This window comes from Pelophylax lessonae (genome assembly GCF_965119305.1).
Source record: "Pelophylax lessonae genome assembly, chromosome: 2".
Taxonomy (NCBI): Eukaryota; Metazoa; Chordata; class Amphibia; order Anura; family Ranidae; genus Pelophylax; species Pelophylax lessonae.
In genome coordinates this window covers 469627653-469699741 of record NC_138769.1, presented here as the reverse complement: position 1 = coordinate 469699741, position 72089 = coordinate 469627653, and positions in this window count along the sequence as shown.

The following is a 72089-nucleotide window of genomic DNA, read 5'->3' as shown; positions in this document are numbered from 1 at the left end:
CCTTTAGGGGTGCATGCACCCACTCTCCTTGTCCCTATAGGGAGAGGGGTGCTATTCCCTGTTTTTTATTGATGATTACTATCACTGTGATGTAATGTTCTTGGTTTCTTTTATTATTTTTTTTTATATTTTGAAATGTACTAATTATTAATAATGCCCTTTTTATAGTGAGCATTAGCGCTTTTAGCGTGTTTGTTTTTTTGTTTTTGTTATAAGTAAATGTATATTTAGTGCAGATTCACACTTATGCAATGCGGGAAGGCTGTGAATTCGCAGCCTGTTCCCGCATCGCAAACGCACCCCTGGCAGTTCACACTGCCATATGCGATACGCTGGGGGTGTCAATGAAATGTTAACGACACCCCCAGTTGGATCGCATATCACAGTGCGATCTTTACAGTTTGCACAGGATCGGATCGCACAAGTGTGAACCAGTGTGCGATCCGATCCTGATGCGGCTGAAAAAAGGGTCCTGTGCGACTTTGGTACGGGTGCAGTGCGAATTTAGCCATACAAAGTGTGTGGCTGAATTCGCACCGCACAGCCGATCGCATGTAATGAAGGAGAAGAATGTGAACCGGCACTTAACATTCCCCATATAATCCAGATATGGTGGTAAGCGGCTTCCTGTTGGGGGTATATGAAGTCTGGTGCACCCAACAGGAACAGGAAGTAGCGGATCGAATAATTAGAGGAGGAGGTATAAATGATACCTTCCATGGTGTGTCCGTAAATACATCTGTGATAACGCCCTGGAGGAGGGTGAAACGCGTCAGTGCAATTTCCGGTCCTACGCCTGTCGCTACGTCACTTCCGGTCATGGTGGTAAGCACGCCGGGACCAAGCGCAGTCCCGAGCGAGCACCGCAATCCGGAAGATATACACGAACCACATACGATTTACAAAGCCTGCTTTTATCCATAAAATGTGAGTGTAATATGTTTTCTTTTATTCAAACCTTTTTAAACAGTATTACACTATTGTGAGCTTTCCTTCCCTATACGGTTCCATATCCTGCTGATTCACATGCCGGGAGAGTTTTATTCCTTATCAGCTTTAAAGGATATTCACCTAGTTCCTTACTGGACACACGCTTGATTGACCCTTATACAGTATTGTCCAAGCGTCCTCTTTGTCTGGTAAGTGGAACATCCAAAGGGGGTGGATCTTCACAACACTGCATCTGATTGCTGGCATGGTTTTGCACAGTCTTTTCAGCACTTAAGCACCTCTTGGACTTTTTTTCACTGGGTACTTGCTGGAGCACTTTTGTCACTTTTTATGGACTTTTATGTGGAAATATTACTATTTATTCATTATTGTCACTCACATTATTGCACAGTTCTTTGCACTTTGCACTTTATTTTCTGCATGCACTTTAAGGGGAATATTGTTATTACTCCTATTACCACTGAATATTCACAACATTTTTGCGCTGTATATTAGCACTGTCATTTTAAAAAATTGTTTAGATTTTTTGAACAGCAGCACTTTGAGTTGTTTTTTTAGTTTTTTTAGTTTTAGTTTTATCTATCCATAGCGCAGCACTCCCCTTTGTATTTTTCATGAAATAAGTAGAGCCATAAAATATGAAGATTTATCAGGATACGGATAATGGATGATTTATGAAAGAGCCTATGAGCCATTGGATTAATCATTGCCATGTATTTGATATATATATATTTGTATGATATGTGTATCTGCTATTATATATATATTTATTATGTGTATATGCCTAGCAAGATATTTCCCTTACTACCTCTTGTTTGTCCATACCTGTATTGTCTGTATTTGTATTGGGAATATGTGATATTTTATCTATTCTATTTATTGATTATTGCTGCATGATTGATTTTACAGTGCAGCAAGAAATACATTTATATTTTGAGACTACTCTAATTGAATTTGGATATTTGAAATAGCAACCCACCTCATTTAAAGTCCCACTATCCTTACGCCCCCTTGTTGTATCGACCATGAAACATGTCAGGGCAGAGCAGATGTCATTTCACATGGTACTCCTGGAAGTAACGTGAATGGAAACCTGGCGAAGGGAGCTGCTTGCACATGGAGCCTGTGAAGTAAACACCTTTGTGCAAGGCATAGCACTGTACCATGTGAGTGGGTATTTTTTATATGTATTTTGAATGCATTTAGAAAAAATAGGTTTTATACTATAGAGGCTTCCCTTGTTTCCCTATGGTACTTCCAAAATGTATATTGCCACACTGATTAGAGAAGAGGTGTCTGGCCTGAGTGAATCTGGAGGATGGAAACCCCTGTGAAAACATAAGGGCTTAATGACTTACCTTATTTAGGTGGTCATTGAAAAGTTGATGAGTTCTCTGGTGTGAAAATGGAGGACCACAGTCGTAATGATGGATTACCATACGTTTAGAGATATTTTACACAGCACAGAGCACTTGTTTGAGAGGATTTATTGCATGGACACTTTGAAATGTTTTAAAGTACATTTCTTACCAACTTGGATACTTTGAAAGACATTTGCTAGTTGGTTGTTTTATTATGTGATGTATTAGCACAAAGTAGCTGTATAAGGGGTCATTTCTATTTTAAGTACTTACTGGGTATTGGTATGCAGCAGCTGTCATTTGTGAACTAAATCCTAGCGCTGGTCTATTGTGGTAATAATGTTTACTTTTGCTAACATGGCTGATGGATAATCCAGACTCGACAAATATCACAAAGTGACCTCACCAGGTGGCCCCACCCCTTACTAATTTTAAGAACTGTCAAATGGCTGATTAGCATTCGCCGCGAGTGAAGCTTTTATTTTTTTTTTTTCGGGCCAGGAGGTGTCAGCAGGCATTGTGACTGACAATAATTCTACATTGGGGAAATTGTTTTTTTTTATTTTTAATAAAGGAATTGTCAAAATCTGTGTGAATGTTTTTATTTCTTTTTGATACTTTTTTGGTGAATGAGTAGGGGTACAATGTACCCCATACTCATTCACATACGGGGGGACGGGATCTGGGCTTCCAGATTCCTATAGGCCCCCTGCCCACAGACCACCACAACCAAAGCCCAGGGTTGTAGGTAAGAGGCCCTTGTCCCAATCAACATGGGGACAATGTGCTTTGGGGTGGGGAGCAACTCTCCATGTTGAGGGCATGTGGCTTGGTATGATTCAGGAGGGGAGCTGCCTCCTTTCCTGGCCTGCAAGGCTGCATGCTCAGATAAGGGTCTGCTATAGATTTTGGGGGGACCCCACACAATTTTTTTTTAAATCTTGGCATGGGATTCCCCTTAACATCCATACCAGACCCAAAGGGCTTAATATGGATTGGGGGGAGGGGCACGCCATTTTTATTTCACATTTTTCAATTGTTTTTTTTTTTTAATTCAGCTGTCAGCAGAGAAGCCCATTTACAGCTGATGAGTCATCCGTTGTTAAGGGCACAGCAGCCAGCTTCCTGGCCTGTTCCTTTAACAGCTAGCTATTCACTGTGCCTTGATTGAGCAAAGCTTTGTCATATCAGGGCTTAGAATGCCCCGTGCAGCGCGCAGTGCATTGTGGGACAAACATCTTGCCCATCGCTCTGCTAAGTCAGGTGTTTGTTGAAAGGGCAATGTTTGGGCTGATCTTATTCTCGGTCTGAACCACTCGCCCAACACTAGTAATAAAATAGAATGACTCAGGGAAAAAATATTGAACACCCTAACTGAAATTTATGTAATACTTCATATAAAATCCTTTGTTGGTAATGACAGTTTCAAGATGCCTCCTGTATGGTGGAGAAACTAGTCCCATGCATTGCTCCGGTATGATTTTGGCCCATTCTTCCACACAGTCTTTCTGCTATAAAACACATCCAATAAAAAAATCTCTTCATCAGTTTAGGCCATTATGCATTCTGCTACATGTTTTTGGTAAAAAAAATCCCGATATATATATATATGTATATATATATATATATATATATATATATATATATATATATTGGCCATATATATTGATTGGTTTGGGCAAAAGTTATACAGTCTACAAACTATGGATAGATTTATGGACTTTTTTTTTATTATTGTTTTTACTAGTAATAGCAGCGATCAGTGATTTTTAGCGGGATTGCGTAATTACAGCAGACAAATCTGTTACTGAGTGACACTTTTTGGGGACCAGTGACACCAATACAGTGATCAATGCTAAAAAAAAATCACTGTCACTGTATAATAACACTGGCAGGGAAGGGGATAACATCAGGGGCAATCGAAGCGTTACGTGTGCTCCTAGGGAGTGCTTTCCAACTGTGAGGGGAATGCTGTGACTGGAGGATAACAGAGATCCGTGTTAATGCTTAGCAGAAACACAAGATCTCCATTTTCCTCCCTCAGAGAATGGCGTTCTGCCTTGTTTACAGAGGCAGTCCGCCGTTTTGCTTTTCTTCTGAATGATCGGCGGGACCCGGTGGCCATCATGGCCGCCAGACCTGCTGATTGGCTTCCGCTTTGTCCAATCACCGTGGAAGCGGAGCCGAAGATCTGCATCAGGTACAGGTATGTGATTTTGCTCTTAAGGGCTGCCCTGCCACAGTATACTTTATGTATATGGAGTGGTCCTTAGGCGGTTAATGATATATATGTTTTTTTTGCTGATTCTGAAAATTGCTTTTTGAATACAATTTTGCATTGATACACACTTAGAGAGTGTTTATAGGTGTGAGCAACCCGTTTTGTAGGTTTTGTAGTCTTATAGCACTCAATAGCACAACATGGCAGTGAGCAAGTACACCCATTTTTAATTGGTACATTTTTCCATTCGTCCTTTCTTCAACCAAATGAAGCTTGCCAGTACCGTATTCTGAAAAAACAGCCCCACACCATAATGTTCCCACCACCAAACTTCACTGTCGGTAAGGTGTTTTTGGGGTGATATGCAGTGCCATTTGACCTCCAAACATAGTGTGTATTATGGCATCCAAAGAGTTTAATTTTCGTCTCATATGACCAGACTATATTCTCCCAGTATTTCATAGGCTTGTCTAAATATTGTACAGAAAACTTTAAACGAGCTTCAACATCCATTTTTTTCAGCAGTGGAGTTTAATTTGTGTGGCGAGCATGCATATCGGACATGGTGGTTGAGTGCATCACTTATTGTTTTCTTTGAAACAATTGTACCTGCTAATTCCAGGTCTTTCTGAATCTCCACAAGTGGTCCTTTGCTCTTGGACAACTCTTCTTATAATTCTTTTTAAACCTTAGAAATCTTGCGAGAAGTGCCTGGCTGTTACCAGTTTATGGTGAAATTATGTTCTTTCTACTTGAAGATTATGGCCCCAACAGCTCTCACTGGAACATTCAGAAGTTTAGAAATCCTTCTGTGACCAGGCCATCAGTATGTTTTGCAACAATAAGGTTGCGAAGCTCTTGAGACACCTTTGTACTGAGACCACCTTTTTATAGTTGAGACTAAACCAGCTGATATTAGTTTGCACTGACAAGGGGCAGGATTGCTTTCTAATTACTGATAGATTTCAGCATCAGCAGGTGTCTTGGCTTTCCCTGCCTTTCTTCACCTCTCTTGCTTCATGTGTTAAGTCCTTTTTCCCTGTGTCATTCCATTTTAGTACACATAACCTAGTTTCTGAATGTATTTGTTTTTATTTATTTTACAAAAGAAGGGGGGAGGGCATAAAAAAGTACCTCATCTAACACAGATCAAAAAGAAGGGGGGGAGGCGAATGTCCGACTTGACTGGTACCAAAGAGGACTAATTAAATATCAAAATTCATTACAAAATTGCTATAAAAAACATATATTTTTCATAAAAAAACAAGAAACATTGCTTTAATTATATAACATTGTAACGCTCCTGCGCTGGATTTGCAGCTGCAGAATCTCCACTCAGTAGTCATGTAGAGATGTGTTGAATAACCAGATCCAACTCTCCAGACTCATCACTGTGGGCCCGTCAGCTTCAGCATACAGATATACACACACTCAATAAGATGTTCCTGGAGTGATAGGATGTATATGATAGTATGAAGGTGATGTGCTGAAGGGACAGGTGTGAACAGTGACAGAGATGGTAAGCACTTGATAGAAATGTTCAGGAGAGTATTAGATGGTATTTAGGTAGAATGCAGATAGGTTAGTAATCGAGTATGGTAACAGGTGGTAAGGACAGCAGATGACAAATACAGGATAGGCTACCCCAGTGCAAGGATAGATGGTAGTAGACTCAAGAGCTAGAAATCTATGTAACAGTGCAGATGATAGAATTAGTATGCATAGATAGTAACAGTCCTTAATGTGCAGAGGTAGGTAGTGTAAGTTAGGTTATGGAGGATTCCCCTGTGGGGTACTTATCACTAGTAAGGTTAGTAGTAGAGGGGTCCAGTAGTGAGGGACTGATCCGGTAGCGAGATACAGGGATCAGTAGCGAGGTTCCGGTCTGTTCCAGGTAAAAGCAAACAGCTGGAGGTTCCGGCAGCGAGACAAGCTTGTAAGCATGTAGACACACAGGCACATAAGCACAGGCACAGGCACATTGAACGAACAACGTGAGAGAGAACGCCGGCGGTTGAAATAGCCGCTCAGAGCGGCGCTCGGCGATGACGTCATCCGTCTTAAAGGTGTATGCGTACCACCTAATTAGAAAGGTGGGACGCATATTGAAAGGAAATGGAAATTAAGGGTACCAGAGGTACCAGAATCTTACAAACATTCACCAAACAATACAACAATCACTGTATTTTTGCAGTTTGTTCCAAAAGGTCAACGCATTTCGCATTTATTCGCTTTGTCAGGACCTGGATAACTTGGCTTGGCAGCAAAGGAATATATCCTAAACAGCTGCAAGAAAAAGTATGTGAACCCTTTGGAATGATATGGATTTCTGCACAAATTGGTCATAAAATGTGATCTGATCATCATCTAAGTCACAACAATAGACAATTACAGTCTGCTTAAACTAATAACACACAAAAAATGAAATGTTACCATGTTTTTATTGAACACACCATGTAAACATTCACAGTGCAGGTGAAAAAGTATGTGAACCTGTCACGGAACCATGAACCAGACGTACAACAACAGATAAGTGAAAATAAGAAAGCTTTATTGAAAAACAAGCTATAAAGCAAAAGTCCAAACGGATGGCGAAACCGATGCAGAGTCTTTGCGAAGCCAGGGGTCAGGAACCAGCAGGGTAGTCAGACGAAGCCAGGATCAGGAACGAGCAGGGTAGTCAGACGAAGCCAGGATCAGGAACCAGCAGGGTAGTCAGACGAAGCCAGGAACAGGAACCAGAAGTAGCAGCAGTCTTAGTAGCATGTGAACACAGGAGGACCAAGCAGGGAACTGAAGCCACAGACCTCCTATATATAGGAGCTAGGTATCCAGCTCCTCCCAGTGGGAAGGAGGAGCCGCAGGGTGGGAGGCTACAAGAAACCCAGAAACCAAGATGGCCGCCAGCACATGTCAAACGAAGGAGAACAGCAAGAAGGTAAGACCATGACAGTACCTCCCCCTCAAGGGCCCCTCCTCCGCGGAGTAAAGAACGGTTTCTGAGGGAAGCGTGCGTGGAAGGCTCGGAGCAAGGCAGGAGCATGGACATCTGCGGAGGGAACCCAGGAACGCTCCTCTGGACCATAACCACGCCAATGAACCAAAAACTGCAACCGACCGCGGACCAGGCGTGAGTCCAGGATATTGCTCACCTCATACTCCTCACGATTGCCCACTCGGACCGGACGAGGCCGAGGAACCGAGGAAGTGAAACGATTACACACCAGAGGCTTCAACAGGGAGACATGAAACACGTTGGAGATCCGCATGCCAGGAGGAAGCGCAAGGGCATAGGCTACCGGGTTTACCCTGCGAAGCACTCGGAAGGGACCAACAAAGCGAGGCGCCAGCTTGGGAGTGGGCACTCGAAGGTTGAGGTTGCGGGTGGACAACCATACACGGTCTCCGGCCTGGTAGGAAGGAGCAGGCGCTCGTCTGCGATCAGCCTGGAGTCTCTGGCGCTGCGCAGAGACCTCAAGGGACTTCTGGATCTGTACCCAAGAAGCACGTAGGACGGAAAAGTGATCCTGCACAGCCGGAATATCCTGGGGAGAGAATACCTCCGGTAACACGGCAGGTTGGAACCCATAGTTGGCCATGAAGGGAGACGTCCCAGAGGAAGAGTTCACCGCCGTGTTCCTGGCAAACTCAGCCCAAGGCAGGAGGTCAACCCAATTGTCTTGGTGATCGGAGACATAGCAACGAAGGAATTGCTCCAAGGCCTGATTGGAACGTTCTGCGGCCCCATTGGACTGAGGGTGGTAGGCCGAGGAGAAGGAGAGATGAATCCCCAACTGGGAGCAAAAGGCGCGCCAGAACCTGGACACAAACTGACTCCCCCGATCCGACACAATCTCCTTGGGCAAACCGTGCAACCGGAAGACCTCCCTGGCAAAAATCGTGGCCAACTCCTGTGCAGAGGGTAACTTCTTGAGAGGAACACAGTGACACATTTTGGAAAACCGATCCACAATCATGAGAATGACCGTATGGCCTCGGGATGCAGGGAGGTCCACAATGAAATCCATCCCCAGGTGTGACCATGGGCGCTCCCCGGTGGCTAAGGGTTGCAGAAGGCCCAACGGAAGGTGCCGAGGGGACTTACTCTGGGCACAAACGGAGCATGCCGCTACATATGCGGCGATGTCGGAACGTAGGGAAGGCCACCAGAACAGACGTGAAACAGCCCAGGACAGCTGATTCTTTCCAGGATGCCCCGCGGTCTTGGAGTTATGGTAGGTTCGCAACAACCGAGTGCGCAACTCCTCAGGCACAAAACATCTGCCGTTGGGTCTCCCAGAGGGAGCACCAGATTGAGCCGCCAAAATCTGCTCACCCAGGGGAGAGGTCAGGCTGGTGCGAATGGCAGCCAGGATCTGATTCGGAGGTATGACCGAAGTCGGAATCGACTCCTCCCTGGACAGGTCGGAGTACTGCCGTGATAAGGCATCAGCCCTGATGTTCTTGGAACCGGGTAGGTAGGAGACCACGTAATTAAAACGTGACAAGAACAGAGCCCATCTGGCCTGACGTGGTGTCAATCTCTTGGCCTCAGAGAGGTAGGTCAGATTCTTGTGGTCCGTCAGGATGAGGACCGGAACCACCGAACCCTCGAGCAAGTGCCTCCATTCTTTAAGAGCCTGCACGATGGCCAATAACTCCCTGTCACCAATCTGGTAGTTGCACTCCGCGGAAGACAGTTTCCGGGAGTAAAACCCACAAGGAAGCAGAGGACCCTCTGGTGTTCTACGCTGAGACAGAAGGGCGCCTACTCCCGTCTCAGACGCGTCCACCTCGAGGACAAAGGGCAACCCAGGGTTGGGATGCGACAGAATCGGAGCCGACACAAAGGCGGACTTTAGAGCCTCAAAAGCTCGGATGGCCTCGGGCGGCCAGACCTGGGAATTACTGCCCTTCCTGGTCAGATCCGTGAGAGGCTTGGCTAGCATGGAAAAGTCCCTGATGAACTTCCGATAATAATTGGCGAAGCCCAAAAAGCGCTGCAGGGAGCGAAGACCACTGGGCTGGGGCCACTGTAAGACAGCCGAAACCTTCTCAGGATCCATGGAGAACCCCTCAGCGGAAATGATGTAACCTAAGAAGGTTACCTGGGATCGGTGAAATTCGCATTTCTCAAGCTTACCGAACAGCTTGTTCTCTCGTAACCGTTGCAACACTCGTTTGACATCCAGAATGTGGGTCTCCATGGACTCAGAATATACCAAGATGTCATCCAGGTAGACCACCACACACTGCTGCAACAGGTCACGGAAAACATCGTTGATGAATTCCTGAAAGACTGCGGGCGCATTGCACAGCCCAAAGGGCATAACCAAGGATTCATAATGACCGGTCCTGGTGTTAAACGCGGTCTTCCACTCATCGCCCGCCTTGATCCTTACGAGGTTATATGCCGCCCTCAGGTCGAGTTTGGTAAAGACCGTGGCCCCTTTAAGGCGATCGAACAGCTCGGAAATCAAGGGTATCGGGTAAGCGTTCTTGATCGTGATGCGATTGAGACCCCTGTAATCGATGCAAGGCCTCAACTCACCGCCCTTCTTTTTCACAAAGAAAAATCCAGCCCCTGCCGGGGACGAGGATTTGCGAATGTGTCCACGTGAAAGCGCCTCCCTCACGTACTCCTCCATGGCCTCATTCTCCGCTACCGACAGTGGATAGACTTTGCCACGAGGAGGAACGGCACCAGATTGTAACTCGATGGCACAATCGTATGGGCGGTGCGGAGGTAGGGCAACCGCGCGCACCTTATCGAATACATCCCGGTACTCCTCGTATTCAGGGGGCAACAGAGAGTCCGAGGAAGTACACAGCAACTTGACAGGCCCATGGATGCAACTAGCCCCACACTGTGGTGACCACGAGAGGATCTCGGCCGATCTCCAATCGAAAATCGGATTATGCTTCTGGAGCCAGGGGTACCCCAAGACCACCGAGTAGTGTGGAGACGAAATAACCTGGAAGCAGACCGACTCTCTGTGGACGGCACCAATGGCTAACCCCACTGGAAGGGTCTCATGAGTCACGTGTGGCGGCAGAAGGGGTCTGCCGTCTATCTCCTCAAGAGCCAGAGGAGAACCTCGAGCCTGCAGAGGAATGGAATTGGCGGCAGCGAACACACTATCAATGAACAAACCACCAGCACCAGAGTCCACCAACGCCTGGGTCGTCACCGAGCCCCCGACCCAGGAAAGGACAACAGTGATCAGTGGTTTGTCAACACGGGAAACCGGGGACGAGGAGACTCCACCCAAGATCTGCCCCCGACAGGATCTCAGGTGCGAGCGTTTCCCTGAACGGTTCGGACATGCCAACCGAAAATGCCCACCGAGACCACAGTACATGCATCGGCCCTCGCGTCTCCGGAGTACCCTCTCCCCCTCGGACAGGTGAGCAAACCCCAGCTGCATGGGTTCACCCCCAGACAAGTCATCCCCAGGAGGCGTGGGAGGAGAGGGAGGCACGGGTGGGACAACAAAGGTAGGCGCCAATCTGTTAGGAGGCCTCCGCAGACTCTCCTTAAAGGAAGGTCTCTCCCTGAGTCTGGTGTCAATCAAAATCAGGAAAGAAATAAGAGACTCGAGCTCCACTGGTAGGTCCTTAGCTGCAACCTCATCCTTCAAGGCATCCGAGAGACCATGAGAGAAAGCAGCGACCAGAGCCTCATTATTCCAGACCACCTCTGCTGCCAGGGTACGAAACTCAATGGCGTATTCAGCTACGGATCGTGAACCCTGTCTGATGGACATAAGGAGCTTCGCAGCAGAGGCAGCACGAGCCGGCACATCGAATACCTTCCGAAGAGAAGCAACAAAACTGGAAAACTCGGCAACCACCGGATTGTTGTTCTCCCATAAAGGGCTGGCCCAGGCCAAGGCCTTGTCCGAGAGCAGCGAGATTAAGAAGCCCACCTTTGATCTCTCAGTAGGAAAGGCATGTGGCAGCAACTCGAAATAAATGCCCACCTGGTTAAGGAAACCTCGGCACTGAGTTGGCTCTCCCCCAAAGCGCTGTGGAAGGGGGGCAGAACCGGACATACCCCGAAACACCGCAGGCGCAACAACAGGTGTCGGGGTAGACTCTGGCGCAACAACCGGAGCGGCAGTAGGAGCGGACCCAGGAGCGACAACCGACCCATCGGCAACGGGAGCGAAATGAACCGTGCGTTCAAGCAGGGTTTGCAACGCCACGGCGAACTGACCCAACAGGTGATCCTGCTGATCAAGTCTGGCAACCAGCGTGGGTACCGTCAGAATTCGTGGCCTGTGGTACCGTGCGTTCAAGCAGGGTTTGCAACACCACGGCGAACAGACCCAACAGGTGATCCTGCTGATCAAGTCTGGCAACCAGCGTGGGTAGCGAGGATGGCCCTGTACCGTCAGAATTCATGGCTTGGTCCTAATGTCACGGAACCATGAACCAGACGTACAACAACAGATAAGTGAAAATAAGAAAGCTTTATTGAAAAACAAGCTATAAAGCAAAAGTCCAAACGGATGGCGAAACCGATGCAGAGTCTTTGCGAAGCCAGGGGTCAGGAACCAGCAGGGTAGTCAGACGAAGCCAGGATCAGGAACGAGCAGGGTAGTCAGACGAAGCCAGGATCAGGAACCAGCAGGGTAGTCAGACGAAGCCAGGAACAGGAACCAGAAGTAGCAGCAGTCTTAGTAGCATGTGAACACAGGAGGACCAAGCAGGGAACTGAAGCCACAGACCTCCTATATATAGGAGCTAGGTATCCAGCTCCTCCCAGTGGGAAGGAGGAGCCGCAGGGTGGGAGGCTACAAGAAACCCAGAAACCAAGATGGCCGCCAGCACATGTCAAACGAAGGAGAACAGCAAGAAGGTAAGACCATGACAGAACCCTTGGATTTATTAACTGGTTGAACCTCCTTTGGCAGCAATAACTTCAACCAAACGTTTCCTGTAGTTGCAGATCAGATGTGCACAACGGTCAGGAGTAATTCTTGACCATTCCTCTTTACAGAACTGTTTCAGTTTAGCAATATTCTTGGGATGTCTGGTGTGAATCGCTTTCTTGAGGTCATGCCACAGCATCCAAATCGGGTTGAGGTAAGGACTCTGACTGGGCCACTTCAGAAGGTGTATTTTCTTCTGTTTAAGCCATTCTGTTGTTGATTTACTTCTATGCTTTGTGTAATTGTCCTGTAGTTTGTTCCAAAAGGTCAACGCATTTCGCATTTAGTCGCTTTGTCAGGACCTGGATAACTTGGCTTGGCAGCAAAGGAATATATCCTAAACAGCTGCAAGAAAAAGTATGTGAACCCTTTTATATGATATGGATTTCTGCACAAATTGATCATAAAATGTGATCTGATCATCATCTAAGTCACAACAATAGACAATTACAGTCTGCTTAAACTAATAACACACAAAAAATGAAATGTTACCATGCTTTTATTGAACACACCATGTAAACATTCACAGTGCAGGTGAAAAAAGTATGTGAACTCTTGGATTTATTAACTGGTTGAACCTCCTTTGGCAGCAATAACTTCAACCAAACGTTTCCTGTAGTTACAGATCAGATGTGCACAACGGTCAGGAGTAATTCTTGACCATTCCTCTGACTGGGCCACTTCAGAAGGCATATTTTCTTCTGTTTAAGCCATTCTGTTGTTGATTTACTTCTATGCTTTGTGTAATTGTCCTGTTGCAACACCCATCTTCTGTTGAGCTTCAGCTGGTAGACAGATGGACTTAAGTTCTCCTGCAAAATGTCTTAATAAACTTGGGAATTCATTTTTCCTTCGATGATAGCAATGCGCCCAGGCCCTGATGCAGCAAAGCAGCCCCAAACCATGATGCCCCCACCACCATACTTCACAGTTGGGATGAGGTTTTGATGTTGGTGTGCTGTGCCTCTTTTTCGCCACACATAGTGTTGTGTGTTTCTTCCAAACAACTCAACTTTGGTTTCATCTGTCCACAGAATATTTTGTCAGTACTGCTGTGGAACATCCAGGTGCTCTTGTGGAAACTGTTAACATGCAGCAATGTTTTGTTTGGACAGCAGTGGCTTCCTCTGTGGTATCCTCCCATTAAATCCATTCTTGTTTAGTGTTTTACATATTGTAGATTCGCTAACAGGGATGTTAGCATTTGCCAGTGACTTTTGTAAGTCTTTAGCTGACACTCTAAGATTCTTCTTCACCTCATTGAGCAGTCTGCGCTGTGCTCTTGCAGTCATTTTTACAGGACGGCCACTCCTAGGGAGAGTAGCAGCAGTGCTGAACTTTCTCCATTTATAGACAATTCATATCATGCCAAAGGATTCACATACTTTTTCTTGCAGCTGTATATAAAAAAACATAATATTCAACATCTTTATGCTTATAAAAATAGGCCATAGGCTGTATCTCTATATTAACTTACATAACACCCTGGGACCTCCAGAAATGATGGCGGAACAACAACGTCTGTGTAAATATCATATGATACTGCAAAAAGATGCGCATAACTCTCATAACATAGACATTGGCAAATAGCCCTATATTGTGTCAAACAAAGCATATTTACAGCATTAATATTTAAGATCCTTTCATTTATAGCCCAACAGAGTTTTGTGTATATATACAGTATATATATATATATATATATACAGTATCTCACAAAAGTGAGTACACCCCTCATATTTTTGTAAATATTTTATTATAACTTTTCATGTGACAACAATGAAGAAATTACACTTTGCTACAATGTAAAGTAGTTAGTGTACAGCTTGTAAAAACCAGTGAAACTGAGCTGTAACATGGTGGCCAAGACCATGCAGCGGTTTAAATAGTTGAGTGCACGTGCTCAGCATCATATCCAGAGGTTGTCTTTGTGAAATAGACTTATGAGTGCTGCCAGCATGGCTGCAGAGGTTGAAGGGCTGTGGGGTCAGCCTGTCAGTGCTCAGACCATACGCCACACACTGCATTAAATTGGTCTGCATGGCTGTCGTCCCAGAAGAAAAGATGATGCACAAGAAAGCCTGCAAACAGTTTGCTGAAGACAAGCAAACTAAGGACATGGAATACTGGAACCATGTCCTGTGGTCTAATGAGACAAAAATAAACGTATTTGGTTCAGATGGTGTCAATCGTGTGTGGCGGCAACCAGCTGAGGAGTACAAAGACAAGTGTGTCCTGCCTACAGTCAAGCATGGTGGTGGGAGTGTCATGGTCTGGGGCTGAATTAGTGCTGCCAGCACTGGGGAGCTACAGTTCACTCATGGGAACCATGAGTTCCAACATATATTGTGACATACTGAAGCAGAGCATGATCCCCTCCCTTCGGAGACTGGGCCGCAGGGCAGTATTCCAGCATGATAACGACCCTAAACACACCTCCAAGACGACCACTGCCTTGCTAAAGAAGCTGAGGGTAAAGGTGATGGAATGGTCATGCATGTCTCCAGACCTAAACCCTATTGAGCATCTGTGGGGTTTCCTCAAATAGAAGGTGGAGGAACGCAAGGTGTCTCAAACATCCACCAGCTCTGTGATGTCATCATGGAGGAGTGGAAGAGGACTCCAGTGGCAATCTGTGAAGCTCTGGGGAACTCCATGCCCAAGAGGGTTAAGGCAGTGCTGAAAAATAATGGTGACCACACAAAATATTGACACTTTGGGCCCAATTTGGACATTTCCACTTAGGTGTGTACTCAATTTGTTGGCAGTGGTTTAGACATTAATGGCTGTGTGTTGAGTTATTTTAAGGGGACAGCAAATTGACACTGTTATAAAAGCTGCTCACAAGCCTCCCTCATCGCTGCACACCGTCAGCAGAAAGTGTGTACGGTGCGTACGGTGTGCGGCGAGGAGGGAGGCTTGTGAGCAGTCCTGCTCCTGTGTATATATGGCTGTTTTTTATCAGAGGATCATTTCTCCTCACTGTCCTATATAATAGTCAGATGTGGCTTTATCTGTGACCCCCTGGGGGATTGGTTTATTCATTCAGTTGCACACCTTCACAGTGCCTGCATAGACATAGTGAATGCTAGCTGGCACACTTTTCATCTCTGATCAATTTAAGGGCATTCTGTCTATGTCAGCAGATTGCGCTTTATACTGTTTTTATACATATTTATGTTCTTTTTGGAGTATATCCTAGTTCTGGTCACTTCAGGATAACATTGCTGACCGGGGCAATAATTTACTCTCCTCATCTCTCACTGAAGTGGTGTCTAATATATCTGTTATGGGATCCTGAAGAAGCCCTCCTCCTTGGGCGAAACCCATAAATCCAACCTCAGATTGCCCCAAATCTGATGTTTAACTGTTTCTGTGAGATACACTATATGATATGATGTACTCCATATTATAGTGATTTGTTGTACTTTTTACATAACTTTTTTGATACTAATAAATACAAATTTTTATGTGATTTGCAATGTCTTTCTATACCGGACACTATTGAAATCCCTCTTTACTCATCCCTTATCTCCTATGGAGTAAGAGGGTGAATGTTCCCCACTTTTCTGTCACAAATGAGGGATAGTGTCTTAGCATATTATACATAATAAGGTTTGAATCTCACCCCGTTCCCCATTTACATTGTAAATTTGCTGTCCCCTCAAAATAAATCAACACACAGTCATTAACCACTTTACCACCGGAGGATTTTCCTGCTAAAAGACCAGGGGTTATTTTGCGATTTTTTACTGCGTGACTTTAACGGACAATCGCGCGGTCGTGCGACGCTGTACCTAAACGAATTTCATGTCCTTTTTTTCCCACAAACAGAGCTTTCTTTTGGTGGTATTTGATCACCTGTGCGATTTTTTGATCACGCGCTATAAACAAAAAAAGAGCGTAATTTTTGCAAAAACAACAATATTTTTCACTTTTTTTTATATGAAATTCCCCCAAAAAAAAATGTAAAAATCAAAATTTTTTAAAATTTTCGGCCAATTTGTTTTACGCTACCTATGTTTGGTAAAAAAAATCGCAAAAAGCGTATTTTGATTGGTTTGCGCAAAAGTTATCGCGTTTACTAACAAAGGGAAAGATTTTTGTCATTTTTGGTGTTTTTTTTTTTAACGAGTAATGGCGGCGATCTGCGATTTTTTTGCGGTACTGCGACATTGCGGCGGACAGATCGGACCCTTGACTGACATTTTTGACACTTTTGGGGGTACCAGTGACATTACTGCAGTAATCAGCGCTATATATATGCACTGTTACTGCAAAAATGACACTGGCAGGGAAGGGGTTAACAGTATTGGACAGGGAGGGGTTAAGTGTGTCCTAGGGGCGTGATTCTAACTGTGCAGGGACAGGTCTACTAGTGTAAAAACAAAGATCAACAGTTCTACATAGTAGAACTGTTTGATCTTCACTTTTACACAGGGAGAACTGACAGGTGGCTTGTTTACACAAGCCGCTCTGTCTTTCTCCCGCTGTAGCGGCGATCGTAGTGTGACCGGCGGACATCGGGTCCGCCAGTCACACTCCCGCACTCCTCCGTGAACGAGCCGAGGCGGGCGCGCGCCTCGGCGGGCGCGCGCCCGCCCGCTATTGGCTCTGGAAGGAGTGACAGGCGAGCGACGTAGACCTACGTCACTCTGCCTGGCCGGGGCCGACTGCCGCAGTAAATATACTGTGCGCAGTCGGCAAGCGGTTAATGCTGGCAAAAAAAAAATGAGTACACCCCTAAGTCAAAATGTCCAATTTGGGCCCAATTAGCCATTCTCCCTCCCTGGTGTCATTTGACTCATTAGTGTTACAAGGTCTCGGGTGTGAATGGAGGGCAGGTGTGTTAAATTTGGTGTTATCGCTCTCACTCTCTCATACTGGTCACTGAAAGTGCGACATGGCACCTCATGGCAAAGAACTCTCTGAAGATCTGAAAAAAAAATGTGTTGTTCTACATATTTGGCAAAAAGGAGATACCCCCTAAATGGGACTATTACGGGCAACCACTCATGTAGATAAAATTAACAATTTTTATTGATACAATGATACAATGCTAAAAAAACATATTGAATAAAACATATACATGTATATGCATAAAAAGGTTTGGCGACTGAATGTATACAAATGTGTGACCATAAATTACATAGGGGGACCCTGAAGGGCCACAGAGACCCAACGCATTTCGATTCAGCGTGTATATATTCTTCTTCAGGGGTCTTACAGCATAGGTCCACTGAAGGGTATCTAAGGTAAGAATAAAGATATTCAAATATAGGTAATGTCACATACATATACACTTTTATAACATCAAGCTATCAAAAATATTGAAATCAAAAAAAGTTGTGAAGTAAGTAGACATACCCTGAATTTGGTCACTATTGTAAGTACAGTCCAGTCGCTGGACAGTCGCTTGATTAAAATATTGATTGCAGCACACCAGGGAAAAATGCCAGGGAATCCCATGAGCCACGCACCAACTGTGTCGCACGCTACCCCACATGGAGTGGGGAGAAGAAAGATGGCAGTGGGATTGATCCTGAGTATGAAAGTGGGGGGCAGACCACAGACTCCACAAGGGGTCAAAATTAGGACACAAAGAAGGCCACACTGAAGGTATGGTTCATTCTGCAAACAACAAAGCATATGGTAAAATAAGTAAAAGAAGAAAAAGAGAATAGTGGTGTCCTAAATAATATTTATATTGGTTGCTCTATCCAGCGTTGGATATATATATGCACGCCGACATGCACATAACTTATGTATGTCAATGGTGCCATTATCCAAATGTCTGGAAAGCAATACCTCAATGGAGGTTTTACATTTTTTTACTGTTATAGGGACCCACCTCGTATTTAGGGAAAAAAATGGTTGCTTGCTGGTTAAAAGTGGCAATCGTACAAGGAGAGAATTGCGTTTCAGACTTAGACACTTGGTGAGGCGTATTTACTGAATATCCTCTGTGTGGAATAACAGATGGTATACATCTATATCCAAAACAGAAATAGAGAGGAGGACATATATTGTGTAAATCATGAAGGTATATTTAAATTTAAAGATACATGTCCAATATAAGTCATTAACCCGTATCTATAGATGTTAACTCTGTATAGAGTGCATTGAATGGATAGACCTAGATGTAAGAGTTAAATATATTATTATTACCTCAGTCCAAATGTTTGTCTGTAGAAACACAGGTATTCCTCCTGGCTGGTGTGTCTCAGTGTTTGTGGGAGACACTGCTTTATATATATATATATTGCCTGATGAACCTGAATGTGGACCAGCTGTGTCTGTGGGCCCCCTGAGTAGGCGGTGCACAAGGCGGCCCCAGGTGATCCCATCCAATCCCCCATCGCCATGAAAGCTCTGCCCTCCCGCGTGGCCACGCCCATTGACGCGGCCCGCGTTTGGCCAGTCATCATGGCAATCCGGGGAGGAGGGGGCGTGGAGCCGGGAGGTGCATCATCCGCCCACGGACGCACGGGATATAGGCCGCAGCGGTCAGAGGAGAGACCGTATTGGCCTGTTTAGCCATCCATCCCTGCGATGGATCCCAGGGAAAAGGATGGCTTATGTGCGTCGGGTGGAGCCTGGGATCCCCCCAACTACCTATACCGGGTCTAAAGCGTGCGAGCACAGACACAGTCCAGGAAATCACTGGAAGTCCCTGGCCTACACTTCCCATAATGCGTGCAATCATGTTGCCGTGGCAACACATAAACAGTATTTGTACAATGGAGAAAGGGGAAAGAGAAGAGTTCATCGAGTAAAAGGCATACACATATCATTATGGCATGAAATTAAGTACAAACCTCATAGAGAGAGTAGTTGCAAAGAGAAATATAAATCATGAAATGAATCAAGAACAATACCTTGGATCTTATAATATTTTCTGAAGTCATTCTGACGACAGTTCGCATATCATTTTCAACATTACGTGTACATAATTGTGGGCAAAAAACAGGAAAACAAAGAAGCACAAAAGGAACATATCCATATCATTATTCATGTCTATGCGCAAATGTATATATATATATATATATATATATATATATATATATATGCACACAGCTCTCCACTGGAGATATTTGGCAAGAATTCATATATTACATTGTTAGCATATATTGAATATATTGCATATATTACAAATTGATAATCTGTAGATGGAGTTGTCTGCTGTTGGTTTGCTATATAGACTGCTACGCAAGAAACCCTCTGTGTCCTTGTGTACCTGAATATCAAGGAACATGATTTTTTCCAAATCCGAGTTCGCCGTAAATTTAAGATTGAAATTATTGACATTCAATTTGCTGAGGAATTCTTCCAAATCTGCAAGATTGCCATCCCAAATCATTAGAATGTCATCAATATATCGGAGCCATATAATGGCTCGATCCATATTGATGCCTCCACTACCAGATGTGTATAAAGAACGTTCCCACTCCCCCAGGTACAGGTTTGCGTACGATGGGGCACAGCCTATCCCCATTGCAACGCCCTGTACCTGGAGGTAGTGGGAACCACTAAAGATAAAGTAATTATGGTTGAAAATGAATCCTAGTGCATCTAGAATGAAGTTGTTTAACCACTTAAGCCCCGGAAGATTTTACCCCCTTCCTGACCAGGGGGTTTTTTGTGATTTTTTACTGCATAATTTTAACGGACAATTGCGCGGCCGTGAAACGCTATACCTAAACAAATTTGATGTCCTTTTTTTCCCCACAAACAGAGCTTTCTTTTGGTGGTATTTGATCACCTGTGCGATTTTTACTTTTTGCGCTATAAACAAAAAAAGAGCCTAAATGTTGCAAAAACAACAATATTTTTCATATTTTTTTATACGAAATTCCCCCCCCCAAAAAATGTAAAAATCTAAATTTGTTAACATTTTTGGTCAATTTGTTTTCTGCTACATATGTTTGGTAAAAAAATCGCAAAAAGCGTATTTTGATTGTTTTGCGCAAACGTTATTGCGTTTACTAACTAAGGGAAAGATTTCTGTCATTTTTGGTGTTTTTCTTTTAACGCGTAATGGCGGCGATCTGCGATTTTTTTTTGCGGTACTGCGACATTGAGGTGGACAGATCGGACCCTTGACTGACATTTTTGACACTTTTGGGGTTACCAGTGACATTACTGCAGTAATCAGTGCTATACATATGCACTGTTACTGCAAAATGACACTGGTAGTGAAGGGGTTAACTTTATTTGAGAGGGAGGGGTGGTGTGGGGCATGATTCTTACTGTGATTGGCTGTGGCTTGAAGTGTAGGAACAATGATCAACGGTCCTACATAGTAGAACCGTATGATCACTGTTTCTACACAGGGGAGAATGACAGGCGGCTTGTTTACATCAGCCGCCTGACTTTCTCCCTCTGCACCGACGATCGGCGAGTGACCGGCGGACATCGGGTCCGCCGGTCACATGCACGGACTTGCTGGGGAGCGAGCCGTGGCAGGAGCGCGCCTCTGCGGGCACGCGCTCGCCCGCTATTGGCTCCCAAGCAAGTGACAGGCTAGTGACATATATATACGTCACTTTGCCTAGCCGGGGCTGACTGCCGACGTATATCGTCGTGCAGCGGTCGGCAACCGGTTAAAGGCCATTCGTATCGACTTATTTGTGATAGCACGTTTGTTATGCAGAATAAGTCTTTGTCATAAGGGATCAAACTATACAAGGCTTCAACATCGATTGCCACCAGGAAAGCCTGAGGAGCAATTTGTATCCCTTCTGTGCTTTGTAGGAGATGGATGGTATCTTGAACATAGCTGGGTAAGCTAACCACATGTGGGTGTAAGAACTCATCTATAAATTGACTGAGGTTCTCAGTGAGCGATCCATTCCCTGATATAATTGGGCGACATGTGGGTTGGTCAATGCTCTTGTGTAGCTTGGGCAGAACATAAAAGGTGGGTGTGCGTGGGATTTTGGTACGGATAAAATCCCACTCGCTCTTTTTAATTACATTCTGAGAATACGCAGTATCAATGAGGTGATAAAAATCAGACTGGAAGGATTTTATTTTGGAGAATGTAATGGGTTTATACCACTGTGGGTTATTCAGAATTTTCATGCACATATTTACATATGCCTTGTTTTCCATTAACACAATATTCCCCCCTTTGTCTGATGGTTTTTTCACCACATTGGGGTTCTCAGTTCCTTAGTCATATTGCCTTGGATCATTTTAGGTCTAATTTTTTGGATTTCACTGGTGGTAAAAGATGTCTGATTTCTTTTTATTTTTATTTGAGGGTATTAAAGAAGTATTTTTATCAGGATCTAACTCTCCCATGAGTAATTTATCAATATCAATTTGATCAATGATGTCTGGAGGATCATTATCATCCAGAAGACTCACCAGAGCTTCCACAGCTTTTTCTTCCTCACTGCTTTGTTGTGTATTTGAGGGCGTGTTTTTATTATGAATTTGTTTGAGAATAATTTTTCAAGCAAAAAGCTGGAGGTCCTTGATAACCTCAAAATTATCATTTGAAAAGAAGCTGAGACCTCTCATTAGTACACGCTTTTCTAGATCATTTAAAGGATAACTGGATAAATTCACAACATTGAGTGATGTTTCTGTGTCTTTGGTGTCCTCGTGTGTATATTCTTGTGTTAATTGGGGTGTATTGGGTCCATAGTAGGACGAGAAAAGAACCCTGATTTGATGGGGTACATTCATTTGTGTTAGTGTGGAGCGGTGTTATATTGTGATTGGTGAGAGATTGTGTTTTGCCCCGAGAGGGGCTTAAAGAAGAAGATAGAACCAAACCACCAGTTGAGTTACCTGTTCAATATGTCTTCAATATGTTTTTTTACCATTGTATCAATCAAAATTGTTAATTTTATCTACATGAGTGGTTGCCCGTAATAGTCCGATTTAGGGGGTATCTCCTTTTTGCCAAATTTGTCTAATGCAGGGATGAGGGCCGTCAAACTCCTAGACTCCCATACTGACCCAACCACCTATATTCCTTTTGTTCTACATAAAGATGACCCAGGTTATAAGAAGATTGCCAAGACCCTGAAACTGAGCTGCAGCACAGTGGCCAAGACCATACGGCGGTTTAACAAGACAGGTTCTACTCAGAACAGGCCTTGCCATGGTCGACCAAAGAAGTTGAGTGCACATGCTCAGCGTAATATCCAGAGGTTGTCTTTGGGAAATTGACGTATGAGTGCAGAGGTTGAAAGGGTGGGGGGTCAACCTGTCAGTGCTCAAACCATATGATGCACACTGCATCAAATTGGTCTGCAAAGGCTGTAGTCCCAGAAAGAAGCCTCTTCTAAAGATGATGCACAAGAAACCCTGCAAACAGCCTTCTGAAGACAAAAAGACTAAAGACATGGATTACTGGATCCATGTCCTGTGGTCTGATGAGACCAAGATAAACTTATTTGGTTCAGATGGTGTCAAGCATGTGTGGCAGCAACCAGGTGAGGAATAAACAGACAAGCGTGTCTTGCCTACAGTCAAGCATGGTGGTGCGAGTGTCATGGCCTGGGGCTGCGTGAGTGCTGCTGGCACTGGGGAGCTACAGTTCATTGGGGGAACCATGAATGCCAACATGTACTGTGACATATTGAAGCAGAGCATGATTCCCCTCCCTTCAGAGACTGTGCAGCAGGGCAGTATTTCAACATGATATCGACCCCAAAACAAACCTCCAAGATGATCACTGCCTTATTAAAGAAGCTGAGGGTAAAGGTGATGGACTGGCCAAGCATGTCTCCGGACCCCAACCCTATTAAACATATGCGGGGCATTCTCAAACAAAGGTTGAGGAGTGCAAGGCCTCTCTAACATCCCCCAGCTCTGTGATGTCCTCACGGAGGAGTGGAAGAGGACTCCAGTGGCTACCTGTGAAGCTCTGGTGAACTGCATGCCCAAGAGGGTTAAGGCAGTGCTGGAAAATAATGGTGGCCACACAAAATATTGGCACTTTGGGCCCAAATTGGACATTTCCACTTAGGGGTGTACTCCCTTTTGTTGCCAGCAGTTTAGACACGAAAGGCTGTGTGTTGAGTTAATTTGAGATTGCAGCAAATTTACACTGTTAAACAAGCTGTACAATCACTACTTTACATTGCAGCAAAGTGGCAAAGTGTAATTTCTTCAGTATTTTCACATGAAAAGATATAATAAAATATTTTTCAAAAATGTGAGGGGTGTACTCATTTTTTTGACATACTGTATGGATATATATATATAATACCATTAAAAAGTTTGGGGTCACTTAGAAATGTCCTTATTTTTGAAAGAAAAGCACTGTTTTTTTCAATGAAGATAACATTAAATTATTCAGAAATTCAGTCTAGACATTGATAACATAGTAAATGACTATTCTAGCTGGAAGCAGCTGATTTTTAATGGAATATCTACATAGGTGTACAGAGGCCCATTTCCGGCAACCATCACTCCTGCTGTCCTAATGGTACATTGTGTTAGCTAATCGTGTTAAAGGGCTAATTGATGATTACAAAACCCTTGTGCAATTATGTTAGCACAGCTAAAAACTGTTGTGCTGATTAGAGAAGCTATAAAACTGGCCTTCCTTTGAGCTAGTTGAGTATTTGAAGCATCAGCATTTTTGGGTTTGATTATACTCTCAAAAGGCCAGAAAAAGAGAACTTTCTTCTGAAACTCGACAGTCTATTCTTGTTCTGAGAAATGAAGGCTATTCCATGTGAGAAATTGCCAAGACACTGAAGATTTCCTACAACAGTGTATACTACTCAAATGGGCTCTAACCAGAATAGAAAGAGAAGTGGGAGGCCCCGGTGCACAACTAAGCAAAAGGACAAGTACATTAGAGTCTCTAGTTTGAGAAATAGATGCCTCACAGGTCCTCAACTGGCAGCTTCATTAAATGGTACCTGCAAAATGCCAGTCTCAATGTCCACAGAGAAGAAGCAATTCCGGGATGCTGGCCTTCTAGGCAGAGTGGCAAAGAAAAAAGCCATATCTGAGACTGGTCAATAAAAGGAAAAGATTGAGATGGGCAAAAGAACATAGCCATTGGACAGAGGAAGATGAAAAAAAGTGTTATAGACAGACAAATCTAAATTTGAGGTGTTTGGATCACACAGAAGAACATTTGTGAGGCGCAGAACAAGTGAACAGATGCTGGAGGAGTGCCTGACGCCATCTGTCAAGCATGGTGGAGGTAATGTGATGGTCTGGGGCTGCTTTGGTGCTGGTAAAGTGGGAGATTTGTACAAGGTAAAAGGGATTTTGAATAAGGAAGGCTTTCACTCCATTTTGCAATGCCATGCCATAGCCTGTGGACAGCGCTTGATTTGAGCCAATTTCCTCCTACAACAGGACAATGACCCAAAGCACATCTCCAAACTTTGCAAGAACTATTTAGGGAAGAAGCAGTCAGCTGGTATTCTGTCTGTAATGGAGTGGCCAGCGCAGTCACTAGATCTCAACCCTATTGAGCTGTTGTGGTAGCAGCTTGACTGTACGGTACGTAAGAAGTGGCCATCAAGCCAATCCAACTTGTGGGAGGTGCTTCAGGAAGGATGGGGTGAAATATTTTTTCAGATTACCTCAAAAAATTAAAATACCAAAGGTCTGCAAGGCTGTAATTGCTGCAAATTAAGAATTCTTTGATAAAAGTAAAGTTTGAAGGACAAAATTATTATTTCAAATAAAAATCAATATTTCTAACTCTCTGAATGTCTTCACTATATTTTCTATACATTTTGCAACTTATTTGATAAACATAAGTGTGAGTTTGTCTGGAATTGTCTGGGTGTGTGTGTGTGTGTGTGTGTGTGTGTGTGTGTATATATATATATATATATATATATATATATATATATATATATATATATATATATTCACACAACTCTATATATATATATATATATATATATATATATAAAGCTATATATGAATGGCTCCTAAATATTATCATTAAAAATATTGCTATAACTATGTTTTGTTGGACCCTATATAGGGCTATTTGACAATGCCTCTGTATGAGAGTTATACTCATCTTTTTGCAGTATCAATTGATATTTACACAGACGCCGTTGTTCTGCCATCATTGCAGGAGCTCCCAGGGTGTTATGTAAGTTAATGTAGAGATACAGCCTAAGGCATATTTTTATATGCATAAAGATGTTGAATATTATGGTTTTTGATATATAGGATATATTTATTTGCTGCCAAGTTATCCAGGTCCTGACGAGGCGACTAAATGTGAAACAAGTTGAGCTTTTGGAACATACAGCAGGGATACAGTGATTGTTGTATTGTTTTGTGTATGTTATATAATGAGAGCAATGTTTCTTGGTTTTTATGAAAAAAATGTTTTTATAGGCATTTTGCAATACATTTTGATATTTTATTATATGTGTACAGCCCTCTTTTGGTACCAATAAAGTCTGACATTCACCCCCTCCCCCCACACACACACACACTTTTTTTGTCTTGGTTTCTTTGTATGTATGGATTTCATATTTTACCTAGAAAAATGGTGACGTGTTCAATACTTATTTTACCCGCTGTCTCTTCAATAATATGTAGGAGATAGAAGGTATTCATTGTGTACATCATGTATGAAGATAACCTAATATGTGAGGTCTCAGGCAGACAAGAACACACAGAGTCACTAGAGACAGGCTAGAAGACACTGGGAACACTGGGGGTACAGAGGTCATACTGGAAGGCACATAGAGACACTTGCAAGCATTCACTAGGAACAAAGGTTGTCCAATAACATAATCACTAAATCACTAAGAATGTTGATTTCACAAGGAATCACTCAGAAAGTAGGACACTAGGGGTTAAGTTACTAAAACTGGAGAGTGAAAACGCTGGTGCAGCACTGCAGCTGTGCATGGTAGCCAATCGACTTCTAACTTCAAATTGTTCAATTAGGCTTCGACAAAAAAAACCTGGAGGCTGATTGGTTTCTATACAGAGCTGCACCAGATTTTGCATTCTCCAGTTTTCGTGATTCAACCCCTTGGAGTCTATGGGTCACTTGGAATTTTCCCAGAAATCTTCTAAGGAAGCCAGGGACAAAAAGAGGCACTGGGGGTCACTAGAAACCTTATCAGGAAGCCAGGGACACAAGGAAGCACTGGGTGTCACTAGAAATTTTCTCTGTTAGGAAGCATTGGGGAAAACTAGGAATCTTCCCAAATACCTCGCACTAGAAACACTAGCTGTTGTTCAGGCCATGCCTGAAGGAATGGGCCCAGCTTAAATATAAAGGGAGATGGCCTGGCTTGGCTGGCATATAGGTAATTGAATCAACAGTAGGGATGATCGAACTTTTGAAAAGTTTGGTTCGACCAGAACACCCGAACTTCCCGAAAGTTCGGCCCTGATTTCAGAACCCCATTGAAATCAATGGGACCCGAACTTCGGTAATCAAAAAACACAATTTTGAAGCCCTAAAACCCAATAAATGCCCCTAAAAAGTGCCTAGGGTTCTGGGTCATGCCCCAGGGACTATTAATCACACAAAAAAAAGTTCTTAAAAATTGTCGTTTTTGATAGAGAGACAATTATTGAAAAAATATTGAAAAAAAAAATGAGATTTCTTTGGATTTAGTGTCTGGGGGGTCTAAAAAGTGTACCTGTGAAGTTTCAGCTCTGTAGCATGTCCAGAACCAGAAAAAAAAGATTGTTTGCATTAGAATTGAAGTAGAGCAGGCATAGGGCTCCGCTATTTTATCACCTGGCCTTTTGTTGCAGGCGTTTATTGGGCTTTTTTGTGGACGTCTTTGGAGTCAGGCATGACATCAGAACTTCTATGTATATATACACATACACACATATAGGTGTGAAAGTAGCAGAACCCTATGCCTGCGCTAATGAAATTATTTGCAGACATAGGGCTCCGCTCCTATCACACCTATATGTATGTATGTGTATAAATACTTATATGTGTGTGTGTATATATACCCCTATACAGAAGTTCAGATGTTATGCCTGCCTCCAAAGACGCCTAAAAAATGCCCCAAAAAAACGCCTGCAACAACACACCTGGGCGTTTTTGTTGCAGGCGTTTTTTTGGGCATCTTTGGAGGCAGGCATGACATCTGAACTTCTGTATCGGGGTATATATACACACACACACATGTATGTATATATACACATACACACATATAGGTGTGAAAGTAGCGGAGTCCTATGTCTGCACCCATTGCATACTGTTGTATTCCGCTTTGCAAAAAAAACCCACTTAGGTGACAAAAAGTAAATTGCAGCCCTGTCTGCATATGGTACAGTGAGATACACCCATTGCATACTGTTGTGTTGCGCATTGCAATAAAAACCCACTTAAAGGAAAAAAATTAATTGCGGGCTAGTCTGCATATTTTACTGTGAGATACACCCTTTCTATACTGTTGTTCTATTCCGATATTCAATAAACACCCATTTAGGGAAAAAATATTAAATTGCGGCCTAGTCTGTATCTTTACGTGTGAAATACACCCGTTGTATACTGTTGTTCTATTCCGCTATTCAATAAACACCCATTTAGGGGAAAAAAATTAAATTACGGCCTAGTCTGCATCTGTACGTGTGAGACACACCCTTTTAGATACAAAATAAAAGCAAAATAAAGTGTACTGCCACAATAAAAAACACAAAATGTGAGACACACAACACATAAAAGTGGGGAAAGGTATAGTGGAGAAATGCAAGGTTAGTGCCATGTTGCAATACTATGGCAGGCCCTTCGGCCAGGAATAAAAAATTCCTCTGGTCCTGACTCCTGACCAAAAGGCCCGGCCCTAGAGGCAGGTGTGAAAAAACGTGTGTAGGAAGTGCAGTGTCCTTGGTGCCATACTCATAGTGTTGCCATCCACCGTGAATTATGGCACCCCTGGACTGCCACTCCAGGGGCACATACACCACAGGCTTTTCAGAATCCCGGTCCCTGGCAAGACCAGTGCAGCCCCGTCCCTACCAGAAAGCCTCATAAATTAGACAGCTTTGGGAGAGCCCAGCCCACAGCGACTGATCATCGGGGACACTATTTTTTATTTTTTAATAAAGGACTTGTCCAAAACTGGCTTTTGTCCTAATTTTTTTTGTACACTTTTTTGGTGATGTACCTGTTATCCATTCACATAGGGGGGCGGGATTTGGGGGCCCCCTTGTTAAAGGGGGCTTCCGGATTCCGATAAGCCTTCCCCCACAGATCCCTACAACCACAGCCCAGGTTTTTGGGGAAGAGACTCCTGTCCCCATAAACATAAGGGTAAGGTGCTATGGGGTGGGGGAAGAGCTCCATCTGCCCCAAAGCACCCCATTTTGAGGGCATGTGGCCTGGTATGGTTCAGGAGGGGGGCGCTCGCTTGCCCCACCCCTATCCTGGCCAGCCAGGCTGTGTGCTTGGATAAGGGTCCGGTATGGATTTTAGGGGGAACCCCATGCCTATGCCTTTTTTTTAAAAACATTTTGTCGTGAGGCCTGGTATGGATTTTGGTGGGGACCCCACGCCGTTTTTTTTTTTTCGGGAGCCGACAATTCATTAAAAGCCGCAAGCAAGTTTAAAATGAATTTTTTTCTGCAACGGGCTACATACATTGCACAAATGCATCACTTTACAGGCACATTCATTTTTAATCATTATTTTTTCACTTTAAGCATTATTAAAATCACTGCTCCTGTAAAAACGATAGTTTAAAAAAAAAATTTGCATTGATTCATGTCCCTTGAGAGCAGTACCCAGGTCCCCATACACTTTTTTGGGCCAATAACTTGCATTTAAGCCTTTAAAATTAGGACTAGGGATGGACGAACATCGGCCGGGGCGGTTCGCGAATGCCAGCCGCAAATTTTCTCAAAAGTCCACGAACCGGGAGTTCGCGGCGGGCCCCATTGACTTTAATGGGAGGCAAACTTTAAAAACCTTTAGGTCATATTTGCAGCCACAAAAGATGTACTAGCTGTGCACAAATAGTCCCAGCACATGAAAAATGTCATAACAGAAGCATTGCAATTGAAAAAGTTGCCCTAAATTTATTTTTATTTTTTACAGCAAATAATATATATTTTTTTCCATAAATCAGCCAGAACTGACAGCAGCTTGTAAATACATTGTCTAATACATAAAGGGTCCATTCACACATCTGTAAAATGGGTCCGCATCCATTCCACAATTTGGCGGAACCTTTACAGACCCATTATTTTTCATTTCCAGTTTGAAAAATTAGGCATTCACAGGATAAAGAAGTAAGTGTCGGCCATTCCAGGCCCCAAAAATTAGCCCACATGCATTTACCTGACAGCTAAGAATGTAGTATTCTGTGGCTGAAGGTACATTAGGCATTCACATGATACAGAAGTAAGTGTCGGCCATAAAAGGCCCCAAAAATGAGCCCACATGGGTTTATCTGACAGCAAAGAACTTTGTTTTTGATGGCTACAGGTACAGTAGGCGTTCACAGGATACATAAGTAAGTGTCAGCCTGTATAGTTTCCAAAAATTAGCTCACATGGTTTGAACTGACAGCAAAGAACTTTGTTTTTGATGGCTAGAGGTACAGTAGGCGTTCACAGTATACAGAAGTAAGTGGCAGCCTGTATAGGCTGCAAAAATTAGCTCACATGGGTTGAACTGATAGCAAAGAACGTAGTTCATGATGGCTAGAGGTACAGTAGGCATTCACAGTACACAGAACAGTAAGTGTCGGCCTGTATAGGCTGAAAAAATTAGCTCACATAGGTTGAACTGACAGCAAAGAACGTAGTATATGATGGCTAGAGGTACAGTAGGCGTTCACAGTATACACAAGTAAGTGGTGACCTGTATAGGCTCCAAAAATTAGCTCACATGGGTTGAACTGACAGCAAAGAACTTAGTATATGATGGCTAAAGGTACATTAGGCATTCACACAGTATACAGAAGTAAGTGTCGGCCTGTATAGGCTTCAAAAATTAGCTCACATGGGTTGAACTGACAGCAAAGAACGTAGTATATGATGGCTAGAGGTACAGTAGGCATTCACAGTACACAGAACAGTAAGTGTCGGCCTGTATAGGCTGCAAAAATTAGCTTCCATGGGCTTAACTGACAGCAAAGAACTTAGTTTTTGATGGCTAGAGGTACAGTAGGCGTTCACAGTATACAGAAGTAAGTGGCGGCCTGTATAGGCAGCAAAAATTAGCTCCCATGATTTGAACTGACAGCAAAGAACGTAGTATATGATGGCTAGAGGTACAGTAGGCATTCACAGTACACAGAACAGTAAGTGTCGGCCAGTTATAGGCCCCAAAAATTAGCCATTCAATGGACATGATATGCCTTTTATGCCGCTGTATTTAGTGAAGACAAGGACCAGGAATTGTTGTGGGTTGATGGCGGTCTGGCAGATATTTGTGGCCTGTGATGAGGAATTGAATGAAACATGGTCTACTGGTGGTCACATGTGTTGAATTCCTCAGAGATCCATGCCTCATTAATTTTCACAAATGTGAGGTAGTCTAAACTGTTATGAGCTAGGCGAGTGCGCTTATCGGTCAAGATCCCCTCTGCTGCGCTGAACGTCCTTTCGGACAGGACACTGGATGGGGGGCAACAGTTTCATTGCAAATTGTGCAAGCTCTGGCCAGAGGTCAAGCCTGCCCACCCAGTAGTCCAGGGGTTCATCACTCCTCAGAGCGTCCACATCGGCCATTAACCCGATGTAGTCGGACAGCTGTCGGACACCTTTTTATACGCTCAAATTGAGCCACAGAAGCCTGCCTTTTGCCAGAACAACGTGACAATGGCATCATGGAAGGTGGAGTGTTGGACAACTGTGGGGAGACAGGAGAAGGAGAAGAGGCTGGACGGTGAGAGCATGGAGTGTGGCTTTGTGGGTTCTGACAGTGTTGCTCCCACTGGGCTTGGTGATGGCGGATTTCAGGTGCCTTCTTAAGGCGGTTGTCCCTAGGTGAGTGTTGGGCTTACCGCGACTTATGCGTTGACTGCAAAGGCTGCAGATGGCAACACTGGTGTCAGCAACGGACACATTAAAAAAAGCCCACACTGTGGAGCCATAAGCTGGCGTCCTGGGAGCGCCAGATGTGACTGTACATGGTTGATGGCTCACTCCTGATACATTTGCAGTCTGCTTTGTACCTCTTGTGCAAAGCAAGTTCTGCCTGCCTCTCCTCCCTATATGCCGGTCCGTCAGTCCGCCAGTTCTACAAATAATTGGCCAGTAACTGTTGTCACTGTGTGTAGCACAGTTAACACAGCAAAAGAGGCCACATTTTTGCAGGACTAAAATACAATCTTAGAAAAGTATACTGATAAATAACATCTCACTTCAATCTCTGGTATTGGGGGGGGGGGGGCACAGGTTTATCACACCAGTTCTACAAATAATTGGCCAGTAACTGTTGTCACTGTGTGTAGCACTGTTTACACAGCAAGAGGCCAAATTTTTGCAGGGCTAAAATACAATCTTAGAAAATTATACTGCTAAATAAAACCCCACTTCAATATGTGATATTGGGGGGACATTGGTGTATCACACCAGTTCAAAAAATTGGCCAGTGAGTTTGGCGCTGTGTGTACCAGACTTCACTCAGCAAATGAGGCAATATTGTTACATGACACAAATTCACTTGTAAAAGTTTACTCAGATAACACCCCACTTCAATATGTGGTATTGGGGGGCAATTGGTGTATCACACCAGTTCAAAAAATTGGCCAGTGAGTTTGGCGCTGTGTGTACCAGACTTCACTCAGCAAACGAGGCAATATTTTTGCATGACACAAATACACTTGTAAAAGTTTACTCAGATAACACCCCACTTCAATATGTGGTATTGGGGGGCCACAGGTTTATTACACCAGTTATACAAATAATTGGCCAGTAACTGTTGTCACTGTGTGTAGCACTGTTTACACAGCAAGAGGCCAATTTTTTGCAGGACTAAAATACACTCTTAGAAAATGATACTGTTACATAACAACCCACTTCAATATGTGGTATTGGGGGGCCACAGGTTTATCACACCAGTTCTAAAAATAATTGGCCAGTAACTGTTGTCACTGTGTGTAGCACTGTTTACACAGCAAGAGGCCAAATTTTTGCAGGACTAAAATACAATCTTAGAAAATTATACTGTTAAATAAAATCCCGCTTCAATATGTGGTATTGGGGGGGCATTGGTGTATCACACCAGTTCAAAAAATTGGCCAGTGAGTTTGGCGCTGTGTGTACCAGACTTCACTCAGCAAACAAGGCAATATTGTTGCATGACACAAATACACTTGTAAAAGTTTATTCAGATAACACCCCACTTCAATATGTGATATTGGGGGGACATTGGTGTATCACACCAGTTCAAAAAATTGGCCAGTGATTTCGGCGCTGTGTGTACCAGACTTCACTCAGCAAATGAGGCAATATTGTTGCATGACACAAATACACTTGTAAAAGTTTACTCAGATAACACCCCACTTCAATATGTGGTATTGGGGGGCCACAGGTTTATTACACCAGTTCTACAAATAATTGGCCAGTAACTGCTGTCACTGTGTGTAGCACTGTTTACACAGCAAGAGCCCAAATTTTTGCAGGACTAAAATACACTCTTAGAAAATTATACTGTTACATAACACCCCACTTCAATATGTGTTATTGAGGGGCCACAGGTTTATTACACCAGTTATACAAATAATTGGCCAGTAACTGTTGTCACTGTGTGCAGCACTGTTTACACAGCAAGAGGCCAAATTTTTGCAGGACTAAAATACACTCTTAGAAAAATAAACTGTTAAATAACACCCCACTTCAATTTGTGGTATTGGGGGGGAATTGGTGTATCACACCAGTTCAAAGAATTGGCCAGTGAGTTTGGCGCTGTGTGCACCAGACTTCACTCAGCAAACAAGGCAATATTGTTGCATGACACAAATACACTTGAAAAAGTTTACTCAGATAACACCCCACTTCAATATGTGATATTGGGGGGACATTGGTGTATCACACCAGTTCAAAAAATTGGCCAGTGATTTCGGCGCTGTGTGTACCAGACTTCACTCAGCAAATGAGGCAATATTGTTGCATGACACAAATACACTTGTAAAAGTTTACTCAGATAACACCCCACTTCAATATGTGGTATTGGGGGGCCACAGGTTTATTACACCAGTTCTACAAATAATTGGCCAGTAACTGCTGTCACTGTGTGTAGCACTGTTTACACAGCAAGAGGCCACATTTTTGCAGGACTAAAATACACTCTTAGAAAAATATACTGTTAAATAACACCCCACTTCAATATGTGGTGTTGGGGGGCCACAGGTTTATCACACCAGTTCTACAAACTATTGGCCAGTAACTTTTGTCACTGTGTGCAGCACTGTTTACACAGCAAGAGGCCAAATTTTTGCAGGACTAAAATACACTCTTAGAAAAATAAACTGTTAAATAACACCCCACTTCAATTTGTGGTATTGGGGGGGAATTGGTGTATCACACCAGTTCAAAGAATTGGCCAGTGAGTTTGGCGCTGTGTGCACCAGACTTCACTCAGCAAACAAGGCAATATTGTTGCATGACACAAATACACTTGAAAAAGTTTACTCAGATAACACCCCACTTCAATATGTGGTATTGGGGGGGCACTGGTCTATCACACCAGTTCAAAAAATTGGCCAGTGAGTTTGGCGCTGTGTGTACCAGACTTCACTCAGCAAACGAGGCAATATTGTTGCATGACACAAATAAACATGTAAAAGTATACTCAGATAACACCCCACTTCAATATGTGGCATTGGGGGGGGGGGAGCAATTGGTCTATCACACCAGTTATAATACATTATAAGTGCTTTTGTCACTGTGTGTAGTTTTGCTGCAGAAACGCTCAGTCTCACCACCACACCTGTCACAATGCTGCACAGTGCACAATAATACTACTAATCCACTATAATATGCTTTCTACAAAGTATATTATACCGTGGATTACCCCCCTCCCCCACCCCCCATTTTTAGTGCACTGCACAGCAATACCAAAAAATGTGCAGCCCTTTAAATGACTTTTGTGGACATTAACAGAGCGATTTGTGTCACTGCTGACGATCTCTAACTGACCCTACAGCAACCACTGGATACCTCTCCCTATAGTAAAGAGACTGTAATAGACCCTATACCGACATTGGAGCACTTTAAATGACTTTTGTGGACATTAACAGAGCGATTTGTGTCACTGCAGATGATGATCTCTAACTGCCCCTACAGCACAGACTGAATAACCTGTCCCTATACTGAAGAGAGACTGGAACTATACCAGCCCTGAAAAGGACTTTTGTGGACATTAACATAGCCATTTGTGTCACTGTAGCGGATCTCTAACTACCCCTAAAGCACCAACTGGATACCTCTCCCTAACCTGAAAAGAGACTGTAGAAGGCATATACCGAAATACCAGCCCTGAAAAGGACTTTTGTGGATCTTCACAGCGCTATATGTGTCTAGCAAACTCTCCCTCATGAGCACAGCAGACCTCTCCCTACACTGGCAGAAAGCGGAATGTGAAATGGCCGCCAGGTCAGGTCTATTTATAGGGTAGGGGGACTGTCCATGTGCTGGAATGTTTCAATTGGCTGTCCCGTTCCCCCTGACGGCTGTGTCATGGGTCAAAGTTCTTCCCAAATGTAAACTAATATGGCCGCCGCGAACTACGCCATGTGTTCGCAAATTTGGCGGGTAGCGAACAAGCAAAATTCGCTGCGAACCGACCGCCGGGCGAACCGACCGCCGAGCGAACCGCAAGGTCATCTCTAATTAGGACTTTTGATTTTTCATGTTCGTGTTCCATAGACTTTAATGGAGTTCGTATGTTCGCTAGAACATTTCCCCTGTTTGAGATGTTTTGGTGCAAAACAAACAGGGCGGTGTTCAGCTCATCACTATTTCTTGGCTTGTTAGTGTCTCAAGAAATTAGATAGGCGGGCACTACGTCAGGTGTGATCAATTTTTAATGATTGGCACCAAAGCTTGTAGACTCTACAACCTTCCCAAAGACCAAAAACGATATACTTATGTGGGTTATTTTTACCAAAGATATGTAGCAGTATAACTTTTGGCCAAAATTTATGAAGAAAAATTACTAAATTTGCACAATTTTAACCTCCCTGGTGGTATGATTCTTTCGGATTTTAGGTGCTGAAAGCGGTACCATTATTTTGCATGTAATTCTTAAGAATGAGCAGCCCAAACCAACTATTTACATATTATTATTTTTTTACTGTGCGTTCTTCTTTATAACATCTTGGGTATGATAAAGTTTGAAACACAAAATCATTAATTATAATATAATAAAAAACTATAAATAAGTTAAAGTATGTATGTATGTATACATATATATATATACATATATATATATATATATATATATATATATATATATATATATATATATATGCATAAAAAGTACAGTAAAACTGCAGGAAAGGGCACTGGGGGCAATCTAATGTGAATTTATTTTATTTTGAATTGTATCAGTGTGTTTGGTGTGTTTTACATTTGAATTTGCCGCCGGTTCCACCCCCTGCGAACGTCACATCGCAGGAGACAGAAGTCGGGGCACGGAGACGATCGGGAGGAAGATCCGCCGCTAGACACCGCCGGGATACATCGCTCGCGGTGACAAGGTAAGTAACCCTGCTTTCAGGATCCAGCGATGCTTCTGGCGGTACCCCGAGTGTGGCTCGGGGTTACTGCTTTTGGCTCTGAAATTTAAACCCGAGCCACACTCGGGAATACCGCTAAGAAGGTTAAAATCGAAACGTTTTTTGTCTTTTTTAATTTATAGCGCAAAAAATAAAAAAAACCCAGTGATGATTTAATATTACCAAAAGAAAGTTCTATTTATGTGAAAAAAGGATAAAAAAAATGGGTACAGTGTTGCATGACTGAGAAGTGTGTGAGAACACTGAAAGCTGAAAATTGGTCTGGCTAGGAATGGTGTATAAGTGCCCAGTGGGTAAGTGGTTAAGGATAGTGATCATATGAAGCCAATTATTATGTCATAGCTGTTTGGCTCCATTTTAAATAATAATGATTACAGAAATTATCCATATGGCCCTAATTACAAATGTACATGCCCTGGAATGTTTGGCCTTGGTACAGACACACAAGACACGCACAGGTAAAATATAAATTAAAGGTTAATTTCCCACATCTGTGGCTTTTTAAATTGCAATTAGTGCCTGTGTATAAATAGTCAATGTGTTTATTAGCTCTCACATGGATGCACTGAGCAGGCTAGATACTAAGCCATGGAGAGCAGAAAACTACTGTCTAAAGACCTGCGTAATAAGGTAATGTAACTTTGTAAAGATGGAAAATGATATAAAAAGATATTCAAAGCCTTGAATATGCCTGTCAGTACTGTTCAATCACTTATAAAGAAGTGGAAAATTCAGGGATCCCTTGATACCAAGCCAAGGTCAGGAAGACCAAGAAAGATTGCAACCACGACTGCCAGAAGAATTGTTTAGGATACAAAGAACCCACAGGTAAGCTCAGGAGAAATACAGGCTGCTCTAGAAAAAGACTGTACGACAATACTTGAACAAAAATGATCTGCATGGTCTAGTTGACAGAAAGAAATCTTTACTGCACCAATGCCACAAAAACGCCCAGAGAGACATGTCAAGGTGTTGTCGGGCATATTGTAACCAGGCTTTTTTTGTGGCATTGGTGCAGACTAACTTTTTGTTAAATATACAATGTATCCCTTTTGGGATGTTAATCTTATAAGGATTTTGTAACATGTTACACCCATATTCAGAGTGTAACGTGTAACATGTTAATAATGCACCGGCCCCTGCTCCCCCTGTGGGATACACAGAATACCATCATGCAGATAAACACAGCCCTCCAAGGGGGTATGCTTTAGCACTGAACAAGGCCTTAGTAGGAATTTAGCAGGAATCACGTAAGTTATATTGTGTTTGTGTGTGCAAATAAGGATTTTTTTTTTTGTGAAAATAGTGATTTGATAAAAATTTGCGGAAAAATTTGCCTAAAAAATCAATAGCACCTTCTTTTTCTTCTAGAGGTCATGTGCTTTCAGAAAATATATGGTTTGGGGGGTCTTTTACAAACTCTGAAAGATGCAAGTGAAAAATGAAAACCTCAAGATTTTTAGAGAAATGTTTGGATATGTTCGATTTTCACCATTATGCAAAAAGGCACATTTTAAGATTTACAAATATTTGTTATTTATTAACTCAACACAGGATACTCTTTTATAATTAGTAGGAATTTAAAATTAGCTCTGTTTTTATCTGCTAATAATGGATTTAGTGTATTTTTAGCGAAAATATTGTTTTGATAAACATTTGCGCAAATACCACAGGGCCTAAAAAAATCAGTAGCACCTTCTTTTGATTCTAGAGGTCATATGCTTTCAGAAAATATACGGTTTCAGGGTTCTTTCACAAATTCTGAAATCTGTAAGGGAAAAATTAAAATCTTCAGATTTTTAGCGAAATGTGGATATTCACACTTTTGCATCTGTTCGATATTCATCATTTTGCAAAAAGGCGTAATGTAAAAATTACAAATTTTTGTTATTAACTCCATACAGGTTAAGCTTCTTTATTTAGCAGGAATTTGTTATTAGCTGTGTTTTTATCTGCCAATAATGATTTTAGTGTATTTTTTGCAAATATATCGTTTTGATAACATTTGCGCAAATATTGCGGGGCCTTAAAAATCAGTAGCACCTACTTTTTATTCTACAGTTTATGTGATTTCAGAAAATATATGGTTTGTGGGGTCTTTTACACATTCTTAAAGCTGTAAGGGAAAAATGAAAACCTTCAGATTTTTAGAGTAATTTGGATATTTACACTTTTGTGTCTGTTAATTTTTCACCATTTTGCAAAAAGACGCAATTTTAAAATTACAAATATTGTTATTTATTAACACAATACAGGATAAGCTTTTATAATTAGTAGGAATTTTGTAAAATTTGCTGTGTTTTTCTCTGCTAATAATGATTGTAGTGTATTTTTTTTAGCAAAAATAATGTTTTGATAAACATTTGCGCTAATATCGTGGGACCTTAAAAATCTGTTGCACCTTCTTTTATTTCACTGCGCATGTGCTTTCAGAAAATATATGGTTTGGGGTGTCTTTTACAAACTCTGAAAGCTAAAAGTGAAAAATAAAAAAGCAAAGGAAAAATTGCAAAAATGGTCTGGCCAGCTGAGTTTAAAAGTGGAACACAGGGCCTGGCAGCAAAAGGGTTAAATTCCTAATAACTAGTGTCTAGTAGTCTAGTAGGAATAATTAACCACTTGACCTCATAAATTAAATCATAAATGAAATGTATGTAATTTTTTCCCACAAATTGAGATTTTGTATTGGTGGGTGGTATTTGATCACCACTGGATTTTTTATTTTTTGCGCTATAAACAAAAAAAGACTAACAACTTTGATTAAAAAACATTTTTTTTTAATTTTTTGTGACAAAACATATCCTAAATAAAATAAATTTAAAAAATCTGATTTCTTCATATATTTAGGCCAATATGTATTCTGCTACATATTTTTGGTAAAAAAAAAAATCCCAATAAGTGTATATTGATTGGTTTGCGCAAAAGTTATTGCACCTACAAACTATTGTTTATATATAGGAATTTTTATATATATATTTTTTTAATACTAGTAATGGCGGCGATCAGCAACTTGTAGTGGAACTGCGATATTGCGGTGGACAATCTCACACTAACTGACATTTTTTACACTTTGTGGGAACCAGTGACACTAATACCGTGATTAATGCTAAAAATATACACTGTCCCTGTACCAATGACACCAATGGCTGGGAAACAGTTAAACATCTAGGGCAATCAAACGGTTAAATGTGTGCCTAACAAGTGTTTTTGTGTGTGCAGTGTGCTGCTTCCTTTACTAAGGGATGCGCTAGATTATCCAGCACATTCCCGCAGACAGGACAGAGCTCTATGTTGTTTATATATGCGGAGCTCGGTCCAGTGTGTCTCTTCGCCAATCAGTGGAAGCCAGCGGTCATCCTTTGGCTGGTATCTACTGATCAGCTTCTGCTGTGACTAATCACAGCAGACGCGGCGCACTGGTGGCATGTGCCTCCTACCCAGAAGAGCAGAATCGAGTATATACAGTGGGTACGGAAAGTATTCAGACCCCCTTAAATTTTTCACTCTTTGTTATATTGCAGCCATTTGCTAAAATCATTTAAGTTCATTCTTCTTCCTCATCAATGTACACATAGCACCCCATACTGACAGAAAAACACAGAATTGTTGACATTGTTGAAGATTTATTAAAAAAGAAAAACTGAAATATCACATGGTCCTAAGTATTCAGACCCTTTGCTCAGTATTTAGTAGAAGCCCCCTTTTGATCTAATACAGCCAGGAGTCTTTTTGGGAAAGATGCAACAAGTCTTTCACACCTGGATTTGGGGATCCTCTGCCATTCCTCCTTGCAGATCCTCTCCAGTTCTGTCAGGTTGGATGGTAAACGTTGGTGGACAGCCCTTTTTAGGTCTCTCCAGAGATGCTCAATTGGGTTTAAGTCAGGGCTCTGGCTGGGCCATTCAAGAACAGTCACGGAGTTGTTGTGAAGCCACTCCTTCATTATTTTAGCTGTGTGCTTAGGGTCATTGTCTTGTTGGAAGGTAAACCTTCGGCCCAGTCTGAGGTCTAGAGCACTCTGGAGAAGGTTTTTGTCCAGGATATCCCTGTACTTGGCCGCATTCATCTTTCCCTCGATTGCAACCAGTCGTCCTGTCCCTGCAGCTGAAAAATACCCCCACAGCATGATGCTGCCACCACCATGCTTCACTGTTGGGACTGTATTGGACAGGTGATGAGCAGTGCCTGGTTTTCTCCACACATACCGCTTAGAATTAAGGCCAAAAAGTTCTATTTTGGTCTCATCAGACCAGAGAATCTTATTTCTCACCATCTTGGAGTCCTTCAGGTGTTTTTTCCAAACTCCATGCGGGCTTTCATGTGTCTTACACTGAGGAGAGGCTTCTGTCGGGCCACTCTGCCATAAAGCCCCGACTGGTGGAGGGCTGCAGTGATGGTTGACTTTCTACAACTTTCTCCCATCTCCTGACTGCATCTCTGGAGCTCAGCCACAGTGATCTTTGGGTTCTTCTTTACCTCTCTCACCAAGGCTCTTCTCCCCCGATAGCTCAGTTTGGCCGGATGGCCAGCTCTAGGAAGGGTTCTGGTCTTCCCAAACGTCTTCCATTTGAGGATTATGGAGGCCACTGTGCTCTTAGGAACCTTAAGTGCAGCAGAAATATTTTTTTAACCTTGGCCAGATCTGTGCCTTGCCACAATTCTGTCTCTGAGCTCTTCAGGCAGTTCCTTTGACCTCATAATTCTCATTTGCTCTGACATGCATTGTGATCTGGAAGGTCTTATATAGACAGGTGTGTGGCTTTCCTAATCAAGTCCAATCAGTATAATCAAACACAGCTGGACTCAAATGAAGGTGTAGAACCATCTCAAGGATGATCAGAAGAAATGGAAAGCACCTGAGTTAAATATATGAGTGTCACAGCAAAGGGTCTGAATACTTAGGACCATGTGATATTTCAGTTTTTCTTTTTTAATAAATCTGCAACAATGTCAACAATTCTGTGTTTTTCCGTCAATATGGGGAGCTGTGTGTACATTCATGAGGAAGAAGAATGAACTTAAATGATTTTAGCAAATGGCTGCAATATAACAAAGAGTGAAAAATTTAAGGGGGTCTGAATACTTTCCGTACCCACTGTATATATATATATATATATATTATTCTGCACAAAGCAGCCACCCTGTAGCAGTAAAGCTACAATAGGGAAGGCATTAACCACTTGCCGACCGCCGCAAGTACATATACTGCGGCGGTCAGCCCCTCACAGGCAGAGTGACGTATCGGGGCGCTCACTCTCCCGCGTGGTCACGCACCCCCCCGCGCGTGTGACCGGCGGACCCGATGTCCGCCGGTTACTCTGCGATCGTCGGGGGAGAGGGAGAAAGGCAGGCAGCTTGTGTAAACAAGCTGCCTGTCAGTTCTCCCTGTGTAGAGACACTGATCATACAGTTTTACTATGTAGAACCGTTGATCAGTGTAACTACACCTCAAGCCACAGCCAATCACAGTTAGAATCACGCCCCTAGGGACACACACAGCCCCTCCCTCTCAAATAAAGTTAACCCCTTCACTGCCAGTGTAATTTTACAGTAACAGTGCATATATATAGCACTGATTACTGTAGAAATGTCACTGGTAACCCCAAAAGTGTCAAAAATGTCAGTCAAGGGTCCGATCTGTCTGCCGCAATGTCGCAGTACCGCAAAAAAATCGCAGATCACCGCCATTACGCATTAAAAAAAAACAACAAAAATTACAAAAATCTTTCCCTTTGTTAGTAAACGCGATAACTTTTGCGCAAACCAATCAAAATACACTTTTTGCGATTTTTTTTACCAAACATATGTAGCATAAAACAAATTGGCCGAAAATGTTAAAAAATTTTGATTTTTACTTTTTTTTTGGGGGAATTTCATATAAAAAAATGTGAAAAATATTGTTATTTTTGCAAAATTGACGCTCTTTTTTTGTTTATAGTGCGTGATCAAAAAATCGCACAGGTGATCAAATACCACCAAAAGAAAGCTCTGTTTGTGGGAAAAAAAGGACGTCAAATTCGTTTAGGTACAGCATCGCACGACCGCGCAATTGTCCATTAAATTCACGCAGTGCCGAATCGCAAAATACCCCCTGGTCTTTTAGCAGCCAAATCCTCCGGGGCTTAAGTGGTTAACAGGTTATAAACATTGTAACCATGTAATAAACATTAAGGCTGTTGTGAAAGATACTGGTGACTATGTATTAGCCTTATGGGTACCATCAATAGTATAACCCCTCTTTGTGGAGAAATAGGGCTTATTTATTGGTCTACACATCTATACATTAATGCCAGTTTTAATATCTCATAACAATCAGAAGTGAACTACTGAATGGAGTTAACAGATATATACATATGATGCTCCCAGTAACGTTTAAATGTGGCTAATACTGTAGATATATATGGTGTTTATTATTACAGCTATAGGGAGGAACACATTGGGATAACTAAAGGCTAAAATCAATCTGAGAAATGCAAAAAGAAAGAAAAGATCCCTAGTACATTACCTCGCATGTCATCAGACAATGTGCAGTATATGTGGTTATTAAATGTATTATTTTGAGTAGAGAGCAAACAGTGATATGTATATTGCTAATAGGTGCTGGATAGGGATCAATGTGTGATGGAGGCATCACAGTGACTGTATTTGGTAGCACACTTTTAAAAGCATAACTTTTTAAATGTTATTATTAAAATGATAGAATTTTATATAAATATAAGTTGTATTGTTCTGGTACCAAATGTGTTGGCTTCCGTGTTTGATTTCCCTATACAACTATATTTGAAGTGATACCTTTACACTTAGTTAATGGCCCTTTATTATTAATACTTTTTCTGTTTTTGTGTTGATATACTGTATATATCATATGATTATTAAAGTAGAGGGGAAGCACCGCTTGTTTGCCCCCCTGCTGTCACATTTGGCACCTTTCAGGGGGAGCGGTTTTGACAGGTACTCACTCCCACTTCCAGCTGACTTCGCCACGGCAAACTCGGCTGGAAGTTCGGTCCCCCTCCTCCTTTCCCCGCAGTGCACTTTGGGCATGCACAGTAGGGAACTGGCTGTGATGCCCCAAAGTTTCCATACCGGTTTCCCTTAGACGAGATGGCGGTGGCACCATACGAAAAATCAGCTTGGGTGAAGACACTGCTGGATTCGTGGACATGTAAGTGTCCTAATATTAAAAGTCAGAAGCTACAGTATTTGTAGCTGCTGACTTTTGATTTTTTCTGAAGGAGCCTAGAGCCCTGCTTTGACAAATACATATATAGTATAAGTCTATTATACAGTATCTGCTACTATGAGTAATGTTATTGAGCTTGTGTTTTGTTGCTCTATAACAGGACAATATACAGTATATAAACTTTGCAGGCATTGGTGTTCTCTGGGGGGGACTACTAGATGGTGCTACAAGGGCACCCAGGAGGTTACATCAGATCACACAGCCCTTCCATCTGGATAGCTGGCCTGTCTCTGGTCCACTCCCTCAATCTTCCCTTATATAGGTGAATTTTGGGCAGTGGTTGGTGACTAGATGTAAAGGCGCAGCTTGATGATGACTGAATCATGACATGATCACCGTGAGCCCACATCGTGCACCATACATGATGACATCAGAACAAGGCATTTTTGTGGGAGTGGCATTGTATCACTGCAGCAATAGGTGGTGTTACGTCAGTGTAGCAATGGCAATAAATATCATGAATTGAGATTTTTGAAGTTCCTTTATAATCCTGTAATGAACATACCCATATTTCCTTTGGCACCATGGCAGCAAACAATAGTCTATATTCTGTCCCTTAACCCCATATGACAAGATATCTAAGTTTACTTCCCTCACCACCCATGAACACTATTTTTTTCTGTCCTTGCCAGGGCAAGATACAGATAATTTTTGGATTACTATATTCACCCTTAACTGTGAATCTTCCTGTGGCCAGCCAGCCAGCCAGCCAGGTTCAGTCTCTCCTGGACTGAAGTTTCTATTTTAGTCTCTAAATGTGACACACGGTAGGTAGTCCTATTCTCTGTGTCTCTGGACAGGTGCCATCTATGTTAAAATCGCTTTAACAGCATTGTTTTATGGCTACTTTCTGTCATAATGGCACTTATTTATCTTTATTTCCTCCTTGCCTCTTTTCTTCATTGAGAGGTTGGCACTCTCCCCTTGAGCTGTAGGTTGCTTTGCAGACATGCTGCTGACTGGAAAATTCTTTGCTGTGTCCTGCTTCCCTACACACCTGAGAATATCTACTGCTCTCTCCTGGCAGCTGTTCTTTCTAATTATTTCCATTAATACTTTAACATTTTTCACTCTCCATTGTATTTCAGCATATTTTCTGCATTATAATAGACAGTTCTGCCTTAAAAGACACTGTCTCCTCTAAAAGGTATGGGTATAGTAAAAAAAATGTTATGACTTTTTCAGCCCCCTTCCAGAAAATGCAAATTGTACGCAGAGATACTGCACTGGTACCCCTCATGGACTATAGGAAACAGACCATTGTAGTAATAAGTATAAAAAGGACATCATTTTATTAAGTATACATGAAAACGTATAAATAGAGAACAACAATACAATCATAAATGTCCCACATGGGACTGTGTTAAAACCAACAAATTAGATATCATACATTGATGTATCCCAATGGTGCCGCCGGATTAGTAGCATGGGCAGGCTGTTATATGTGGATATCTATTCATCTAACATGTTTCGGACTAAAATTTCTTCAGAGATGTTTAAATGGGGACTGATTAATTTCTGGAACATAAGTATACACTATTAGTAATCATACGCTGATGTGCCAATAGTAAATAATATATTTCTGTATCAATAGTATCAATACAATATGCATCAAGCTACTATTATACTCACAAAATTGAGCAACCATTTTGCACAAGGTATTGGATTGCAGAGTGAAAATTGCACAATAAATGAACACAATCAGGATATCCCTATGTGTGTAAGGCTGAACACTCACTTGTCCAGAATTGGGGGCGAATGATTCACCTCTGTGATCAACCACCAAGTAAGATGTCTAAGAATAAATAAATAAGGGTATAGACTCCTCTGGCGGAGTGATGCATGGTGCCAGCGGGCCCTGCATCCCGCATCATGCCGCCCCCGACGCAGTACATGCAGAGTGCCTGCATTCCGGAAGAAACACAAACAAGAAAAGGGCCACCGTGCGGCGCCTCATTTATTCTGCTGAAATAAGGGCCCGCCTGCATCAATGAGATGAAAGGAGGCTCTTTGTGCACCGGGTGAGACAGCTCCCACAACAGAGAGCCGGGTCCCATCACACCAGGGGGCATCATCCAATGCAGCATAATGAGTCAAAAATACAAAGGAGGAAATATATACAAAAATGTATACAAAAAAGTACCCCTAATATTACTTGGGGGGGGGGGCTTTACCAATATTTACACAATGCTCATGTATTAATATATATTAAAGAAAATTATTACATATTTTATGGCTTTGTGACCTCCCTTTTTTAAATCCCTATGGGTAGTGATGGGACGAACACCCCCCCTGTTTGGTTTGCACCAGAACATCTCGAACAGGGAAAAAGTTCTAGCGAACATGCAAACTCTATTAAAGTCTATGGGACACGAACATAAAAAAAGAAAAGTCCTCATGTTAAAGACTTATATGCTAATTATTGTCATAAAAAGTGTATGGGGACCCGGGTACTTCCTTGGGGGACATGTATCAATGCAAAAAAGTTTTTTGAAAAAGATCGTTTTTACAGGAGCAGTGATTTTAATAATGTTTAAAGTGAAACAATAAAAATGAAAAATTACTTTAAATGTCATGCCTGGGGAAGTAGTGCATTTGTACGATGTATGGAGCCTTCTGCAGCAATACTGACATTTCTAAAGGAAAAAATGTAATTTAAACTTGCTTGCGCCTGTAATCCCCCCAAATCCATACCAGACCCTTATCCGAGTGCCCCCCTTCCTGAACCATACCAGGCTGCTTGCCCTCATCATGGGGAGGGTGCTTTGGGGTGTCCCCCAAAGCACCTTGTCCCCATGTTGATGGGGACAAGAGCATCTTCCGGACAACCCTGGGCTGTGGTTGTCGGTGTCTGCAGCTAGGGGGCTTATCGGAATCTGGAAGGCCCCTTTAAAAAGGGGGTCACCAGATCCTGGCTCCCCCCTTGTGAATGGATATCGGGTATATCGCACCCCTACCCATTCACCAAAAACGTGTACAAAAAAAATAAACACAAAAGCCAGTTTTTGACAAGTCCTTATTAACCGGTTGCCGACCGCCGCACGACTATATACTGCGGCGGTCAGCCCCGGCCAGGCAGAGTGACGTATCGGTACGTCACTCGCCTGTCACTGACTTGCGAGCCTATCGCGGGCGGGCGCGCGCCCGCGGAGGCGCGCGCCCGCCGCGGCTCGTTCACAGGCAAGTCAGTGCGTGTGACCGGCGGACTCGATGTCCGCCAGTCACACTGCGATCGCTCCTGTGAAGGGAGAAAGACAGAGCAGCCTGTGTAAACAAGCTGCCTGTCAGTTCTCCCTGTGTAAAAGTAAAGATCTGACCGTTCTACTATGTAGAATGGTTGATCTTTGCTTTTACACCAATAGGAATGTCCCTACACAGTAGAAAGCACGCCCCTAGGACACACTTAACCCCTCCCTGTCCAATAAAGTTAACCCCTTCCCTGCCAGTGTCATTTTTGCAGTAACAGTGCATATGTATAGCACTGATTACTGCAGTAATGTCACTGGTAACCCCAAAAGTGTCAAAAATGTCAGTCAAGGGTCCGATCTGTCCGCCGCAATGTCGCAGTACCGAAAAAAAATCGCAGATCGCCGCCATTACGCGTTAAAAAAAAAAACACCAAAAATGACAAAAATCTTTCTCTTTGTTAGTAAACGCGATAACTTTTGCGCAAACCAATCAAAATACGCTTTTTGCGATTTTTTTTACCAAAAATAGGTAGCATAAAACAAATTGGCCGAAAAATGTTAAAAAATTTTGATTTTTCCTTTTTTTTTTGGGGAATTTCATATAAAAAAATGTGAAAAATATTGTTATTTTTGCAAAATTTACGCTCTTTTTTTGTTTATAGCGCGTGATCAAAAAATCGCACAGGTGATCAAATACCACCAAAAGAAAGCTCTGTTTGTGGGAAAAAAAGGACGTCAAATTCGTTTAGGTACAGCGTCGCACGACCGCGCAATTGTCCGCTAAAGTCACGCAGTAAAAAATCGCAAAAAAAACCCTGGTCCTTTAGCAGCCAAATCCTCCGGGGCTTAAGTGGTTAAAAAATAAAAATAGTGTCCCCCGATGTAAATCCATCCTCAATCACGTCGCTCGCCGCACCCGAAAAATAGAAAAAAAAAAAAAAGACGCTCCCGCCTTTTCAAACGCAGCTGTGACAGCTTTTATAGGAAAGGGGCGGGGACACCCGGTCAGGTCACCCGGTGGCACCTCTCCTTCTGACGTCACGCCAGTAGTTTATTCACTGTACGAGTGCAGTGTATTATGGGGCGCTCATGACGTCAGAAGGGGTTGCGTGTCCCTGCCCCTTTCCTATAAAAGAGCTGCCACAGCTCATACAGCTTTTGCAAAATCCAAGTATACTACATCCATGTCCACAGCCACCCCTCTGTCCAAGGTTTTACTTACCTCCTAATAAAAAAACACACTTTAAAGGTCCTCCAGGCAGAAAAGTCCTGCTGATCTCAACCAGAACCATAGCCTCCTATTACAAATTTAGAGCCCTTAACGCACCATACAAGGCCCAGCCACAAGGGAGATGGCAAAATCAAAGGTAGCACTATCCAAGGTCTCAGTTCAGGCCATCTGTAAGGCAGCTATTGGTCCCCAAGAAGTACCTAATAAATAATTGCAGATTTAATCCAGCAGCTTTTAAAACCGTGGAGTTCAGAAGAAGAATAATGTAATCCAGCTCAGCCATTGTTGAATTCATTTTGCACTGGCAGTACCCTCCCAACTATGTGATCATTACATTGTATTATATGCTGCTATGATGCCCCAGGAAGAGGGAAAACTGTATAACTACTGTACATTTCCATGCCTTTTCTTTCCATGTGCATCTTCGTGGCAGCACGCACATTCCTCTCATGCTATAGTTGGCTTATAATAATGTGAATGTCTGACAGAGAGGGAAGCAAACCCATAGATATCTTGTCCTATGGAGCAATCAGCTTCTAACGTCAGCTTGTTCAATTAAGCTTTGACAATAAAATCTGGAAGCTGATTGGTTTCTATGCAGAGCTGCACCAGATTTTGCATGCTCCAGTTTTAGTAAATCCTCCCCATTGTGTGCTGCTATGAAGATGTGCCAGGTAAGGAAAATTCTGGAAAGGTAAGCATACAGTTTTTCATTTTAGTGGATATACATCCCTAATTTTTTTTTTTTTTTATTGTGAATCAGTAACCAGGGGTACCATGTACTTACTTCTCCATGTGGAAGAGGCAAATATTCATGAGCACCCTTATTTTAAATAGCAATGTCATCAGCAGACCAAGGATTCCTCAAAAGGGTCCAAAGCTTTATTTCCGTGGTCACATGATAAACATACAGCAATATTTCGGAGCCACGCAGGACCCCTTCGTCAGGCAAGTCCCTTACTTGGTGAAGGTGCCCTGCATGGCTTCAAAACATTGCTGTATGTTTATCATGTGTGCTGACATTTCTTCACTCTTATCATTCACAGTTTCCAGCCTATGGTCAATACAGAATCCAGCATCACTAAACAGCCGGTTTCTTGAATGTGTATGTATGGGGAATTTTGAACTTGGAGCTTATTTTAAGGGGGACCTGCAGAGTCTGTTAGGCCCTCCAACAGACCCCACATCCACCTGGCACACAATTTAATGGTCCCATCAATATGGGGAAAAGGTGATTTGCTGGGGGGGGGGGGGGGAGGGGGCATGCCTGCTTCTCTAAGTATTGGCTAAGAAGGCTTCATGCTCAGATAAGGTTCTGGTATGAACTTTTTTTTTGGGGGGGGCCCACCCTTTCTTTACTTTTTTTGTTTTACATATGGTATCCCCTTAAGATCTATTTTAGTTCCTCATCAAGGGTTTTTCTGGGGCTACCACTCACAATCCATTCCAGACCTTCATCTAGAATAAAAGTCTATTATGGATGTTGAGGGGAATACCAGCTGCTTTTTTTTACAAACAGAATGCGCCTAAATGTCATTTAGCAGCAATTGTTTTTTTCCTCTGTTGTATGTGTCAGTTTTTCTTTACAACATGCTACATGTTCCCCACATCACAGTTAGGTTTAAGGCATCATTTAGGCATGTTATTTAAAGGAATTGTGCCTTTTTAATTTTTCCCTTTGAGCCGCTCCTCGTTGAACTTTATTTTTATATTTTACTGATTTATTTATTTATGTTGTAGTGGTACATGTTTCCTAGAACAGTGCCCAGCCTCCCCATGCCCTCTTTTATACAATCTCTTGCTTATTAGTCTCAAAAATTGTTTTGTTTACAAACAGAACAAAGCTGTCTGGGATATGTCATTTACCAGCAAATGGTATATATATTTTTTTCTAAATGTCAAATTTGCTTAAAACATCCAAGAGGTAAGTCACTAAGAAAATAATAACACCAGATAACAGTAATCAAGGCACACCTTTTCATGTTAAGGCTTTTTAAAGCCCTTTTACCAGTTACAGAAAGCAGACTGCAAATAGTAACTGCTGGTCTCTGAATTCAATTTAATATGTAGCTTGCACATTACTTCTCCTGATCAATTGCTGCTGAGGGTATGGAAACACATGAGGGCTTTGAACACATCCAAGGGATCATGGGAGAGCATGCACTGTATTGGAACGCCCCAAATGTGCTTGCGAAAACACATGTACTGCTTTAATGTAGATTATAATATCTTTAAGGATTGCCATCTGTGTCAAATACACAGTGGATCTCCTTTTAAGTAAAATGAATTGCTCAACTAGGATTAACATGTCAGAAGCTAAAAGGACAAAGCTAGTTCACATTTTGCATTAAAACGAATGACAATGTTTCTATGTCTGCTCCCCTGGGAAAATCTGACACCATAAACTTTCTATGCTGTCAGACATTGAGAAAGAAAGATTATTTAATGACACCAAGAAAATGTTTTGATTATACTTTCTTGAAATTTGTGAATTGTAATTTTAAGATTTACAGAAGTTTTGCTCTCGTTTTGGTACAGATGGAAAGAGTGACATGATATCTGTACAGGTAATGTTCATTTAATAAGAATATGCAGTTTTAATTGTTCATTTAATTTGTGCAAATCTATAATGTGTTAAATGGAGCTACACAAACCGTTCATTTATATCAGTTGTCATTTTTCCATTACCTAAAATCAAATTCTCTTGAAACCTCAGTTTCAGTAATTTCATTAGCTCTCTTTAAAGACTATAAGCGCTACTAGATAGTCTAATACAGCCAATGTTTTTGTGAATGGAAAGCACAATTTATTATCTATTCTTATGATATTTATTATTATTATTGGATTCGGTAAAATGTGTTTAAATTAAGAGAACAGATCTAAAGCTGCCAATGTATTTTACATGGCAGTCAGCCATGTATGTATGACAGTGCCAACCTATGTCTACCCAAGAGGGAAGGGGGCTACCTTACATTCATTTTATTATGGGAGTAAAACAAAAATGACTTGCATAGAAAATACATTTTGGCTGCTCACATTGACCCTTGAAAGTTCCACAGTTCCAAGGTATTAAAAAGGGCATACAAATATATGAAAATTTTCTGTTCCCACTATAAACCATCAGATTGGAGTTGATTCTCAGTAGACACCTTGTTAAAGAGGAGCTTCAGTCAGGGGTGTAAAAATTAAAAGTCAGCTGCTACAAAAACTGTAGCTGCTGACTTTTAATAAACAGACACTCACCTGTTTAAGAATCCAGGGCTGAGTTGGTTTCTTCAGTCCCTGGCAACTGCATGTTAACTATAGGCAGCTGGCTGTGAAGCCTTGTGGCTTTACAGCCGGCTGCCCACTGTGCAAAAAATTACAATCCAAATGTGGCAGAGGAGGGGCGAGGAGGAAAAAAGAACAGAACTTGCCTTTTTAGTTGAAGTTCCACTTTAACCAATTCAGCTCCAGAAGATTTACCCCCCTTCATGACCAAGCCATTTTTTGCAATACGGTACTGTGTTACTTTAACTGACAATTGCGTGGTCATGCGATACTGTTCCCAAATAAAATGTATATCTTTTTTCCCCACAAATAGAGCTTTCTCTTGGTAGTGTTTGTGCACCTCTGGGTTTTTTCTTGCACTATAAACAAAAACCGACCAACACTTTTGAAAAAAAAATATATATTTTATATATATATATATATATATATATATATATATATATATATATTACTTTCTGCTAGTAATAATACTCAATAAAGAAAATGTAAAAAAACTAATTTCTTCATGAGTTTAGGCCAATTTGTATTCTGCTACATGTTTTTGATAAAAGAAAAAATCCCAAAAAGAGTATATTGATTGGTTTGCACAAAAATTATAGTGTCTACAAACTATGGGATATATTTATAGAATTTTTTACTAGTAAGGGCGATGATCAGCGACTTATAGCAGGAGACTTTTCTGGGAACCAGTGACACTAATACAGTGATCAGTGCTAAAAATGTGCTGTCATTGTACTAATAACACTGTCTGGCAAGGGGTTAACATCAGGGGAGATCATAGAGTCAGCTGTGTGCCTAGCTGGTGTTTTAGTGTAGTGGGGGAGGTGCTTTTACTAGTGTAAGGCATTGATTGGTGTTCCTGCTTTACAGGAACACAGGATCCAAGCCTTCTGTACTGACATAATGGCAATCTGCCTTGTTTACATAGGCAGATTGCTGTTCTGCTTGTGTACAGAATGATCAGTGGGTAGCAATGGGCATTGGGTGTTTAGAATCAAAGCAGGAGCAAGCTGCCAGCATCACGCACTCGCACCCTATACCTGGAAGTGCAGGATCATGAACATATATGTGATCCTGCGCAGCTCTGCCACCCCTTAGCAGTAAAAACTGCTATAGGGTGGCCTGTTTTATGGATTGGCATTCATACCATTTCATTGTCTTTTTTAAATCAAGGATAATGAAGATGGACAGTGAAGCTACAGTTTTTGAAATGTCCTTTTCAATATCTGACAATTTAGTGGCCTATAGATAGTCACACATGCAGCAAGAGTATCTTTGAAGACTAATTATTATTTTGATATTTTTTATCAATCAATAATGAACACATTTTATATTAGATGATATTAACACTATATTTTTACTGTAGAAATCATTTGGTAAATGTAAAGTACCATCTGATATTCAATCTATGCTAATGTATAAGAGATAAATAGATATCATTAGAATCTCTGAATTTTAGATTCATAGGAAGTAATAGAGAGATCACCCATTAAAAAACACAAGGACAGACAGTATAAGCCATGTATTCTTACATAGCAATTTACATAGCAAGCAAGAATTTAGACATGTGACTTACACAGTCCTCTTTAGACATATACATGTGAAAAAAACTACTTTAAATGTAGAAAACATACAACCTTCTCTACATCTTATTCAGCTGCAATTAAAATTCAACTTAGAAGCAAAGAGTAGGATTTTAGTAATGTAGGCAGGTTTGAGGCTAGCTGAATAATTATGAAAAAATATGTAAATTAGGAAATGACACAGTGAAGTGTAATTGAATAGCAAAGTGCTCCCAAGTGGATTGTGTCTTGAAGTGTAGAATTTCCAGAAATAAAGAAACGTATACTGCATTTTATACAGAAATTAGGCTAGACTAGGAAAAAAATAAATCCAGCTTTAATCGATCACCTTTGTATGTATATCAAACTTTTATTTAGCATATTTTGGTGTATAAATAAAGTTTATATTTTTTTGTAAAGGTTTGTAAGTAGAAGATAAATTGTACATAAAATACTGTAATATGTCTTTCATTTGTATTTCAATATGTTAAATTAAAATCCCTGCAAAAGTTTATTTACTTACTCGTAAGCTGTTTTCTTTTTTATTCCTGTAACGTTTTGTCAGGGTTATTTGGGGAAGTTAATTTCACAAATAGAAATGAAATGTCATATTTTGATCTGTATAGAATTAGCAATGACATCCATTTTTGTCAGGTTACTAAATGGTTAAAATTTCCTTTAACAAAAAGTGCCTATGCAGAAAAAGTAGCTATTCAACAGGTTTATCCCAGACAGGCTGTGTTGAAGACCTAAGGTAATAAATAGTCTGTTGACTTTCTTTAACCACTTAAGCCCCGGAGGATTTTCCTGCTAAAAGACCAGGGGGTATTTTGCGATTCGGCACTGCGTGACTTTAACGGACAATTGCGCGGTCGTGCGACGCTGTACCTAAACGAATGTGACGTCCTTTTTTTCCCACAAACAGAGCTTTCTTTTGGTGGTATTTTATCACCTGTGCGATTTTTTGATCACGCGCTATAAACAAAAAAAGAGCGACAATTTTGCAAAAATAGCAATATTTTTCACATTTTTTTATATGAAATTCCCCCAAAATAAAATTTTCGGCCAATTTGTTTTACGCTACCTATGTTTGGTAAAAAAAATCGCAAAAAGCGTATTTTGATTGGTTTGCGCAAAAGTTATCGCGTTTACTAACAAAGGGAAAGATTTTTGTCATTTTTGTTGTTTTTTTTTAACGCGTAATGGCGGCGATCTGCGATTTTTTTTGCGGTACTGCGACATTGCGGCGGACAGATCGGACCCTTGACTGACATTTTTGACACTTTTGGGGTTACCAGTGACATTTCTACAGTAATCAGTGCTATACATATGCACTGTTACTGTAAAAATACACTGGCAGTGAAGGGGTTAACTTTATTTGGGAGGGAGGGGCTGTGTGTGTCCCTAGGGGCGTGGTTTCTACTGTGATTGGCTGTGGCTCTAGCTGTAAGGACACTGATCAACGGATCTACATACTAGATCCGAGTGATCAGTGTCTTTACAGCGAGGAGAATGACAGGCAGCTTGTTTACACAAGCTGCCTGACATTCTCCCTCTCCCCCGACGATCGCCGAGTGGCCGGCGGACATCGGGTCCGCTGGTCACACGCGCGGGGGGGTCCGTGACCGCGCGGGAGCGTGCCTCCGCGGGCGCGCGCTCGCTCCCCAGACCCTCCCAGGCTAGTGACGTTAATTAACGTCACTCTGCCTGGCAGGGGCTGACCGCCGCAGTAAATCTACTTGCGGCGGTCGGCAAGCGGTTAAGATAAGGTCTAAGACAATATACCAAGGTAATCCTGTTTGTGTGGGATCATAAAATTAGTCAGCATTTACTAAAATCCTTAGTTAAGTATTTTCTATGCTTAGACCTATGTAAAACTAAAAATTTACAAATATGTTATAATCTTATATGTAACATAATATTAACACTGAAATATGAAATGTATATATAACTAGCATACATAAATATGTAGGAAAGCGTTATACATTATAATGTTTCATATTTTGCTAACTTCTAACTTTACTGATCTTGATGACTCATCTCTGTATGTCAAGAGAGGCTTCAGTAAACATTTGTAAATTGTAAGTCGTAGAAAGCATCATAAACTTTTCTGGCCTTGCCAGGTGTTTAATTTAGACTCTGGAAAGTATGGGTTGTAAGCTATTGGTAAATATAGAGGTTCGAAGTTTATTTGTAGGCAAATAATGCTGTCATACTGAACCTAAGTGCAATGCGATACTGCCATTTTGCTGACTATGGTAATTGAAGTCTTTGGGTTAAAAAGTAAAATCCAATATATTTTAAATAAGATATATTAAATATGAGAATTGTGTTATCCAGATTAATCTTTATTCAGATACCTGGTGGATTAAATGGACATGTCATAGATGAAAGCATGGATACATTATTATGTTGTTTTATAATAGTCTTAAATGGAGAAATCTTTATTTAATTTTAATATACTGGTTGACCAAGAGGTGTCACCTTATGACATCACCAGTTAATGAATAAGATGTTCCAACCAATGATGTTCATGTCACTCCCTCTGGGTTTAACTTATGGTAATTTTAATAGTCCTTTGTACTATACCATATAAAAGCCCAGACGAGAGAGACACATGACACATCACATTTTGCCCAATATACATCACACTTACAACATACACGCTATTACAATCATGCATAGACTCATCTACACAGATGACTCCATTTCAATCTGCCATGTATCTGAACCTTTGAGAGACGCCAAACGAAGCTCCTCCCTAATTGGCCACCATCTTGGAAATGCAGCCATCTTAAGGAACCTGGTAACTACTATTCTATAAGCTAGCCACCATTTTAAATATGGTAATTATGCCTTGCTAATTATTTGATTATTAATCAATATTGTTTGTGAACTTCCTGAAATGTTTTACATTTCATATTTAAGGGGTAACGAGAGTACAATCCCAGCCATATAAACCATATGTAGATTTTTCTCTAAAGAGATGATTTTTGTTTTTATAACATTTTTATTAATATCAGATTAAGCGCATATTGGCGTATTAGTTTCACGTTTTGCATAGCCTATTCTCACTTCATCTGCAGTGAGGTGATTATCAGGTTTTGCATTGCGCAGACAATTGTGGTCTGATTGTATAGTATACATTAAATATGGTTTTTACTACATCTGGGGAAATGGAATCATGCTTTCGTTTCACTTTAACTTTGTTTTAGTTTCACTTTCATTATTGAGCTACACATCACATTGCATTTATTGTTTGAAGTTTGTATTTTTGTGAAGTTATATTTTTTTTTGTGTCATCTCAAGTTTGATCATTTATCGTGATTACATGTCTCGTGAATAAAACTTTTATATATTCCATACTGTAGCCTGTTTTCACTAAGATTGGTATATGCTTTTAAAAAGAAATTATTCAATAAAAAGAACTCGCTACATATAGATTTATGGAATAAGTTGAGATTCTCCTTTCACACAGATCTTTTCTTATAATTAACCATAAATAGATACTGTTATAGTCAGAGCAGTATCAACATTCTGACATAATGGAGGCACAGCGAGATATTATTAATTATTATTAATTATTAATTCTGACATAATGGAGGCACTGCTGAGATATTAATAATTTCTTACATATGCCAATCATAATTATGATCATGATGACATAATTTATAACTTCAAAAAAAAAATTTTTTTTTTTTAATTTTTTTATTGATTGTGATGTTGATAGAAATGCCTTAAAGATGTCTACAGTAAGGTAAGGTTCACGCTGCCAACTCTGGCAAGATGTCAATCCCACAGCCCCAGTAGATTCGGCACAGATCTAGAATATGTAGAGACACCTCTCTGAGTCTGAAATGGTGTAATATGTAAATGCTGGTTGGAGTCATACCAAAATCCTCAGAAAAAGTCGGGCCAAATATGGGCATCTGACATGGGTAGAGGACAACCTGATGTATGAACTCACCAATAGCTTATCTAACACCAAAGACGTCAGGAAGCGTGATCACATACTTTTAGAATCATGGCCAATCTTACTGTATCTACTGTATCTCTGTAAGGAACTGCACCAGAAGGCTCAGCAAAAAGAAATTTAGTAAAGTTCCAATCTCCACTCCAAATAATAGGAAGTGAGAAAAGGAACCTCCTTGAGCAGGTGAAAGTAACCTCTATTGGGACACATTCGTTAAGAGAATGTAGCGTGAAACTGCAGAATAAAGTAGAACTGTGGCAGAAGTCTTATCAAGAAAGCTGTAATGAAAGCAAACATTTGTAAGAGCAATGTAAACAATTAATGCAAGTATTAGGAAGTGTTTGAGCAAGGAAAAATGTTTTTCTAGCAAAAGTTTCTGAGTAACCAGCAGTTGAAAATTAAGTTGCCGAGTAACCAGCAGTGGAAAATTAAAATAAAATAAAAAGTGAAACAGTTCAAATAAGGACAGGAACTCATCAGTAAATAAAAAAGAAGAGTTTCAAAAGGTTATGGTGTTCATGCAAAAGGGTAATGCTTATTAGTCCTGCATTAAAAATTAAATAATTAATTAGACCCAGATATGACTCCCAGTCTGATGGTTATGACCCAGACAAGGGGGGGAAGAGTCAAGCAGAGTCCACGTCCTACCCCAGCCATATTCCTAATATAGGAGGGCAGAAAATGGGCAGCCATACATAAATAGGTATGAGTCACATCAAGGTCACTGCAAAAAGACGAGCACCCCTAAAAAGATACCATACACCTCCTGATTTTTGTTAAAGAAAGGGTCCTTAGACATTACTAATCATCTTGAGGCCTACGAAAACAGCCTATCTGTGTGGTGCCTCAAGGATGTAATTTAAAAGTCGGCCCACACATAAAAAGAACATTACCGCTTCTAGCTGCTATATATAATTTAAAATGTACACAGCACCAAAGCCCCATTTAATTTTTGGTGTATTCAAAAGTGCCTAACACCCTTCAATGAAGGAGCCTGAGTACAACCACCGGGAATTTAAATCCTTGTGCTTTGAGGCATTGCCTACGTACATAATAAGTTTGGCAAGGGACTACAAGTTGGGGTGTTCACTGGAATGGTTGGTAAAAGAGAGCGACAATTTGCACTCCATCCAACAGACCAGTGAATACAAAGAAAGGCATGAGCCTGTCAAAAAATAAATAAAAATAAATAAATAAATAAAAAGGAACTAGATTTTATACCGGATACCTCGAGTAGGACACCGGACGCCCCACCAATAAGGAGGGGGGGAACAGAGGCCATTTTAGGATTTCCCTCCAAGGGGACAGGGCCCAAGGTTAAAAAGAATCTTTAGGGAGTATCCCCAAAGAGCCCAATTAACCCTTGAGGATGGAAATCCTCGCTATGCCAATATCCTCAACAAGGGGGGGAACCCCGCAAATAAATAGGGATTTGCCCCATCTTAGGGTTCCCCAAAATCCTCGGGAAGATCAAGAGACATTAAGGTCCAGACTCCACGCCAGAACCGAGCAATTGGTTCTGATGGGGATCTGTCCCATCTGTTTGTACCCGAGAGACATAGGCACCGCAGGAGGTGGAGCCAACAATCCAATTCTGAAAAGGTTTTCAGCAGAGTAGATGCCAAGTGGATCGGATGATCACTTGGTTCACTCAGGGCACTGCAGCCCAGAATTAAAATAATTCCAATTTAGGAACAAAACCTGTGGCCAGCCAAAAGCCACAAAATCTTTAAATGCCCAAGTGGCAGGAATCAGAGGGATACACTGAATAAAGGCATAGGAGACAGGGGTTCTAACACCATTTTATCCCCAGGTCACAGTATTGAGGATCCTGAAATCCATACCCGGGATCTTGGTTGTTAGAGATACTAACTACCCTCCTATTTTTCAGTGGTCACTTCATCCCTCTGACTCAAACAGGTCGCTTAAAGCGGGCATATTTTGAAAAATTGCCAATGACGGTGATACAAGGAGGATCAAACCCTAATGACGCAATAAAGTCAAGAGGTTTAAGGTTGTATACGGTAACCAAGAAGGAATCCTCAATGTCAGGTAGTTTTGTTGCAATACAATAAATTGCATTAATGCCCCAAAGGGGAGATAATATATTTTTATCCTAAGTAGTAGGTAAATTTTAAACAAAATATTGTATCATTGTAAATTGTTCAATGTGTGGTATATATTAAAAAAGAATAGCGCGCAAATGCAAAAGAAATTACTACCAAATCTGAAGAGAGTCCATAAATAAAAATGGGGGTTTATGGACTCTCTTCAGATTTGGTAGTAATTTCTTTTGCATTTGCGCGCTATTCTTTTTTAATATATATGTCTTTTGGTTCATAGCTGCAGCAGCTTTGGAAATACATGGGTATGCTCCCCCAAATTTTTTGCCTGTTTATTATGTATTCGGTCTGACCAGACTATCGAGGTTGAGCAGCCCTCCCCACCCCCCACACACACCTGTACTCAATCAGTGTCCACCATCAAGTGGATATAGGAGGAGTCCCCTGTAGTGCATTTGCACATCTCTCCCAGCAAGGAGTATTATCTCCAAGGGTTAGAAAGGCTGGATTCATCTCTTTTTCATGGATAGTGTAGGACCCACTGATAATGGGGTACTTTGACGCAGTAGTGGGCTTGAGCACGATATGGCCATATGGTGGGACCAAACCCCCATTTTTATTTATGGACTCTCTTCAGATTTGGTAGTAATTTCTTTTGCATTTGCGCGCTATTCTTTTTTAATATATATGTCTTTTGGTTCATAGCTTCAGCAGCTTTGGAAATACATGGGTATGCTCCCCCAAATTTTTTGCCTGTTTATTATGTATTCGGTCTGACCAGACTATCGAGGTTGAGCAGCCCTCCCCACCCCCCACACACACCTGTACTCAATCAGTGTCCACCATCAAGTGGATATAGGAGGAGTCCCCTGTAGTGCATTTGCACATCTCTCCCAGCAAGGAGTATTATCTCCAAGGGTTAGAAAGGCTGGATTCATCTCTTTTTCATGGATAGTGTAGGACCCACTGATAATGGGGTACTTTGACGCAGTAGTGGGCTTGAGCACGATATGGCCATATGGTGGGACCAACCCCCATTTTTATTTATGGACTCTCTTCAGATTTGGTAGTAATTTCTTTTGCATTTGCGCGCTATTCTTTTTTAATATATATGTCTTTTGGTTCATAGCTGCAGCAGCTTTGGAAATACATGGGTATGCTCCCCCAAATTTTTTGCCTGTTTATTATGTATTAGGTCTGACCAGACTATCGAGGTTGAGCAGCCCTCCCCACCCCCCACACACACCTGTACTCAATCAGTGTCCACCATCAAGTGGATATAGGAGGAGTCCCCTGTAGTGCATTTGCACATCTCTCCCAGCAAAGAGTATTATCTCCAAGGGTTAGAAAGGCTGGATTCATCTCTTTTTCATGGATAGTGTAGGACCCACTGATAATGGGGTACTTTGACGCAGTAGTGGGCTTGAGCACGATATGGCCATATGGTGGGACCAAACCCCCATTTTTATTTATGGACTCCAATGTGTGGTATCCATGGCGATAAATACATCCCCATGTTAATGAGCCCCAGAAGTTAGTCTCACATTCCATGGTGGTCAGATAAAAGACTGATCCCACAATGGAATAAAGGAGAACTCTGAGAAAGCTTAGATTACCAACCTCACATTGAAATGTCAATTAATGAGAATGTATATTCATACTATATGTTTTATCTAATGGGAGGAGATTAACCTTCCATGCCCGGTCGTTGATTGGCACAGACGATGACGTTTACCAAAAATGCAGCGATCGGATGGGTCATCTTACTCCTTGGAGCCCAGCTCAGGACGGAACCCCTCATTGAATCAAGTACCTCTTCAGGAATCCTGCTGCGAGACGCCCAAGACTCTTGTTGATGGAGAGGAAGATTTGTTTTAAAAGATCTTTGTGCATTTTATCCGAGGAAATCCATTAAGATGAATCGCACTACCTCCTGTTTTCAGTTGAAGGAGATGTGAGAATGGTGCATTGCACATGTGAGCAAAACTCAGTCTGGGTGTATGACACTCTAGACCATGCTGAGACCATTCATTGTTCAATCCACGTTCAAGGAAATTTCTCGGATTCCTATTTGCCAACATTGTTTTACTGCGTTTTGAATGGTTGTTGCCAATACCATCGCAGTAGTTCACTTCTATATCTACCAAAACTTTGCAAACTGAAGATGGAGATTTCAAGGAAATTTGAGTTTCTTTACTAAGAGATCAAAATTCAAAAGACTAACAAGGAACAGTTGTGACATAGCTGACAATAGCAAAGTCGCTACGAACTGACACTTGGAATTGCTTTTTCATTTTTATCGCTTTGCTTGAAAGTTATAATGAACAATCCCCAATATGAACTACTCTCTTAGAAAAGAGGAAGGACATTTTTCTTTTTTCCTGAAAATGAAACTTCCTCCCAGTTAGTTAAGGTTGATCACCAAACTACTGGGAGGAAGGCGAGGATATGTCAGGGTTATTTGGGGAAGTTAATTTCACAAATAGAAATTAAATGTCATATTTTGATCTGTATAGAATTAGCAATGACATCCATTTTTGTCAGGTTACTAAATGGTTAAAATTTCCTTTAACAAAAAGTGCCTATGCAGAAAAAGTGGCTATTCAACAGGTTTATCCCAGACAGGCTGTGTTGAAGACCTAAGGTAATAAATAGTCTGTTGACTTTCTTTAAGATAAGGTCTAAGACAATATACCAAGGTAATCCTGTTTGTGTGGGATCATAAAATTAGTCAGCATTTACTAAAATCCTCAGTTAAGTATTTTCTATGCTTAGACCTATGTAAAACTAAAAATTTACAAATATGTTATAATCTTATATGTAACATAATATTAACACTGAAATATGAAATGTATATATAACTAGCATACATAAATATGTAGGAAAGCGTTATACATTATAATGTTTCATATTTTGCTAACTTCTAACTTTACTGATCTTGATGACTCATCTCTATATGTCAAGAGAGGCTTCAGTAAACATTTGTAAATTGTAAGTCGTAGAAAGCATCATAAACTTTTCTGGCCTTGCCAGGTGTTTAATTTAGACTCTGGAAAGTCTGGGTTGTAAGCTATTGGTAAATATAAAGGTTCGAAGTTTATTTGTAGGCAAATAATGCTGTCATACTGAACCTAAGTGCAATGCGATACTGCCATTTTGCTGACTATGGTAATTGAAGTCTTTGGGTTAAAAAGTAAAATCCAATATATTTTAAATAAGATATATTAAATATGAGAATTGTGTTATCCAGATTAATCTTTATTTAGATACCTGGTGGATTAAATGGACATGTCATAGATGAAAGCATGGATACATTATTATGTTGTTTTATAATAGTCTTAAATGGAGAAATCTTTATTTAATTTTAATATACTGGTTGACCAAGAGGTGTCACCTTATGACATCACCAGTTAATGAATAAGATGTTCCAACCAATGATGTTCATGTCACTCCCTCTGGGTTTAACTTATGGTAATTTTAATAGTCCTTTGTACTATACCATATAAAAGCCCAGACGAGAGAGACACATGACACATCACATTTTGCCCAATATACATCACACTTACAACATACACGCTATTACAATCATGCATAGACTCATCTACACAGACGACTCCATTTCAATCTGCCATGTATCTGAACCTTTGAGGGACGCCAAACAAAGCTCCTCCCTAATTGGCCACCATCTTGGAAATGCAGCCATCTTAAGGAACCTGGTAACTACTATTCTATAAGCTAGCCACCATTTTAAATATGGTAATTATGCCTTGCTAATTATTTGATTATTATTCAATATTGTTTGTGAACTTCCTGAAATGTTTTACATTTCATATTTAAGGGGTAACGAGAGTACAATCCCAGCCTTATAAACCATATGTAGATTTTTCTCTAAAGAGATGATTTTTGTTTTTATAACATTTTTATTAATATCAGATTAAGCGCATATTGGCGTATTAGTTTCACGTTTTGCATAGCCTATTCTCACTTCATCTGCAGTGAGGTGATTATCAGGTTTTGCATTGCGCAGACAATTGTGGTCTGATTGTATAGTATACATTAAATATGGTTTTTACTACATCTGGGGAAATGGAATCTTGCTTTCGTTTCACTTTAACTTTGTTTTAGTTTCACTTTCATTATTGAGCTACACATCACATTGCATTTATTGTTTGAAGTTTGTATTTTTGTGAAGTTATATTTTTTTTTGTGTCATCTCAAGTTTGATCATTTATCGTGATTACATGTCTCGTGAATAAAACTTTTATATATTCCATACTGTAGACTGTTTTCACTAAGATTGGTATATGCTTTTAAAAAGAAATTATTCAATAAAAAGAACTCGCTACATATAGATTTATGGAATAAGTTGAGATTCTCCTTTCACACAGATCTTTGCTTATTATTAACCATAAATAGATACTGTTATAGTCAGAGCAGTATCAACATTCTGACATAATGGAGGCACAGCGGGATATTATTAATTATTATTAATTATTAATTCTGACAGTTTGTAGATACAGCACATGTTCAGTAGTGGAATAACTTCACCATATCTTTATTATATCACATGTACATCTTACTCAACCAAATTCACTCATGCTCAACCATTGATACAGTTTAACTTGCAGAGAGTGATGTAAAAAGAGAAGCACAAGGAGGCATCTCAAAGATCCCTGAGTAGAGATGGCCTTGCGGTTCGCCCAGCGGTCGGTTCGCGGTGAACTTTGCTTGTTCGCTACCCGCCAAATTTTCGGACACATGGCGTTGTTCGCGGCGGCCATATTTGTTTACATTGGGGAGAACTTTGACCCATGACACAGCCGTCAGGTGGAATGGGATAGCCAATTGAAACATTCCAGCACATGGACATGCCCCCTACCCTATAATAGACCTGACCTGGCGGCCATTTCACATTCCGCTTTTTGCCAATGTAGGGAGAGGTCTGCTGTGCTCGTCAGGGAGAGTTTGCTAGACACAAATAGCGCTGTGAAGATCCACAAAAGTCCTTTCCAGGGCTGGTATTTCGGTATAGGCCTTCTACAGTCTCTTTTCAGGTTAGGGACAGGTATCCTGTGGTTGCTTTAGGGGCAGTTAGAGATCAGCTGCAGTCACAAATCGCTCTGTCAATGTCCACAAAAGTCCTTCTCAGGGCTGGTATTTCGGTATAGGTCTAGTATCTTTTGAGCTTAGGGAGAGGTATCCTGTGGTTGCTTTAGGGGCAGTTAGATATCGGCTGCAGTCACACAGAAATCGCTTTGTCAATGTCCACAAAAGTCATTTAAAATGCTTCAATGTCGTTTTAGGGTTTATTACAGTCTCTTTAACATGAGGGCCAGGTATCCTGTGGTTGCTTTAGGGACAGTTAGATATCAGCTGCAGTCACACAGAAATCGCTTGGTCAATGTCCACAAAAGTCATTTAAAATGCTCCAATGTCATTTTAGGGTCTATTACAGTCTCTTTAACATTAGGGCCAGGTATCCTGTGGTTGCTTTAGGGGCAGTTAGATATCGGCTGCAGTCGCACAGAAATCGCTTGGTCAATGTCCACAAAAGTCATTTAAAATGCTCCAATGTCATTTTAGGGTCTATTGCAGTCTCTTTAACATTAGGGCCAGGTATCCCGTGGCTGCTTTAGGGGCAGTTAGATATCGGCTGCAGTTACACAGAAATCGCTTTGTCAATGTCCACAAAAGTCATTTAAAATGCTCCAATGTCGTTTTAGGGTCTATTACAGTCTCTTTAACATGAGGGCCAGGTATCCTGTGGTTGCTTTAGGGACAGTTAGATATCGGCTGCAGTCGCACAGAAATTGCTTGGTCAATGTCCACAAAAGTCATTGAAAATGCTCCAATGTTGTTTTAGGGTCTATTACAGTCTCTTTAACATTAGGGCCAGGTATCCTGTGGTTGCTTTAGGGGCAGTTAGATATCGGCTGCAGTCGCACAGAAATCACTTTGTCAATGTCCACAAAAGTCATTTAAAATGCTCCAATGTCATTTTAGGGTCTATTACATTCTCTTTAACATGAGGGCCAGGTATCCTGTGGTTGCTTTAGGGGCAGTTAGATATCGGCTGCAGTCGCACAGAAATCACTTGGTCAATGTCTACAAAAGTCATTTAAAATGCTCCAATGTCGTTTTAGGGTCTATTACAGTCTCTTTAGCATTAGGGCCAGGTATCCTGTGGTTGCTTAAGGGGCAGTTAGATATCGACTGCAGTCGCACAGAAATCGCTTTGTCAATGTCCACAAAAGTCATGTAAAGGGCTGCAAAGGGGGGTAATCCACAGTATAATATACTTTGTAGAAAGCATATTATAGTGGATTAGTAGTATTATTGTGCACTGTGCAGCATTGTGACAGGTGTGGTGGTGAGACTGAGCGTTTCTGCAGCAACACTACACACAGTGACAAAAGCACTTATAATGTATTATAAGTGGTGTGATAGACCAATTGCCCCCCACCCCCCCAATGCCACATATTGAAGTGTGGTGTTATCTGAGTAAACTTTTTCAAGTGTATTTGTCCATTGAATGGCACATTTTTGGGGCCTTTCAGGGCAGACAATTATTTTTTCTGTGAATGCCTAATGTACCTCCAGCCACCAAATACTAAGTTCTTTGCTGTCAGTTCAAACCATGTGAGCTAATTTTTGGAGCCTATACAGGCCGACACTTACGGTTCTGTGTACTGTGAACGCCTACCATACCTCTAGCCATCAAAAACTATGTTTTTTTTCTGTCAGTTCAAACCATGTGAGCTAATTTTTGGAGCCTATATAGACCGACACTTACGGTTCTGTGTACTGTGAACGCCTACCGTACCTCTAGCCATCAAAAACTAAGTTTTTTGCTGTCAGTTCAAACCATGTGAGCTAATTTTTGGAGTCTATACAGGCCGGCACTTACGGTTCTGTGTACTGTGAACACCTACCATACCTCTAGCCATCAAAATCTAAGTTGTTTGCTGTCAGTTCAAACCATGTGAGCTAATTTTTGCAGCCTATACAGGCTGACACTTATTTCTGTATACTGTGTGAATGCCTAATGTACCTTCAGTCACAGAATACTGCAGACTTAGCTGTCAGGTAAACCCATGTGGGCTGTTTTTTGGTGCCTTTTATGGTCGACACTTACTTCTGTTACCTGTGAATGCCTAATGTACCTTCAGCCACAAAATACTACGTTCTTAGCTGTCAGGTAAACGCATGTGGGTTAATTTTTGGGGCCTGGAATGGCCGACACTTACTTCTTTATCCTGTGAATGCCTAATTTTTCAGACTGGAAATGAAAAACAATGGGTCTGTAAAGGTTCCGCCAAATTGTGGAATGGTTGCGGACCCATTTTACAGATGTGTGAATGGACCCTATATGTATTAGACAATGTATTTACCGGCTGCTGTCAGTTCTGGCTGATTTATGAAAAAAAACAATTTAGGGCAACTTTTTCAATTGAAATACTTCTGTTATGACATTGTCCATGTGCTGGGACTATTTGTGCACAGCTAGTATGTTTTTTGTGGCTGCAAATATGACCTAAAGTTTTTTAAAGTTCGCCTCCCATTAAAGTCAATGGGGCCCGCCGCAAACTCGCGGTTCATGGACTTTTGAGAAATATGCGGCTGGTGTTCGCGAATCGCCCAGGCCGATGTTCGTCCATCACTATCCCTGAGCACTTATAGCCACTTTCAGGTTGGGATCCCTCTCATTCTAAAGGGGAATAAGGAACTACATCAGTGCTGTTTGGTTTATATCCCAGCTAGGAATAGAGCCCTACAGGTGTATGCATATGTTTTACATCTACTGTTTTTTTAGAAGCAGAAAGAAATTGCTATGGATCTATGGATTTTTTTTTTTTTTTTTTTTTTTTGCGTGGAGGGGGGTGCTATAGTCTTTATTATTCTGCAATCCTTGCTGAAGGTGAATTTTTATTTTAAGTAGAGTTGGGGTGACAGGACTCACTATGAGACTTAGGGGTTGATTTACAAAAGGCAAATAAACTGTTCACTTTGCAAGTGCATTTGCACTCTTTCCTCCCAGAGCTTATTGAATGTGCTGAAGCTCTGTTGATTGACTTCATCCAATCATATGTAAGCAAAAATGCTGTTTTTTTGTTTGTTTGTTTTTTTTCATTGCAACATATTGGTTATTCTTTATAAATTGAAGCGTGACCACATTTACTAGACTCTGGAGAAAATTAATGTAACTGCACTTGTAAAGTGTACATCCTATTTGTCTTAAGTAAACCAACCCCTTTTTTTACATACATCATAGGATTGAGAATTGAAAAAGGGTAAATAAATGAATAGGTTTATTAGGAACAAATTTTATTTAAAAAAAAAAAAAAAAAAAGTTACTTTAAGTGGCGTTATATGCAGAACAAAAGACACCCTTTTGATATGCGCTTGAATGTAAGAGAAAATATAATGTTACAATTAGGGGTGATCGAACGTATATTAAAAAAGAATAGCGCGCAAATGCAAAAGAAATTACTACCAAATCTGAAGAGAGTCCATAAATAAAAATGGGGGTTTGGTCCCACCATATGGCCATATCGTGCTCAAGCCCACTACTGCGTCAAAGTACCCCATTATCAGTGGGTCCTACACTATCCATGAAAAAGAGATGAATCCAGCCCTTCTAACCCTTGGAGATAACACTCCTTGCTGGGAAAAATGTGCAAATGCACTACAGGGGACTCCTCCCATATCCACTTGATGGTGGACACTGATTGAGTACAGGTGTATGTGGGGGGGGTGGGGAGGGCTGCTCAACCTCGATAGTCTGGTCAGACCTAATACATAATAAACAGGCAAAAAATTTGGGGGAGCATACCCATGTATTTCCAAAGCTGCTGCAGCTATGAACCAAAAGACATGTATATTAAAAAAGAATAGCGCGCAAATGCAAAAGAAATTACTACCAAATCTGAAGAGAGTCCATAAATAAAAATGGGGGTTTGGTCCCACCATATGGCCATATCGTGCTCAAGCCCACTACTGCGTCAAAGTACCCCATTATCAGTGGGTCCTACACTATCCATGAAAAAGAGATGAATCCAGCCCTTCTAACCCTTGGAGATAACACTCCTTGCTGGGAAAAATGTGCAAATGCACTACAGGGGACTCCTCCCATATCCACTTGATGGTGGACACTGATTGAGTACAGGTGTATGTGGGGGGTGGGGAGGGCTGCTCAACCTCGATAGTCTGGTCAGACCTAATACATAATAAACAGGCAAAAAATTTGGGGGAGCATACCCATGTATTTCCAAAGCTGCTGCAGCTATGAACCAAAAGACATGTATATTAAAAAAGAATAGCGCGCAAATGCAAAAGAAATTACTACCAAATCTGAAGAGAGTCCATAAATAAAAATGGGGGTTTGGTCCCACCATATGGCCATATCGTGCTCAAGCCCACTACTGCGTCAAAGTACCCCATTATCAGTGGGTCCTACACTATCCATGAAAAAGAGATGAATCCAGCCCTTCTAACCCTTGGAGATAACACTCCTTGCTGGGAAAAATGTGCAAATGCACTACAGGGGACTCCTCCCATATCCACTTGATGGTGGACACTGATTGAGTACAGGTGTATGTGGGGGGTGGGGAGGGCTGCTCAACCTCGATAGTCTGGTCAGACCTAATACATAATAAACAGGCAAAAAATTTGGGGGAGCATACCCATGTATTTCCAAAGCTGCTGCAGCTATGAACCAAAAGACATGTATATTAAAAAAGAATAGCGCGCAAATGCAAAAGAAATTACTACCAAATCTGAAGAGAGTCCATAAATAAAAATGGGGGTTTATGGACTCTCTTCAGATTGAACGGTTCGGGGTCGACCATCGGTTCGACCCGAACATTGGGTGTTCGAAATTCGGCCCAATTCCGGTAAAAGTTCGGAATTTGGGTCACCCGTGATTGGCCCAGAAATGTTAGTAAAAGCCAATGAGGGGGCAGGAGTCTGTTAGGAACGTGATTGGAGTGACTACGGGGACCAGAGGCCAATCAGGAGTGAATACGCCCCCCAGTATATAACATAGCCCCGCCTAACCTCTAGCACTGTAATACAGAGGCTTTGGAAGAGACTGGAAGCATTTGTGTTTCTCCTGCTGTGTTAAACAACGTTTGCTGTATAGCCGGTTTCTTGTAAAGCTCCAGATCAGCAGAAGAGCAGTCAGCTTACAGAAAGATTGTCAGTGTAGTTAGAAATACAGCGAGTGTGCTGTTTGAGTTAGAAATTTTTTTCTAAAGGGACAGTGTCAGTTAGAAATTATCTTCTGCTGTATGGAGCTGTTCTTTTAGTGTGAGGAAAGGGATATGCAGTGTAGTTAGGGTACTATATACCACTATAGTTAGATTCAATAATCTAGTTTTTGTAGGGATAGTTTTAAGTGTCAGGGTTCCGTCTAGTGAGCATGTTGCACTGCTGATATATCTACAGCAGGTATACGTGCTTGCTAGTCAGCTATTGTGCAAAATACATTTCAGCAATACACACATCTGCTGTATTTAGCGACAACTTTGGGTCGCATAGCAGTGTGCGTCTTGCAGATGATTTTCACATCGCACAGTTGATAAAGCCTCAGTGACAAGTTAACGCCTGTTCTTGTTGTAAGCGTTAAGTCCACTGCAAAAGGCTTTGCTACTCTGCGTCACACACATCTGCTTTATTTAGTGACAACTTTGGGTCGCATAGCAGTGTGCGTCTTGCAGGTGATTTTCACATCGCACAGTTGATAAAGCCTCAGTGACAAGTTAACGCCTGTTCTTGTTGTAAGCGTTAAGTCCACTGCAAAAGGCTTTGCTACTCTGCATCACCGACATCTGCTTTATTTAGCGACAACGTTGGGTCGCATAGCAGTGTGCGTCTTGCAGGTGATTTTCACATCGCGCAGTTGATAAAGCCTCAGTGACAACTATGTCAGGTAGACCAAGGAAAGGCATACGTGGCCCTGCTGCAGAAAGGGGCACAGCTTCTAGGGTGTCTAGAGGCAAGGGTGGACGTGGTGGTCAGTCCTCAGCCAGGCCACCATTTCGATTGTTCTCCCGCAGTGGCCAAGCTATATGTCCACAAGTCCTCCCTTAGACCCAACTTCAGACATGGCAGAGGAGTTAGCTGAGCTGTTTGACCACAGTGTCGGCCATCTACTCCTGCCTGATGCTCAGTCCTTTATGGAGTCTGATGTTGGGTCTGAGGTTCAGGAGGAGGCAGAGCAAGCAAGAGGGGAGAGCAGATGGCCCACTCCATCTAAGGCGGCACCTGTTGTCTCCCGGACCACTATACAAACCTCTTCTTGCTGGGCCTTTTTTGAGACATCTCATGCAGATCGAACAGTTGCGATCTGCAAGATTTGTCATAAGGGAATAAAACGTGGCAAAAAGGTCAACCACTTGGGTACAAGCTGCCTAACCAGGCATTTGACAACCCACCACTTGGCCCCTTTGGCAGGAGCATTTGAAGAACTCGCAAAAGGGCCAAAGATCGGTCAGTCGGCCTCCTAGTCCTCCTTGCGCTCCTCCTCGTGCTCCACCTGCACATCAGTCTGTCCCTGCTATAGCCACTCGTCACCTGTTGGCAGCCTCCGCTGACAGGGATGATGATATAGCACGCAGTGTCGCATCTACCTCCAGCACACCACCAGCTGTAACATCTAGATGGCAAATTTCGATTCCACACATGCTAGAACAAAAAAAAAAGTATACTCCCCGCCACCCACATGCCCAGCCTCTAAACAGTAGTTTGGCAAAACTACTGGCTCTGCAACTCTTACCATTTAACCTGGTAGAGTCTGCTCCCTTCCGCGACTTTGCAAAATGTGCAGTTCCACAGTAGCAGGTGCCAAGTCGGCATTACTTTGCCCGTAAGACCCTGCCATCCCTATACCAACATGTGGAAGGCAATGTAGTGTCATCCCTGGCCAAGTCAGTCAGCCATAAGATACACCTGATGGCTGACACTTGGTGAAGCAAACATGGGCAGAGACGGTACATTTCTGTCACTGCTCATTGGATGACACTGCTTGCCAGTGGAAGGGATTGTGGCCAGGGCTCGGTGCTGCAGCCAGTATTGCCCCCACATCTGCAAACAGCTGGTGGTGTCACTGATCCGGGTAGATTGATCACTTCTACCCCCTCCTGCTCCTCCTCCTCATCCTCCTCCATGCCCTCCTCTGCAGAATGGTCCTTTGAATATGATGAGGTACCACGTAAGCGTTTAAAGGGCTATTCTATGTCTCAGGCCAAAAGGTGTCACGCAGTGCTGCAGCTTGTGTGTCTAGGGGACAGGCAGCACACTGCCCCTGAGATTCTTGGGGCTCTGCAGGCACAGGCCCAGAGGTGGTTGACACCACGCCAGCTGTAGCCAGGAATGGTGGTTTCCAATAATGGGTCAAACTCCCTGGCCGCCCTTCGGCAGGGAAAGTTGACCCATGTGCTATGCCTGCCGCATGTCCTGAATCTCGTGGTACAGCAGTTTTTGAACTCGTACCCGGGAATGCAGGATGTGCTAAGGATGGCAAGAAGGGTGGGCAGTCACTTAAGGCGGTCGTACAGTGCCACTGCACATTTGGCCGAAGTGCAGCGTGAGTTTCACCTGACGGTACACCGCCTCGTCTGTGACATGCCCACCCGCTGGAACTCCATCTTGGCTATGCTGCAGCGCCTGTATACGCAGCAGAGGGCCCTCAATGAATATCTCTGCGAGTACGGCACCAGCACTGGCTCAGCGCACCTGGGCTTTTTTTCACCACGGCAGTGGCTTTTGATTAAGGATGCATGCGCTGTCCTCTCGCCATTTGAGGAGGCCACAAGGATGGTCAGCCGGGACAGCGCATGCATCAGTGACACCCTACTGGTACTGTTTTTGTTGGAGCACACTCTGCGTGGCATTATGGACAGGGCACTGGAGGCAGAACAGCAGGAGGAAGAGGAGGACTTCCTTGCCTCTCAAGGCCCCCTTTATCCTGACCCCATTATGCCTAGCTCCCAGAGGCCCGAGCAGGATCCAGGGGTGGAAGAGGAGGAGGAGGAGGACGATTCTTTGGGAACTTTTGCAGGCTTTGAGGAGGAGGAGGAGGAAGACATGCGGCAATCTGCAAGGGCTAGTTTGGACCCCTCAGGACACTTTGGAGTAGTACGTGGCTGGGGGGAGGAGGAGCACGTTCAAGATCATGTCGTTTTGAGTGACCCCGAGGAGTCAGCTTCTCAGGCCTTTGCAAATTTGTGACGCATGGCAAACATCATGCTTCAGAGCCTGCGAAAGGACCCCAGAATCAAGGCCATTAAAGAGACCGACAACTATTGGTTGGACACCCTGCTTGACCACCGGTACAAGTCAAAAGTCTCTGAGCTTTTCCCATCCACCCAGAGAGTCCACAGGATCAAATCCCTTGAGGACAGTC